Here is a 72089-nt window from a genome sequence, read left to right as displayed (position 1 = left end):
GTGTCAAGCTTATTTAACACAAAGAAATTGGAGAATACGAATAATGAAACAAAATAAAGATATCCAAGATTGACCTTCCTCTAAAAATGTAGAGAATAAACATTTGTAGAGATATTAGAAAAAGGAAGGTTGAAATGCGCGCCTGAAACTAATCAAAGCAATTAACGGATAATCACGATAAACAATGCAGAGGTGAGTTCGGCCCTTATTCATTATAGTTCAGGCTGACTGTGGCATATAGCTAAGGCAGTTCCATTTTCAATAAAATCGGAGTCTAATTTCTCGTAGCTAACTTTGGTATGCGTGAAATAAAAATTACGGGGAATAAAAACACCAAGCACAGATAGTTTAAAGCAGTGCACTAAATGTAAAACCAAGTTTAACAGGCCTCACTGGCACCCAAAATAACTAATCTTCGTGTTTTTTAGAAGCGGGAAAGGCAATTAGCTTTAGAAACAGTGCAAATACATATTGAGATGCACATGCCCTCACAGAAAAGAAACATAGTAAAAACACTCTTAAAAAGTATACATTTGCAAGCCTCTGCTCTATATAAAGTTTCTGAGCACAAAAATACAGCTTCATTATGAACTGATGATGTAGAAAGGTAAATAAAATTGTACAAAACAACAGGCACACACGTGCACTGCGTTTCAGTGGAACTGATAAAGAGTGGCTGGATCCTTAACTCAAGGACCGAGTCAATCTGGTATTGCCGTTACTGCAGGCATTGCAAGCAAAGGAAAACCACATGGCAAGACGGACTTCTGTGAGAGTACAGATATTGTGCTTGAAGGAAAGGCAAGGAATTAATTTTCAGTTTATCACAACGTAAAGAAAAATGCTAAAAAAACTTCTCATGGCATCTGAGAAACAAGAAGGACTTGTGATTTGAAGAAAAAATTAATAGCTGAATTCCTGAAGACCTGTGAGTATGCCCATTTTATACTTGAAAGCACATAGGTCTATCATTTCCGTCATTTCGAGTTATTCATGTTTATTTCGTGCACAACATGTATAAATGCCAGGAACTCCGCCAAGTTTGAGCATGGAAAGACGGCTGACAAACTGTAAAGAAAGACTGAGCTGATGTTTCCAGGAAGCTGTGCGAACTAAATGCAAAAAGACTGACTGAATAGCCTACAGTAGCGGAGAACAGAGGGAAAATGCGGTGACAATTTATAGCGTAAAGATCGTTATGGGTTTCTTATTTGCCTTTCGTCTTTCTACAGTGTCACAAAACGCAAGTACAGCCTTTGTAACAAGTTTATAACCCAAAATTTTGCTTCCCCGGCTAGAAGCGCTTGGCTTGCAGTTAGAGGAATTCTCTTCCTGACCAACCCGAATGTTAGGGCGTCCAAACACGCTTTAGGGCCCTATTACATGGCTTAGATGTTGGAGCCTTCAGCTGTTTACGATTCACAAAGGCTGTAAATCAGATTAATCACGAATTCCTGATATACTTTTTCTTTTAATGCAATTTAGCCAACTGCCTAATGTAACATGTTAACTTCATGAGATAATGAAAGAACAGTTCTTGTTAAATTTTCGTTGTTCGAAGCTATACTATACAACTAGATATATACACTTCGACACGTAGCTGTGGTTCAGTTCGGCCGGACAAAGCAGTTCAATAAAAATCAATGGTTTTTAATAAATATATGATTTGAAGGCCATTGCAGAATGACTTATATTAAGCCAGGCCTATAAAAGCGTCTAAGAAGCATTGAAGAGAGATTGTCTTAATTAGGGTCTTTCACATGGAATACTAGGAATGCTGTGAGGAGAATGCGCTCCTGAAGCGAAGGGGTTTTTGATGAACAGGGCTGAAGAGGAAAGATGCGCCTTGATTTCTGAGGAGACATGGTGTAAGAAGTAGCTGGAACTCTGAAAATAAAAACAAAAAAAACATTGAGAAATCAAACACCGGTAGCAGAGGAAAGGAAAAATGTTATAGTTAAATGTCTTGCATATTACCTGGCTGTTCTATCCTAAGGAGGGATTTCTCTGAGCGAAAGATATTACTTAAATGAACAATCTGAACACAATTTTTCCAGAGAACAAAGCATAGGAAATGCATGGTTCAAACGTGGTGATAAGGAAGTGACTGATACTTAATGGTAAATTCGACTACGAAAATGCACTTCGAACAACCAACGCTTTGTGTGGGTTCCGCTTCACTGCCCACTACTATGTGCTGAAGCAAAGTATGCACGAGCTTTATCTAACAAATTTTGTTGTCTTCTTTCGTGATTCGTTATTATGGATGATTAGCTAGATGGACTGTTTTGATCGGAGGCCGAAATGTTCACACAAAATGCACAACTGTACACAAAATTTACCTCTCATAGCCACGATCAGAAGTAGTGGATCTACACATGTGTCGAAAAAATGAGCAAATGCGGCATTCGCCCCCCAACAATTAAGTGAAAAATCCTTCCGCTGTAAAGACCACACATGGACCAACCACACATTTTTATGCTTAAATCTCCATAAAAATGATAAAGCTGCCCTTGTACCATATCTAAGAAACCGGTGTAGAGTGGTATAAACAAAAACCCTGGGTACATTCTGGGCCAATTGACTGGGTCGAAAGACAAGGAAATGGGAGGCTCAAAAAGATAAATTTTGAAATTCGACCTGGCTGTGAATTACACCTTGCTTATTGCTCATACGAAGCTTCACAAGAATAGTTTCCTGGAAATTGATATTTGATGCACTTTAATCGTTGAATTTACATGCAAACAGGCAGCCTAACACTAGCCGCATGCTTAGAAGCAATGTATTCATAAGCTGTTTAACAAAAAATTCTACAAACTAGGTTGTAATCTGCATGAATTATAAGGTTCATCTAGCAATCACTTACTCACTGAAACAAAAAGCCATTCCCTGTGAAGTTCCGCAAAGAAATCAACATACTCCCGATAGGAATCTTTCTCAAAACATCAGTCGCTGCGGCTTTTGAAGCGAAAAACTGTTCCACTTCCTAACTCGAATTTCATACCTGTCTTATTGAACTGATTCGCATGTTCCCTTGCTCAGGGCAACCACCAGCTCTTTCTGTTCAGAGGGTAGTGTTGAAGCACTTGTTGTGCTAGCGTTAATGAACCCTTACTGCTTACCACATTTAATTAGCGTTCCACAAATTAAAATATAAACCCTGTAGATGTTACACGCACAGACAAAGCGAATTATCAACCACGGATAACCTATGCTGGGCTTACACTTCAAAGTGTCAGCTGGACACTTGGGGTTTCCCGACAGGAATTAGCCTTTGCGATTGCCTACGGAATAATGTAGTTACACTACACGTTTAAAAAAGTAAAGGCCCGCCATGCAGACTGCGGGTCTCTTGATGTCAAAAGCCTCTGTAAGTGAACTCGATGTAGTATCTAAAAGCTCCATCAGAGGTCTGCGAGAACCAGCGTCCAAACAAGCAGACAACACTGCGCATTTTAAAATGTGCACATTGCGTAGAGGCTCGTTACCAGTCACAGGTAGGCTAGCCATATGATTGGTACAGACCTATTTTATTCTGTGATTTAATTATTCCTCCGGCCGTATATATCCCACATAGCCCTCAGTGTCCCAGATGAAAGCCACGCCTGTTGTCAAGAAAACAATTATTGTGCTCATTATGCTGAACATGTCACCACTTCTGAGGCCACAGGAGAAAATATAAGAAACGCATTCAGAAGGAATTTTAGCCTATACGATCATCTTAATAGTTAAAACTTCCGCTGCACCCACTGTATGACAAAAAAAGCTCCTGATAACCTGTGTTAGACATCTCCCGTGCCAGATTCAGCCACTTTATCTCCCCAAATCATATGATCTCATGACTGCATCCCTGTTCCTCGAATACGGTACGCTTCCTTCCTTTATCAAAATGGTCATCGAATCTATGATCTTTAAATCAGACGCCTTAGTCAAGTACATCGCCTTTTGTCGATTTCGGTTAGGATATGAGTAATGGTGCAACCTGAGAGCGTTAAGGCTCCTTTACTGCTGAGAACCCGTCATCGTCAGAGTTGTCGTTATCGTGTGCTGAGTTGATGGCAATAATCAGGTGGACCACCAGCTACCTAGTTCACGCAACCTTGTGACGTGATCAAAACCTGGCCACCACTGCGGGTCGGAACCTGCCCACCGGAGAGTGAGCAAACTGCTCACCGTGGCAGGTGGCGTTTAACGATTGGTCGAGAGAGGTTGGTTGGCACGAGCATCTTGGGTATCGCAAGCCCCACCGATCGCTGTGTTTACAACGGACACCTGTCGGGCCATGTATTGTAAAGTATAGAATTCCAAATTACGTATGGATAGGAATGTAGGAAGAACATAGGCGAACGAGGAGCACTTTTGCGGGAGGAATCTAATTATATCACGGTGTGATCTCTCAAGGGAAGGTAAGCGCTATGGGACGGTGATAAAAAGAACAAGTGTGTGTTTCCGGGCCTATGCAGAAAGAAGGCTCCAGGCCATCGAAAGGACCAATTAATGCTATTGAGTAAAATCACGAAGCAGGAGCTGGAGTGCCGCCTTTTAGTGCTAGCGTTCTGTAGCGATAGCTGCATTACGGTAACACTTGCGCCGTCAGCATGGCGAAGCCACCACCCTGTTGTTGCACTGCCAACCCGCGGCTTCGCCGCCACGCAGTCACGTGTAGGTCACATGGTGCCGAGCAGCTACTGGTGGCGCAGCGCCGTGTCTGATCACGTGGTTCGTCACCTCGTTGGTCATGTCACCAGCCACGTGGCGCGGAGCAGCGGCTGCTGACGGCGGCGCGGCGCTCCGGCGAATTAGAGCTGCCACAGCTGTGTGCATGCGCCCTGTCAAGTGGGACGACGATGAAGAAGGAACGCCCAGCGAAACGGAGCGGAGAAAGTCTGACCTTGCAGTTCAACTGAACATGTTCTACACGGCCAGCTGTAGCTATCGCGTTACTCCAGGTTTAACCAGAGCTAAAGCACCGCAATTTTTTATATCACTATTCCTGTGAATTGTACTAATGGCTCTTATTATTAATTGCGCGCTTGCTATGCGTTCTTACTGGGTGCTTGATATCTGTACTTCTAGTAAATTTGCCTATCAGTGCAGTGCACAAGCTGCATACTTAATTTGTTCACTGCCGATTATATAAGTAGAGCTTCTGTCTAACCTCTCTGTGAATTTATGTCTGGGCGGTATGACAAGGAGAGCCTTTTGTTGTTGCCTTTTACTGAAACTTAATCAGCTAACTGCTACTGCCATTTCAATTTAAAACAGTTGGTGGGTACCCCCAGCTGCAGACTATTATATTAAAATACTACTTTTTTCCGCCTTCCTTTTTCATCCATGGTAGTTAAATACATTCCAGCCTTCAAACACTGTATATATCTCATATGTAAGAATTTTGCTAGTGCTTCAGCTTTTTGACATATTAACAAGTGTTCTCCCCTCTCCTAAAGCATAACTACCATGGATGTTAAAAAAGCCCCACTACATGAATTGGAACCTAACCCTTTGGGACCTCTGCCTCTGATCAATGCCATGACATTTTGGACAAAGCTAGTGCTTCAGATTTTATACCTATTAACAAGTGTTCTCCCTTCTCCTAAAGCGGCACTTTCATGGATGTTAAAAGAGCCCCACTGCACGAATTGGAACCTAACCCTTTGGGTCCTCTCCTTCTTCTCAATATCATGACATTTCAGACAACAGTGAGAAGAGAAAGTGTTTGTTGCTGTATTGGAAAGACTAAATTTTGCTTAAAAGTGTGAATATTATCATGGATAAAGAAAGACGCTGCTTTTGTTGGAGTGTCTAGTTAAGTGACTATAGTCCAACAAGCGCCCTCCTACCGCCTGCACTATTTTTGTTAAATGACACTCTCACAATCAGTCTGTAAATGTGCTTTATTAATTTTCCACTGCCACCAGTTCCATAAAAAAAAGTACATCATGATTTTTTGATCATTTTAGACAGTCGGTAGGATGTGGAGGATTTTTAATATTTTGTGACTGTGAAACGTTTGCACGTCTGCGTTCTATAAAGTGAGAAATTGAGAGATGACGTAAAAAGACAATTAATACCCACTGTTTAGTAGTCGTAGTGTGGCGTGTTGGTGCATATTCCGGAATACACAGTGGAAAAGAGCGCACACGGACATAGTGAGGCACACAGGATGTAGTGAGCGGTCGTCTCTTTCCCACACTACGTGCGTGCTCGTACTTTTGAGGTACCGTGGCTTTCCTGAATATGCGTGCACACTGTTTCCAGCAGCAAAAGGGCTCTCTTTGGGATACAGACCTGAGGACAAGTGTTGCGCTCTACAGAGAGGCACATGTCTTAACAAATAGCGAAAGAAACAAACAAGGGTCAAGACCTAGGTACCGGAAAGCTTCTTGACCTGCTTGTATGATCCTCTCTGCAATACATTTTGCAACTGATTTTATCCTCATTCCCGAAGCAGGCAACAAGTCTTAGTTTCAAGACGTTTCTAACGCAGACACAGTTGCCTAGAGAGACATGCTGCCGGAATGACAGCATGCAGTGGGCAAGCAAGTTTGCATCAACATTTTGTGCGACTTCTATGCGCGGTTGCCAATGCACTGGCGGTCAGCTCATTTGTACCTACCAGACTCGCTAGTGTGCTGGCTTCAATATTTGTTTTCTGATGTTTATGCCAGTGCTTGCCTTCAGAGAAACCACGTATTATCTTTGCATATAGACCAATATATTGCAATAAAGTATTTGTTGAAAGCGAGGGCTCACCCTTGTGGAGCTTTATTTTTCTACTCTGGTCGCTCTTTCATTGAAGCATTGATATGCCAATTCGTTTTGCAGCGAATTTTTCGAACTACGCTTTCCCACCATATGTTAACTATATTTTGCTCATATCACTAGTAGTTTTAATATACAATGTGATATTGCAAATTATTATTCCTAACTAGAGATATGATAGTACAATTTGTTTAAGTAGTTGGACAACTGAAGAGCCGTGAGAATATAGCTGGCTGCACGGTATGTTTTAAAGTGCAATATCATTGCCCCTATTTTTCAAGTGTACAGATTTTGTGTCGGTTCAGTATACCGCAGCGCTACATGATTGACACGAATAGAAAAAAGTCACAAGGCATAGTGCTTACCCACCAAGAGCTCTGCATAGTTAGGTAAGAAATATGCAGACACCTGGCTAGAAGCAGCAGCTCAGGGGAGGTGCTGAGAAAGGTACCTGCAAGGCAGATCGGAAAACAATTGTAGTAGAGAAATTATAAATACTTGAGGAGAACTCTGCAAGTAACCACATTCTCGGTGCATAAGAACACTTTCGTTTGCACTTCTTCCTTTCCTACTGTAGGCCGGAGCTGCGTGAACAACAGTGTTTCATTGCCCAATAGGCTTCAGCACATACGTTGCACATGAATACATAAGCTGCATTCTTCACGTGATTTAACACACACCGTTCGCCTCATCAAGCTACACACCAATCAAAAATGCATCATTCTGTGTAGTGGCGAGAAGGCATTGGCCATGAGAAAAAATCCATGCAAAACACGGATATCAATCCATAAATTGTCAGACTTGCACAAAACAATGTTCCGCTTTCCGTCAAAATATTTCGGTTCTTGCGTTCTGGCTTTAACCAAGCTATCATCGATCAAAATTGCTCGAAAAAATGAGTAGTCACCTTGAAAGAGCACGAAATATGCAGCATGCCATTGTTCTTTCATTGTATAGTCTACAAGAAGACGAGAACACAAATTTCGTGCTATGCCGGGAATGACAAATAATGCAGTCACTTTATTAACACAAAGCATCCCTTAATTAAATAATAATCAAGAACAGTTTCTAGTCTAACAAAGTTCCTTTTTGAAATGCACCTAGAAGACACAGAACTTTGCAAGATAGAACTCATGTCAACGAAGTCAGTCTGAACAGCGACTGTAAACCATTATCGGACGAATTCCAAAAAGTAAATGATCTGACAATATTCCTAAATGAAGACAGTATACGTTACATTACTTAACTGCTTTTTAGCCGTTAGTTCTAATAGTACCAATTAATAGAAAGATTTTGTGCGAGCTTCATGAGTACCAATTTTTCTTGGCATTAATACGGCCTCCTTTTAATTTGTGACAAAGATAAGGAAGTATATATAGAATATGGCTGAGCGGGCAGTTCATATATGTACTCGAATAAAATCAGATAGTGAAGGGCGTCAAAAGAGGGAATTTACAGCGCAAAAATTAAGTATGCTTCCTTTTCAGCATTCAGAAATTGGAAGGGATATGTAGGCCTCCTTTATATAAATAATCTTGCCGTGAACAATCACGAAATGTTTATTCTCGTTCCATAGACAAATGCCTTCTTTCACACCATAATGCTCTCGAACCTTGGTCTGTAGCTATGTTCAAGAAGTCATTTACCTAGTCTACTTGTAATACTAGAAGTGCAGTTCCCAGGTATTGGTCTGCTTGAGTGGGTTTTTGCCACCTTTCTCAATGATTAATTGAAGATTTCGCCGCGTGCAGTAATCGGTTGTGAACTTCAAGCACATTTGAAAAATAGTTTCACCACAACTATATCTTGGAGACAATTTTTTTCAAAACCTTTTTTATGTGCATTAGAATTGAAGAAATTATGTTTGGGGCTTCAGACTAGACATTTAGACGTCAGAACATACATAGCTTCTTAAACTAACATTGGAAAAAGAAGAAATCAAAAGAAAAAATCGCGCATAAAGGTTAGTGCGAAGTTTCACTATTATATTACCGAGATCTCAACAGATGTGTACAACACAACAGATTCAGCAGTACATGTATGAAAAATGATTTGTTGCAGTCTTTTTCTTGTTCTTTTTCTTGTTTGCTCCTCTTATTATAGGTTAACTGCACGTCTTGAGAAGAACTCCGAGGGTTCAACAATGCTCAAGTAACAGGTTGTTTCATTATACGTATAAAGTTTTACGCTACACACCGTGTGTTGTCTGTTCAGCTTTCATGACCTGCTGCGGAACTGTCGGCAGATGTGGTGACTTGAAGACTGTTACGAATAAATAAATAAGAGATTTGAAACAAATGAGAAAAAAATCACTGTATTCTGCTTTAGCAGCATGCAGAAGTAAAAAGTAACAATCTTTTCAAGCACAAACTATTCTCAATATTTAAAGTAATTTCCAAAATGAGAAATATACAATTTGGTGTATGGCACCATTTGAAAGAAAACTGATCACCCTGGCTTGAAGTGCGTAACTCGCATACACAATACCACAAAAAGAGAGTATGCTACCACAAAAAAAAAAACATTTCTCTAGCACCTGCCGAATTTTAAGTGTAAAACTAGCACGAGTAGCCTGTTTAAAATATTTTTATATACCTCAGAGTCGCTCCTATCTGGAACAGCTTACTGAAGTGCTGTATGAAAGACACAAAGCTTCTTAATCCATATTTATTTGCTACTAGTGTCACAGTCACTTGAATGAACTGAAACAGAGTAAAGAAAGGTGGGTGACACACAGCACATAAGGAAGTTTTGTGTTGCGTTAGTGGCTCATAAGTCTCGAAGGCCATAATGCGCCGAGCTCGAAGTGTGGGAAAATTGTTTTCCGCAGAAATTTACAAATATGTAAAAAATGGGTGAATAGTATTTAATGTCAAACTGTGAGGGACGCCGTAGTGAAGGGCTTCGAATAGTTTGGAGCACCTAAAGTTCTTTAACGTGCGCAGTACACGGGTCTAACATTTCGCCTCCATAGAAATGAGACCGCTGCGGCCGGGATCTAACTGTCCTCTTTCTGGTCTGCAGGCAACCACCATAGCTCCGGCCTTATGCTGAAAATATCGACGACGTAGAGGGCCTAAAATTTAATTCTGTCTAGTTCGTAATGAGAGAGGAAAGAAATCTTATAAATGACTAGTAGTGAAAGTTTTGAAGAAGGTCGGGTAACCTCAGCGGCCATTGTTTGCTGGGCAAGAATCGGGAAGCTCCCAACGAATAAAATAAAGGCGTTAGCTTTTTTTCTCTCGAATGATAAAGTAGATTATATAAATAAATCAGTCGAAGCAGTTGGTCATAGTTTAAAGTTTATAGAAAAAAAACATGCTTCTCTAGAAAATTGGAAACCGAAGACGTGCCTCGAATTTCATAATCCCCTAAGAGCAATGTTGTTTGAAAAGGAATGCATTTATTATGAGTTATAGCAGAGTGATTTTTTAGTTAGTCTACTTTTGGAAAGAAGAATAAAATGCGATTTTCTGGAACTTAACCTCGAGAATTTTCATAAACCGATGTCATTCGTTTTGTCAGCAGGAATGAGCTTAAAAGATTATGTCCAAAGTGAACGGGACATAAAATTACATTCATAAAGCGTTCCTGATGCATGGAGGTGATCCGTTCTCACAGAACAGGCTTTACAAAATGCAGCCTGTTTGATTCGTTATTAAAAGTTGCCTGCCATTTAGCCTTTCTGGTGCAGTCATGCAATTCATGCAGTCTCTATGGGGCATACTTAATTTCTTGTTCTCACGACAGGGAGCTCGTGCAACACATATATCGCCTATTTTATTTATTGTGACAAAAGCAGCGTACTCACACGCTACCTTCGGTTTAGTCATGAAGAGAACTATCATTTTTCGGAACAGTTAGTAGTGATTAAATTTCCACTGGAGCTGCCGAGGTGGCTCAGTGGTTAAGGCGCTCTGCTGCTGACTCGACAAGCGAAGGTTCGATCCCAGCGCGGCGGTCATATTTCGATGGAGGCAAAAATCTAGAGGCCCGTGTACTCTGCGACCTCAGTGCAACTTAAAAGAACCCCACATGGACGAAATTCCCGGAGCCCTTCACTACGGCGTCCCGCATAGTGTGAGTCGCATTGGAACGTTAAACACCATTAACGATAAACCTTGGTAATTGAACCAGCGGGTGTATTTTAACGGATAATTAAAGCCCCTACTAACTATACATATCGTGCTTATGACGTAACTAGCCCCAGATGAAAAAATTGGCTGTGGTTTAGCTCTGGTTAAACGTGGAGTGACCCGATAGCTGCAGCTGGCCGAGTAGAACTCTCTCAGTCGAAATGCAATGCCGGCCTTTCGCCACTCCGTTTCTTCTTCTTCTGCTCCTCAAGTAATATGGCACATACCCACGTGGGGGGGATTGGCCAAGGTATAGGGTAGAATGCCAATGAAGCATTTGCGCGGGGAAGGAAACGTCAGAAGACTGAATCAAGATAAAAAAATTGGGAAAAATAAAATGAATTCAAGAGGTATGAGTCATCCGGAATAGAATCAATCTAGCCTTGTTTGGACATGCGAAAGAATTTTGTGTATAGCTAACAAGATAGTCGATTAGTTGCAACTCCGTTTCGCTGGCGCTCCTTCATCTTCGTCCCACTTGTCACGGCTCATGCGCGCAGCTGTTGCAGTTGTTGCCCGCCGCACCGCCGGCAGCTGCAGCTGCTCCGCACCACGTGACCAACCCAAATGACCAACAGCGTGACCAACAGCCGCACTACGTGATCAACCCACGTGGCCAGCCACGTGAGCAACGACGCAGAAACGGAGCTCAAGTGGTGCCACGCTGAAGGGTCGTGAGTTGGCGCAGTGTAGCTGTCGCTGCAGAAGTGAGACCTGACAGGAATCTTTATCTCTTCCGCACTTTTTGGAGTGACATCCTATTTCGCTGCCATACTGAAACTGACGAGGAATCAGGATTGAATGCTTATAGTGATGGCGGCATCGGTGAGTGGAAAAAAAATCGGCGGTGGTGTAGCTTTGGTTACACCTGGAGTGACGCGATATCTACAGCTGGCTGAGTGGAACTTGGTCACGTGACCAACCACGTGAAAGCGTGGCGCCGCAGCCACAGGGTGGCAGTGCCGCCATGCTGAAGGCTCGAAATGCTACCGTAATGTAGCTATCGCTACAAAACGTCGCGATAAGGTGTTTGCTGTGACGTGCACAATAGGTGAAATTGTATTTTTACCGCATTTGTCACAAAGCGCGCACATTTTTAACAGAAGATGCATAATTAGCGATGCCACATGTCGCCTAATGCGCGCAGCCAGTAAGGAAGCCGGTCCAGGCCAAGGGGAAAAATGAGACGACTGCTTCAAAGTGCGCTAAATGAATAAAAATGTCGAAAACCTATGTCCCCTTATAACTGGGAAGTTGAGTGCAGATGTGAAAAGACGTGTACAGAAAGTTTCTGCGGTGCTTTGAGGTGTGAAGAAAGGAGACTACAATGCGCAGCTACTGAGATTATCTTCCAACAATGGCGCTCGAATGCAGACAAATGACCCTAAAAACGAGAAAAAACTTGCTTAAAAACGTTTCCTTAATAATGTATAAGTGCTTTAATACTGTTTTTTATTCCCTCGAGCGTTTAGGACAAGACTGGCCATGTCTGAGACCCGCGACACTTTTTAACACATAAAAGACTTACCATGGCTTTTACCGGGAGTGATTCCAAATTGGGCTTCAGGTATATCCTTGAAGGCAGCCTTGGCGACGCAGAATGTGTGTCCCGCTAGACAGAGGTGCGAATATACAAACATCTGCTTCAATCTGTTCAGAGCGGAGCCAAGTCGCAATTCGCAAACCGAAGTGAGCCACAAACTCACCCCAAGTTCACGATATTCTCAACTGAAGTCGCTCTGAAGGCGTTCACCATGGCGTCTTCCCTTTCTCCATCGCACATTGAGAAACAGTGGAGGCAAAAGCATAGTTGGCGCTCAGAGTATCAATTTAAAGAGGCGTTTTTATAAATGATTGCACCGTATCTGTTTAAAGAGAATCCAAGACCCTCGTGTTTTATCGGAGGTGGTCCATTCAGTGGCGTGGCACATCACTCTGATGGCACTGCGGGGCTTACGCAGCGTCTGCAGGCCCTCTCGCCGGCGTCTCCTCCCCCCCCCCCCCCCCCCCTAATCCTTTGCAGCGTTTGTCATTCACTACACCTCAAAAAATTTCAAAATCGCCGCTTGGTGGTATGTATTAGAAACAGTTAAGAGAGAAGCACGCAGTTTCCTCTGACCCGTGCTTATAAACCGCGGCGGTGTTTCGACCTGGCTCAGACGTCAATGCCCGTACGTTGTTTTTATAGCTCATGCATGTCCCACCTTGAGTGAAATTGGTGTTTATAAATATATGCGCTCCGCTTTACCCGAGTTCGAGCCCGGTGAGGCGGAGTTTGAAAACAGACCAACGCCACTAAACCTCCCATGTCCTGACATTAGCGAGTGGTGTTTTGCCATCCTCCGGCTATCCTGATATTCACTTTCTGGCCACACCGTTCCCTCCCGAGCGGAGAGGAGGATTTCCTGTTTTCCACTTTGGAACCTGCCCAACATCACAGTTTGGAGCTGAATGTTCTTTGTACCCGCGGCTGACCGATAAAGGCATATGTCGTACTTGATAGGTCTCTCACCAGTATGCGTGCGCATATGAACACTAAGATTATAAGACGAAGCAGATGGGAAATAACACTTTTCCTTCTGGAGGGGTCACTCATCACTGTATATGCGTTTGTGCTTAGTCAGTTTCAGATGAGCTGCTGCAGATGGGCACCTGTTATATTTGAAGGATCTCTTGCCAGTATTCGTGCGCTTATGCTGAGATAGATCCAAAATGAGCAGCTGCAAAAGGGCGCAAGTCGCACTTGAAGGGTCTCTCACCAGTATGTGTGCCAATATGCACACTGAGATTATAAGACCAAGCAGATGGGAAAGTGCACTTGTCCTTCTTGACGAGTCATTCATCACTGCGTATAGGTTTGTGCTTAGTCAGTTTCAGGTGAGCTGCTGCAGATGGGCACCTGTCATATTTGAAGGATCTCTTGCCAGTATTCGTGCGCTTGTGCTGAGATAGATCCAAAATGAGCCGCTGCAAAAGGGCACACGTCGGACTTGAAGGATCTCTCACCAGTATGTGTGCCCATATGCACAATGAGATTATCAGACCAAGCACAAGGGAAAGCACTGAGATTACAAAACCAACAAGATGGGAAATAACACTTGTACTTTTTGAAGGGCCTCTCTTCACTGTGGCTGCATTTGTGCTTAGTTGAGCATATTTGAGCATATGGACACAGGTTAGCACACCAAGAGCTGAAAAAGTGCGCTTGTCCAGCTTGTCGCTCCAATATGTGTTTTTCTGAGCTGAGTTAAAGCTATAGACTGAGCAGCAAAATACTGCACAATTCACAACTGAACGGTTTCGCCATTATGCGGGCGCTTGTGGACAGTGAGATCAGAAGACTTGGCAGGTGTACTTGAGGACTTGTGGCACTTAAAGGGTCTCTCGGCGCTGTGCCTGCACTCGTGGATTTTTAAATTGCAGACTTAAAAGCAGCAAAACAGCACAAGTCAATCTTGAAGTGTCTCTTGCTAGTGTGCGTGCAGATATGAACACGGAGGTTATTTATGAGATACAAAGGCTGCAAAAGAGCACTTGTCACCTTGAATAGCCGCTCGTCTCTATGCGCTGCCGTTTGCTGAGCTGAATATTCAGACTGAGTCGCAGCAAAAGAGCACAAGTCACCCTAGAAGGGTCCCTCGTCAGAATGCCAGCGCATGTGGAGATTGAAAGATTGACGCGTAGTAGTTGAATATGAGCACTTGTCACACTTGAGGGGTACGTCTCTGTTGTGGCTGCGCTGGTGGCTTACTAAATTTGAATGCTGAGCAGCAGCATAAGGGCATAATGCACACTTGAAGGGTTTCTCGTCAGTATGCCTGCGCATGTGTAAACACAGATTAAAAGGCGAATAACTTGCAAAAGAGCAGTTGTCGCACTGGAACGGTCGCTCGTCAGTGTTTGTAGGCTTCTCTGGAGTTGTAGGTTTAGACTCGGCAGCTGTGGAATTGCGCATCTCGGATTTAAACGGTCGCTGTTCTGTATGGCACGGCATTGGGCTGCTATAGTCACACTTCACAAGCGCCAGTGCATCTGTAGGGCTTTCAAAGGGCTGTCCTCCCGTGTGACACTGCTCGTGTCTCCTAACATCGGCATCGTTCGCTGAAGTGTACGGGCATTGCGCGCACCTGAAGAGATGACCTTTTCCCGGAGGTCTCCCCTCCTGATAGCTACTGCTTTCCATCAAAGAATTCGAGAACCAAGCGCCTTTGCTGAAATTGAGTTCGCTGCTCTTCCACGCTGGTCGTTGGTGTCAATGTGCCCGGAACCGAACTTGCGTGACGAAATTGAGCAAAGCACGCCGCTTCTGGAAATAAAGTTAGCAAAATTAGCACGGTAAAAAAATCGGTGTGTTTGTTTGTCTTTCTTAATCCTACATCATCATTTACATTCAATGGCTCAATCGTGGCGGCCATTGGGCTGTAGGGAAACAATATTCGGACAGAGACTGATGCTAAGTTAACACAGAAAAAAGGGCAAATTGAGGAAGTACACTACGTCGACGACATCAAGAACTATAAGCAGTGTATTTATGCAGTCTTTCAAATTATGCCCGTTATGTGTGAACAGTGTTCGAAGAATTTTCAATTAGCCCCGTGCAAAGGTGTCTCCATATAATAACGAACTGTACGACTATGTCTTTAAAATTGTGCCGGAGCAGAACATAATAGAGGCGACGGTCTTTCGCCTCAACGATGATTATTATGTTAGAGCCTTCATCAGGCCTAGCTGCAGAGAAATCTGCCTTTTTTGGGAAGAACGTTTGCAAAGCGGGCATTACTAAAGAGCACTGTTCCGACAAAGTTGAAAATATTTGCCTGCTTCGCTGCACTGTTACGCAAACGGTACATTATTCGATGAGGCATTCACTGTTGACGAATGAAATAATTATTGCATGTAAGCCCATCCTAGTATCTATATGTTAAGCACAAATCTCACAGCATGCCAGAAGCTCATCTATAGTGTGGCAGTTAAACGCAGCTGGTGCAATAAAAATGTGACAAAATAACAACACTCAATGCAATGCACTCAATGCAACCCATTGAAGTACAATACATTAAAAAAAAACGAATTAATGCTCTTGAAAGACCTGCAAATCTTGACGTTTACCCTAAACACTGGAAAAAAGAACTCAGGCAAGAAAAGAGCGATTCTACTAAGTTAAATTAATGCGTCTCATCCTGAAGATAAGCGGCTAAGTTCCAAAGCTCCCGCAGCCGCTCAACCCATTTCACATGATGGAAGCCACTCGTTCTGTGTTGTAGGCTCTCTGCAAAAAAACCTTAAAAAAGTATATTCGATAGCGGTACTCGATACAGGCGATAAATGTATTTCCGATATGGATGCAAGGTACAGAACTGAAATTGACTTCCAAAACAGACACTCGTTCGTGTATCGTGGATACTTTGATACCTCGATGATATCGCCAGTATATGTAAAGCTAGTAATATGATTACCTGGAAATGTTACCGTGGCATCAAGAATATTTAGTGTATTTTATATAGTTCACTGTTTATCGGATCAGCGGTGTCAGCAAAAGCTGCTACTTAGCGCTGTTACTTTACGCCATTCGCTCTATCGGTGAAAATGGGTGCAAGCGTCCCCCAGCTCCTGACTTCCCCAGGGATGCGCTTAGGAAGCTACGGACACCCCGCTACACAGCGCTGTGTTGCCCTTTACGAGATGCGCGCTTTTTTTTTAGAAGTTGTAACGTTGGACCGAATACATGGTTTTGTTGAAGCGATCACTTCCATAAGCAGCGTGGCAAAATTTTTTTTAGCTATCGTTTTTCAATCATTGCTGTGAGCACATGACATTGTAGAAGCTAACTTGAGAAATTTCAGATGCTTTTTTTACTGCTGGATTAATTAGCTGCCTCTGTCTTTATGTATGCTAAAAATTTCATGCTCCGAACGTTTGGGACAACAAAACTTTTTTCCTCAGCGCAGTGTTTATCTGGCGCCCGTCTGGGCATTTGCTGGTCGCTTAACAGCGGCACCAATGCCTCAGAAAATGGTACCGTTACTGGCCGCGATCTACGAATGTGAATAGGATAACGGCGGTTGCTGCGAAATCACATACAAGGAGGAGCGCAGGCCGCTGAAGGGGCCCATTAATGCGTTCGTGTTATACCATTAACACGGATGTTAAGCATGTGGGTGGTGGAGGCAGCCGGCCTTCCCGCCCTCCCTCATCAATCGAAACATTGTACGTAAGAAAATCATGCTAAAGCCAAATTTCTGGCCACACAAGTCTGAAAAACACTTCCAATTCCTTCCCCCCACTCTCCCAAGTTCCTCCTCCAGATGTGCCCTTATAATTTCCCTGAGGTGAAGTGCGCCTCAAGGATTTATGGCGGATTTTATACCAACGGGAAAGAGGGAAGTTTATAGAGACGTCGAGTTGAGGATCCCAATGGTATAGTTAAGAAACGCAATATTTACAAATGCGCCTTAACAACTGTGGCTGGTTGCAGCGCTTGCTTCTCTAGAGGAAAAGAATGCGAACTCGAAGCCACTTCAGGGACCAATTTTCGCAACGGCATTATGCCATTAAGAAAGAGCTTATGTGTCCCGTGAAGTTTTTACTGCAGTATTGCTTTTAGTGCTATTCTCGCCTTTAGCAGTTGTGTGCTCCTTTCTTGCCTCATTTGCCTGTTTGGTCATCTGAAGCCTGTTCACCGGGTTGTGGGTAGCTTGCCAGGTTCAAAAGAAGACAGTCATAGATCTTACTATGGTCCGACACGCGAGCATATCTCACGTCCTGCTCTAATTAGTGTACAATGTGAAGGTAGATAGCAAGTTCGTACTGAATGCTCAACAGCGCCTGGAAGATGGAAATGAGACACGCCTGAGGAGTTTTTCAATGACGCACTCATGCTCCCTATACCTAGACGACACTCCTTCCTGACAATGAGGCACTTTATTTCAGCTGACATTCTAAGCGGGTGTAGGACTGAGAACCTGTGGCCCAAAAACAACTAACATTGCTAAACTGAACAAGAGCACACGACAAGACTGGCAAAGAGCATTAATCTGGACGCGCACCCAGACTTGACTCTGGCATGGATTCAAAAAACAGAGCGGGTGGTGATATTGATCGAAAAATTTGGGTAGAAACCATTTTATACTGCATAATGCAGTCCAAAAGAAAACGTACGTTAAAACTGACCGCCTGGGATGCTTTAGGAACCAGAGCGTGGACCGAGAGAAAGAGGAAAAAAGTCTGCTCTTGCAAAATTGTTCAGGAAACTCTAGGCAGATATAACCGGTGTGACAACAGGGTAAAGACTACTGCAAACAATACGGAAGTCGACCGATAATATTTAAACAGCACTAAGCAACAAAGACCAAGAACAACGGAAAAACATTTTACGTGTGTGCTGTGTCTCTTCCGCTGTGTGTTCCCTTAGCTTTTTTTGTTGCTTAGCGCTGTTTGATTATTAAGGAGCATTTCCAACCCACTCAATCTGCCATTCTTCTGAAGGCGACCTATAGTTGCTTCACACGTGGGAGGCGAGAAGAAGGCTGACCCGAAGGTGGCGTCTACAAAAACGATAAAGGGCAAACTAAAACTGAGGATAATATTAATAACGACTGAGCTACAGCTGCATGCTGCGGAGCTGACAAATTAACTGTAATCCAGAGAGTGATAAATTACAGGTATTAATGGGGACAGCCCAACACCGGCTCTTGCCAAAGGGCTCACATAAGGAATCATAACAAAAACGGAGACCTGCAAGGCGGTTTCTAAACTACTGCACAAGGGGACGCACGAGAGAGAAGCGATCATTCGCGTACTTGAACACAGATACAGAGAGAAGGGCCGTAGGCAGCAGTACCCGAGCTAACAGTATGCGACAGAGGGGACACTAATGAAAGAAGACACACAAAGGCACAGGACACGCGACCTTCAGAGAAATAACCAAAAGCATGGCGCGGGAAACTGGCGAACAACCTTGAAATTGTTATAACATGAGATCAACGAACCGATAGCCGCGCTGACAGAGTATTACAATGGAGTCTAGAGGACGGACCCACTCCCAGAGGGATGACGATATGAGGACATAAATTTCATCCCCAAGCCGGGCAAACCGGGCAGCCTTGAGAATCTCATCGAACACGCAGTACTCAGTCGACTACGCGTTCGCCTCGAAAACAACGAACTTTTATCTCTTCAATTTTTGGCTTACAGCGCAAAAGCCAAGCGGATGTAGAGAAAAGGCTTTACAAAATATCTGTCTAAGTCAAGGCTTCTTAAAGAAAAATTCCACACAATTGGCAATGCCAGCTTTTAACTAAAGTACTCTACACGGTCGAATGACAAACAACATTTAACACAAATAATGACAAAATCAAAACGTTTACGTACATGATTGGGCAGTGTGATCTACATACGAAATAGTAAAAAGACTTCAAAAAATAGCTGTTTACGAACAAATCGTTTAAACATACAGTCTATCTGGGATTACAACATCGTGGTGAATAGCTCGGTGTAAGTATGTAAAACTCGGTGAAATATAGACGTCAGCTGTTGATGGTCGTAATATCTGCATGACATAGAAAGTTGGAATGAATTACATCGAAAGTTACAAATTTGCGGGGTGTCAAGAGAGGCTTCCTCGAAAATGTGTCTGCTTTGTTTTATTCGGTTTCTTATGTATATAGGAAGCTTCTTATGATACATTTTTTTTCTATTACAAGTAATCTAACCTGAAGAAGTAACTACTTCTGTGTCTTCACTGAGTGCGAGATTGGATATTGCACGAATAGCTATTTTTGTAAGGAATATATTTTTGCTATACTAGTCAGTGTTGTTCTGCCCCACACAGGGCACAGTATCACAACAAGCAAAACAAAATGCTTGCTTCCCGAAGGCATCCCTCTAATGCAGGCATACTTCTGCAATTTAAACTGTGTGCCATAAAACACCCTGCAAGGACCCTGACTAAAGCGGTACTCGCAGTAGACCTAAACAAATCATTTGATAATGCGACTCATGAGGCTGTCCTGGAGGGCCTGGTCACATCAAGCTAAGGAAATTGCACGTGAGAGCTTTGCTATCCTTGAGAACAGCCACACTAACCAACAGGATCCACCTGACAGGAAAAGGGACGCCGCGGGGTTCGGAGAAATGGCTCCAGCTAGCGATGTTGGGGTTTTCGTCAAGGCTGGATGAAATTTCTGATGTGAGGCGCGCCCTATATGCAGACGATGTACTGATATGATCAGCGAAACGGTTGGTCCACCACAAGCAACAAAATATACAAGAAGTTATTAAAGTAACGCTGAGAAGTAAAACTCGATGCAGACAAATACATGCGCTGCGGAGAAATCGGAACTGTGATAAAAATACGAACAAGAGCCGTGAAGAACGAACCCAGAAAAGCGCTGAAATCGAGCTGTATGCCTTTGCCGAATGAGGAAATGCTAAATGTATTCGGCTTAAACCTCCTTCAGATGGACAACCAAACCGATTTTGCTACCCCTCAAATAATTACCCGTTACTTCAAGCAGACGAGGTGGCCTCTTAGAAAAAAAAACCGTACCAACTGTGCTAGAATTCCTGATCAGGTGAAAACCCCACCACGCTGGCGAGTAGCGTTGCTGCCCTAACATGAATGTAAAGCCTCAACGTGTCGATAACATTTTCATACAAATCTTCGTTTATATGTTTAGCCTCGAAAACATCAACCCAGCAACTGCACCATTACGTTTCGCACAATGGAGCAGAACTAACCAAGGTCCAAAGAATAAGTCAAATAAAATGCCTCCAAAGCATCTCGACAGGTATGACTTGCAGGGAGCTTAGAATACATTGAAGCGGAAGACCCATTCCATGAGTGAGCACAGAAATACTCATCGAGATTGAATGCGAAAATAAGTGCTGTTACAACACGAAAGAACACGCCCCCTAATTACACAAAATCGCAGATAAGCCACGCCGATGCTCTTCAGACGGTACGGAGATAACAAGGAATTGCTGTACGCAGAAGCAGCCAAGTATCAGGAGAAAACAATAGGGGGACAATATCCACCTGAAGGGCATCACACGATAGCCATAATGGATCATTTCAGTGGCCTGGTTTCCTTTTTTGCACATAATTGCGTAGGCGCCGGGAATGCATGTCGTTTACTTAATTTTTATTTTTGCCCAGTTATTGTCTTCTTTTGCACAAGAGAGATAAGCCCCCCCCCCCCCTTTAACCATGTCGAACCAAGGTTCCTCAAAGGTTAAGGGGTGAGGACCCTGGCTTACGGCCTAAGGAGCAGTGGTTCGAATCCCGCTTCCCGATTTTTTCCTTTCAACGAAAGTGGGTGTCGGAATTTGCCCGCGCTAGATCATGTGGTTTTGATTCAAACAACTAGGTTGATCAATCGCGATTTTCTCGAACGCCAATTCCGATGTCGACATCTTCGGTGAACCATAAAAGCAGCAGTCACCAATGCATATGACAATCGAAATAAGGGGCCCGGTACACAACTAAAACATGAACGGAGTGATGATAACGGCGTTGTGAAAAACGAGTAGTCTTACATGGCGCACTCTCCAAAGAGCTATAAAGAGTTTGAAGCGCACCCGATAAAGAGCTCACTTCCGCCCACAAAGATTCGAAGAACCAGCCACCGGCGATTGAGTTGAGTGGTTGTAAACTACCGGTGGGATTAGCCTTGCAGTTGCTGCCGGCAATCGCTCCACCGTAGCGACACTTAAATAGAAATCACTGAAACACTGTCCGCAAAAACCCAAATAGACACTCCTGAGGTCACCATGTGGAGGCCAAATCCATGTTCTGCAGGTAAAGTTCGACCACCTGGGGATCTTTAACGTGCACTGACATCGCACAGCACACGGGCGCCTTGGCGTTTTTCCTCCATAAAAACGCCAAGGCGCCCGTGTGCTGTGCGATGTCAGTGCACGTTAAAGATCCCGACCGCGGCGGCTGCGTTTTTATGGAGGAAAAACGCCAAGGCGCCCGTGTGCTGTGCGATGTCAGTGCAAGTTAAAGATCCCCAGGTGGTCGAAATTATTCCGGAGCCCTCCACTACGGCACCTATTCTTCCTTTCTTCTTTCACTCCCTCCTTTATCCTTTCCCTTACGGCGCGGTTCAGGTGTCCAAAGATATATGAGACAGATACCGCGCCATTTCCTTTCCCCCAAAAACCAATTATTATTATTATTATTAGGTAAAGTAGAAGGAGGTGAGAAGCATCCCTTCTATAGGAAAAGCCCTGCTCGCCGACCGTCTGCGAACGGAATCACCACTGCTCACAACCGCGCTTTATTTTATGTTAACAAAAAAAAAACTTTGAAGATAAAACGTAAAAAGCAATGTCAGCAATACCGCTGTTCAAATACTTCCGCTTGGCTGCGAAAATTCCAGATAAATCTCGTTGAATCACACGCCGCAGTTTGATAAAACCGTATGACGGCGTTAATGTGCCAACAAACGTTCCGAACCATTTTGGAAGCTTAAGCAGTTGACAGAAATACCCAGCCACATTCTTTGTTCACTTGGCGGTTTGAACTTCCGCCAGAAGCAAATATAAATTCATTCCGAACTGGCATCGCTCGAGACCGTTGCCTGGGCGAGAGCTGCCGGTTTAGTTTCTAATACGAAACACTGCACATTTCAAGCACCGTCGGCTTCCTCTGCGTGTGCCGAATTGCTCCAGGGTGCTTCTTGAGGTATTTGCATTGTTGGTGAAGGCTCCTTGCCTACATTCAAAAGACATGTGGCTAACACAGTCGTCAGCACGTCTGTCTAGATGTTTTGAACGCCGCCTTGTCACACAAAGGCAGGGTAATATTTCAACAGGAATGCAGCAATAAATACAATGCTTGGGTAGGAACGAAGCAAGAGTAACGCACAATTTGCTCTGACGAGCGGCACCGCTCATTTTGTCCACTTCTCTTCCCACGCCCTGTTCCTGTCGCGGTTCTTTTCTGCCCTTCATCATCAGCAATAGATGAGCTGAGTGAAGGTTTCCGTTGATTCCGCAGCCCACTACTCCAGCGCTCTAGGAAGGTGTGCTGACGACTGGAAGACCCAAGCAGGAGCGTGCGACGCTTCTCGCCATGTATGAGCATAAGTACGCGAGAATAGGGTTGCGTAAAAGAGCAGGTCTACTTACTTAGGCTCTCCTGAGGTATGGCTCGTAGGTGTGCAAATCCAGCTAGGTGGTTCAATGCACCGTCGGCTTGCTCAGCGGCCTATAACTTTGAGTACTCTGCCTCTGCAGCAGCTAGACAGCGCAGCAAGGGCAAAAAAGTGGACTATGTGAATGCTGCACCCAGTACGGCCTGTCTGACTACCATTCCCTCGCTCTCTGGATGGATAAGGCATAACCTTTTCAATCGGGCGGTGGTTCATAGCCACGGAGCCATGACTTGTGAAATTCTATTCTTGTCTTGATTTTAGCCACCAATCAGATAACCTTTGCAGATATCCTCTTAACTTTTGGTGTGGCGCCATCATGCGGCACCAACAAAAAACAAAACGCACAAGTAAACAAAACCAGGGCAAATGTGATATTAACACAGCAGTGTTAGAGCGTACGTTGGGAGGAAAAACTGTGCCAGTGGTCAAAGCAATTCAAGATTGGCGGCGAGGATTGTAACGTCAAACCTTGCTGTGTGGATAGAAAGCGATAAAGGTTAAGGTAAATTGTGACGATGAAGTCGTAGCATGACTGAAATGTGACTGTGACGTATATGAAATAAAGTAAATTATTCCGTGTTAAAGAAATCTGGGATAATGAATTGGGAATAGTAGCCGTGACCCTTGCGTTGGCAGTCAGACTGGCTGGCCCGAGGCCATTGAGACAGGTTGGTTTGGTACCACGTGGCCTAGTATGGATACTGTTATAGACTAATCAGTGTGAATATAAAGTGGTACCAATTCAGAAAAAGTAGCAAAAATTACAAAATATACTTGAGAGTGCCTTCGCGCATTGATTGCGAAAGCATTGCCTCGAAATGATTTCTGCTCCAATGCTCATTGAAGATTCCCCCCTTCCTAATGAAACGCTTGCTTATTAGCGTACACACGTAACAAAGCGCATAGACTTGGTTCACCGTTATTCAGTTAAAGGAACGCCGTTCTTTGGTCGAAGGGTTGCGTGAGCGTCTCGAAATCTGGAGGTCCTTTGCTCGAGTCCCATTACCTTCTGAGGAATTTTTATTTTTTCTCCTTTGCTGTAGACATCAAAATCGTATGGTGTAGTGCTGGCGTCATTTGGAGCATGGTGGCATCACTGAGGAATGGCGTGCAATCGACGGTGATGGATTCATTAAGAACGATTCACACTTATACGTCATACGAGTAAGGCGGAGCTTATGTGTCCCAATAATTATTCTTTTCAAGTTCACATAAACAATAGAGAAGTAATATACAGAAGCCTCCAGAAGAAACACCAAGTTAAAGGAAAGCAACTATTATATGAAGCCTGGAACAATTACTGACCCAAAAACGAAAAATAAATGTGGATTGGCGTAGCAAACCCAGGAGATACAAAACAAAAGCTGTCGGCGCTCATTGTGCTTGTTGACGTTGGCGTTGATAACTTTCTAGGCGCCGATGATTTTGAGGAAAGGAAGTGCGCATGCGCTGTGGTGGTAGCGGCTACGCCGCCGCGGAGGATATAAGCTGCGGAGCGGCCGCTCGGATTCGGACAAGGTGCAATGGAAGAATACGTCGCTTCTGATGGCCGCGTGTATTGCAAGCGACATCTTCAGAGCCTGCGGGAAGCTGCCTCTACCGACCCCGAAATAATTGCCTGGCGTAAGGCTGCCCGTCAACGAAGAATCAAGCGCCGAGAATTAAGCCATTATGCGATGACAGAATGGTATGATTTCAGTATATGCAGAAGGTCATTCTCCTCTTTACATTCATAGATTCCTGACAGTCCTCATACCCCTGGGGCGTAGTGGTGCGATGGTAGGTGCTCCCGAGAGGTGCCTTGTGGGGGCGAGGTGGCTCTTCCGGAGCGACCAACCATTAATTTACTGGCACCTGCCACAGTGGCCAGTATTCCGCCTATCTGGTGGTCAGGTTGTGATGACGCCGCAAGGTCACGTGACCTAAGTGGCCGAACCACCTCTTAGGTTGCTCTCTAGTGACCACGTGCGAGAAGCATGCTCCTAATTTTTCGCTCACAACGCCGACGCCGGCAACGCCAGCACCGGATTGTCTGGGGAACGGAGGCTTCAACGCCATCGCGCTAAGAGCCAAGTGGCTGGAGTCGCTCCGTAGCTTTGACATTCGGCTCGTCATCCCACAGTCCCTGGATGAAGTCCGGACCACGGCGGCCGCATTTCAATGAAAAGCTTGCTGATATATACTGATGAGCGGCGCGATTCTTTGCATAGTGGCGCCTGTCGCAACTGAGGCCTATGAAAGTCTGCCGTAACACTTCCGCCTCTGATGTAATTTCATGGGTCGGCAACATGAAATTAAACATGAGACAGAAGCTCGTGGCTTCAGGGTTTCGCAAACCTGGAAACAATCGGCAGCGAACAAACATGAGCAGCAAGCACGGCCGGCTGCGCTTTCCGCGCATGCGCCTAGTGTCGTCCGTCCATTCTCGCCGGTTTGCAGCGGCAGCGCTTCGGGACTTCTTTAATGGCGCTACCTGTACGGCCCGGCGCCGACAGCGTGCGCTTGTGTTGGTCACGTTGCGGCGGGTGGAACTCAGCGCCCACGGCAACGGACGTCGTCCGGTTTTCAAGCTGATCGGCGGATAAAGGATCTGTAAACTCAATCGCTCTTGCCATGCAAAACATATCCTTACCAACAATACTGCAAAATTTCTAGTTGCCTGCGAGTTATGAAGCATCACACGACTTGCGTTTACGCTAGTTGTGCATGCTGCGCATATTTCCTGCGATGGGTCGCGTGGGGTCTGTGAGTAGTAGAAACTGCATTGTTATATATGCTCTTTCATGTCTAAGGATCTCGGAAGTCATGACGTGCAGTTATCCAGGCTCTCGCTACCAGTACAGACGGATGAGCACACAGCAAAGCGAAATACCTGAGCTCTTGATGCTTGGCTGTGTGGTGCACTTGTGCCTCTCGGGACAGGCTCATATCCCACATACAATCTTTTTCTGTCGTGTGTGTCACCTATTATCTATTTTCTGTCGTGTGTGTTACCTATTATGTCTTTTGGTCACCTATTATCTCAGACCAAGGCGCTGTAAAATAAAACTTACTGCACTTTTGCTTCGAGTTCCTAAAACGAAGTACGAAAATTCCCACTACCCTACAGAAAAAGACAGAGACACTCCGATAAGCATCAGCTATCCGTATTAACAGAGCTCCCCCCCCCCCCCTTCTTCCTCTCCTGCTTGTCATTGTAGCTTTATATGGCACGTGCATCAAAACCATTCGTCATGAGTGCCATCCGCTATATATAACTGTTCTGTCTCCTTCCTTTCCTCTCAGTTTATTTTCCTCCTAATGCTGACTTCTAATTAACACTCCGTAGTTACTGAGATGTATTCACCCGTACCGAATTACTAAAATGCCCCAACAGGCATTACACGTGTCGCACCACCCAGGCTTTTGTTGAAATTTGCATTATCCTTTGAATAGACGTGCTGACTGTTCTTTTCCTGTGTTTTGTCTAGCGCCTCCGCAAGAGCCACACAATCGCGTTCTTTGCTACGCAAGAAACAAACGAGAGGTTTGAAATAGCAATCAATGTAGGTGTGAAGTGGTAGCGAAGCTTGCATAAACGCCTATGCGTCAAAATGTTGGGCTCTTGGAGATGTTCAGAGATGATTCGCGCGAAGCTGCCATCATTAGCTGCGGATACCAAAATACGCTCCCGAGTTATCGAAGCGTGCAAGGAGGAATGAAGGTTCTCGCAGATGCGTTTAAAATTCTTTAGGATTAAAAAATTTACTCTGATGCTCAATTCACATTTCGCACTTTGTCATGCCTTCATAAATACCTGCCTCGCCTGCCACCTTGTTTTCACAGTTTAAACCATATATAGATAAATGAAGGCAATTATTCGCTCAATTGTCGCGCTGGTGCCTAAGGATGGTGGTGCTATCAGGATGATCAACCCTGGTGCTGTTCGGGCTGCTCTCCAGTCGACAACTTCTCATTATGAGTCAATCTCAGAGGTTCGCCAGTTTGGACGCGGTGGGATTCTGTGCAGATCGCCAGACCTCGCCTGTGTAAGAGATTTACTAAACTCCTCATCCTTTGCCTCCCTTCGGGTAAGTTCTTTCATCCCTTCTCATCTGGCGTGCACGAAAGGTATTGTACGAGGTGCAGACTCTTCCCTGTCTCCGGCAGAGACTCTTGAGCTTCTGTCGGCTGCAGGTGTTGTTGCTGTGCACCGCTGTAGCCGGAATGTAAACAACGTGTGGATGCCCACTGAATCAGTGATTGCTACCTTTGCCGGCACTTCCTGCCCCTCTGAAATCAAGGCATGGCCTCTAATTTTTCGGGTAGACCCATTATCATCTCGTCCTCTGCAGTGTAACAACTGCTGGCGTTATGGACATAGCGCTGGCGGTTGCAAATCCAGCTTGAGGTGTTGCAACTGTGGGGAGGGTCATGCAACAAGCACCTGCACTGAGAAGAATGAGAAGTGTTGCCTTTGCGGTGGTGCGCACTCTGCAAACTACTCAAATTGTCCCTCTCGAGCTCAGGAAATTCAAATTCTGGAAATAATTGACAGGAAACGCTGTTCGCGCCGTGACGCTATTTCAGAGGTTAAAGAACGTGCACGCGGTTATGCCGGTGTGACCGCTCGGCAAGGTGTCATGCTAGACTCAACGCTGTCCCAGGCAATTGCGGCTGCTGTGGAGGCTTCGATGTCTAAAATGGTAGAAAAGATTGTCGCAAGTGTGTCGGAGTGCTTTACAAATGTTCTAGCGGCTCAGATTACACATGCCGTGCAGGCTAGTTTGGCACCTCTTTCGACAACAATTCCCTCTTCTCTTATCCGGTCTCAAATTCCAGTAGCATCACAACCCCAAGAACAAACTTCTGTCACTTCCGCTGTACCTACCTCGGGTACTTCGAGGGATGTTGATATAATGTATGATTCTGAGATGGTGGAGCCTTATGCGCGGCTTCTTATGCGCAGTGGGTCCCCCATGTCTCATTCGTTGTCTTCTCAGGGCACCCAGCCCAAATCAAAGAAGAAGCAGCTTGGCACTAAACCCAAGGATACCATTTTGGAGCAGGCAGTTGCTGCTGCTAGAATTTCGCAACCATAGCGTCGTTGCGAGTTCTGCAGTGGAACTGTCGCTCTATTCTTTCCGCTTCTACAGATTTACACTGCCTTTCTACTCAGCTTAATCCAGATGTCATAATTCTGCAAGAAACGTGGCTTTCAACAGACAAACATTTTCATATCAAAAATTACCGGTCATTTCGCCTAGACCGCCAGTCAAGAGGCGGGGGTTTACTAACTTTAGTCTCATCAAAATTTTCCCACAGGGCTGCGGTATCTTTTCAACAAATGTCTCCTGACTGTGAGATTTTGGCAATAGACTTTGTACTTCCTGGGTGCTCTCCATTTTCATTAGCAAATTGTTATTTCCCCAATGGAGTCCAGGATGTTAGACCTCTGGATTTTTTACTCGTAAACTGTAAAAACCCAGTTCTCGTGGCTGGGGACTTCAATTCTCACCATGTGTCTTGGGGTTTTAGGACTAATTCGTGCGGCAAGCGCCTTTGGGACTGGGTTTCTGATCACAACCTGATGTGCTTAAATTCAGGATCGGCCACTTATCTTCGCTCACACACTCAATCTGTTTTAGATCTCACGTTCATTAGTCCTGGAATTGGCGTAACGAATTGGTCGACAGTTGATAGCGGCACTTCAAGTGATCATATACCTATTCATTTTGATATCATATGTCGTGTTACTCCGGCGTCTTCTCAGTTGCGGTCACATGTAAATTATGACAGATTTCAGACGGCGTTGCGCTCTGCCCTTGCTCCAGTGTCTAACATCGCCGAGGTCCACCAGTCAGCAAGCATATGTCTGGCTATTGAGGAAAGCCGTAAAAAGTCGGAGTTCCTGGTGAGGCCAATAAAAGGGAATTCTTCTAACTGGTGGAATGCGGACTGTACAAGAGATTACAGGCGGAGGAAGGCAGCATGGAAAAAGCTTCTTCATAACCAATGTCCTCCAGTGTCTAACATCGCCGAGGTCCACCAGTCAGCAAGCATATGTCTGGCTATTGAGGAAAGCCGTAAAAAGTCGGAGTTCCTGGTGAGGCCACAAAAAGGAATTCTTCTAACTGGTGGAATGCGGACTGTACAAGAGATTACAGGCGGAGGAAGGCAGCATGGAAAAAGCTTCTTCATAACCAATGTCCGAATAACTGGAGTGATTATAAATTTATTGCAGCCACCTTTAAACGCACAGTTTCTCGCGCAAAGGAAAAATATGACTCAGAACACTTCGATTATCTTTCAAAGGCGGGCAACCGACGTGCACTATTCGGTTTTCTACCTTCTAGGAAACAGCTCATGTCCTCTCATAATTTTCAGTCATTAGTTATGTCACCTGCAGAAGCTATCCAGGCGGTTGAATTAATAGCCACAGGCCTGCAAAAGCGGTTCTCGTCTTTACTACCTATGCGACCATTGTTGTTTGCACCAGTCGTACCAAATGATAATGCCTCTCAAGTAAATCCATCAGAGCGTTCACAAGTTGTCCAGAGATTGCCAGCTGCTGCTCCTGGCCCTGATGGTGTTACCACAAAGATGCTCAAGATTCTATTTGAAGAGTTTCCCAACTCCTTATTGCACCTAACAAACTACTCTCTCAAACACGCTTGGATACCTTCTGAGTGGAAGCTGTCCAAGGTGATCCCTTTACTTAAAAATCAGGGTGGAGGCTATGAATTGGATAATATTAGGCCAATTTCTTTAACATCAAACGTGGTAAAGTTGATAGAAAGGTTGTTACTAATTCGGGTGTCAGCCATTGTGGACAGCAAAAGTATACTCAGCCCGTGCCAACTCGGTTTCCGGCCACGGTGTTCGATATGGAATGTACATGCTGATCTTGAGAGCAGAATTCTCCTTGCTCGTCGTCAACGCCTGGTCGCGGCTTTGGTTACGTTAGATGTCGCCAAAGCTTACGACAGTGTAGAACACTCCATCCTGATACATAGGCTACAGTCTCTTCAATTTCCAGATTATATAGTTGCATGGATATCTGCATTTCTTCATAACAGGGAATTCTTTTGCGTCCATAATGGTGTTCATTCAGAGAGGTATAGACAAACGCGACGTGTACCGCAAGTAGCTGTTCTTTCTCCTGTGCTCTTTAATATTCTGTTAAGCTCAATTCCTCTCCACCGCCATGTACGCACTTACGTCTATGCGGATGACATTGCGTTTTTTGCTGCTGCGCCGGATATACATTCTGTGTATGGTCTGTTGCAGTCATATTTGAATACTCTTGAGCACTGGTTGAGCGCTTTACACCTGAAGTTAAATGTTGGCAAGTGCGCTACTCTTGTTTTCCCTCTATTCACTCCTGTAGTGGTCTCTCTCACTTGCCAGTTAAAAATAATACCGCAGGTTCAATCCCTAAAACACCTAAGGGTTATTTATGACAACAAACTCACCTGGCGTCCTCACATTGACCATGTCGCTGCGAAAAGGGCTCGTGCCGTGGGCATCTTACGGAGATTATGTCATCACCGGTATGGCATGCGCAGAGATGCGCTATTAATGATCTACATAATGTATGTCAGGCCAATTTTAGAATTTGGATCAGTGTTGTTTTCAGGCTCGGCTACATATAAACTTCGCCCTCTCGTCCTTTTAGAGAGGGAAGCATTTCGCATGTGCCTCGGCCTTCCAAAATTTGTGGCTATCAATGTGCTGTACCTTGAAGCCCGCATTCCGTCTCTCTTATCACGACTTCAATTTTTAACTGTGCAAACTTACCTCAGGATCTATGAATCACATTTCCACCCTTCCCAAACCATTTTCTGTTCTCAGCCGACCTCCTTTTTTGGTGTCCCCTGGTCTCGTTTCAATTCCCCTCAGGTAGTGTTTGTGCAAGGATTACTTCAGCCTTTAGATGTAAACATTTATGATATCCTTCCTGCGCTTCGGAATGGGCCCACTATCTACATTGTTTTCGACGACATATTCCCAAAAAATGCAAAACTTTTGCCACCGAGTATTCTAAATGGCCTTCTAGAAGATCATCTGAGGACCCTACCAACCGATATAGCAATAGCCACTGATGCATCGCAATGCAATGAAAAAGCAGGTGTGGGAATATTTTGCTCCCATTTAGACTGGTCCTTTTCTCTGCGCCTTCCAGATTCCACCCCTATTTTTCAAGCAGAGTTTCTAGCAGTTGTACTTGCTCTACGCAAGCTAGACCCCTCTATTACAGCAGTTGCAGTAATTACTGATTCTTTATCTTTGTGTTCGTCCCTCGCTGCACAGGTTGACGGTCCCATTTTATCAACTTTCTTATCCCTACTTCCTCCGCATTTGAGCCTTGTTCATTTAGTATGGGTTCCCGGCCACAGCAGTGTGACAGTAAATGAGATTGCTGATAATCTCGCAAAGGCTTCCCTCAGCGGCCCCGTGTTGCGAATCATCCCGGCTACAGCCTACATTACAGCATCTAGATTTCGGCGACGTGCGTTTTTAAGCACGCAAGACACATCACTTTTAACATCGGCGGATTATGAGCACCTTAAATATTATTGGAACAGGAAAATTTGTTGCTCTCGGCAGCTTGAAGTATCACTGACGAGGCTACGCTGCCGCATCCCCCCTCTAAATTTCTATTTACACAAGTCGGGTTTGGCGCTCTCTCCCCTTTGTGCATTTTGCCGTGAGCCAGAATCCATTGAACATTTTTGGCTCTATTGTCGCCGATTCAACTCACTGAGAAAAAGGTTGCTGGAGGAGCCCTTGCAGCATCTTGGCCTTAGTTTGAGCAGTCCGCTCTTGCTATCATTTGGCGCCACCACATTTGGGTTCAGCCACAGGTCTGTTTGCACCGCTGTTCAAAATTTCCTGATAGAATCTCACCGACTGCCTTGCTAAGTGTTTCAACCTTTTCTTTTCTATCAATTATTACATTTTGACTAAATCATTATTATTTAATCACTCTCTTTATTATTATTCTTAAAATTTTAAAATCAAAACACTCATCCCTTTTCTGTTCATGACGAAAAATTCACCGGTGTTATGCTCCCACGTGCTTTTCCTTTTTGTTAACTGAGTTCAGTTGAATAGCCACCCGATTCTTGGCCGATCCCCCATTGTGGGTATGTGCCATCTTTTGATAGGCTAACAACAACAACAACAACAATCGCGTGATAAGAAGAGGCAGCCTCTGACGAGCAGCTGCCGTCCACAGGGCCAGATTCTTTATTACGAGACCAAACATACAGAATGGATTCCGCCGGGCAGACAGGTGAACTTTCCTGAAGAGCCCCAAGCGTACAGGCTCATCGGTGGCCAAAAGATTCGTCGCGGGAAGCTCGGAAATGAGCCCACGGAAGAAGGCCAAGTCCAGGCTGTCCAGGCCTACCAAGGCCCACTTACCAACTGCCGTACAGCGTGAACCGAGTGAGTGTAGCATGCAGCAGATTCGACCGAGTTTCGCAATCCTGTAGGTTTACCATACAGAGGATTAATCTATTTCTTTTTACTTAACTCATGATTCTTGCGCTTGGAGTTGCTGAGGTGTTGGGCCAATTTAGGGCTTATTTTGGCCGCTTATTCAAAAAACCGTCGCGATTAGCCGGAGACAAATTTCATAGCCGTCCGAAGGCATTATTGCAAACGGACAGTTCTCAGCCTGAAATGTTAGGCCGTAGGAGTGCCGGGTCTCGCAGTCAGAGGTTTTTATTCAGCCCACTAGCCTCTCGACAGAGAAGAGCTAAAGTCGGCTTACAACCGTCGGTATAGTTGTCTCGGTCTCATTGAATCCTCGTGGTTTATACGGTCCGTAAAGGGCACTACATGCTGCCAGGCATTCCGAAATCTGCGAGGAATTTCGGCATGGATGGCGCCCATAACTGTGTTGCATTTCGCTTTCTCCCTCATGAGGACGACATCTCTGAGGCGCACTATAGACCATGCGGGGCTTTACGAAGGAATGCTACACGAAAGAAATATTGACGAAAGAGATTAACTCAGAGCCCGTTTCAAACTTCACCCAGAATAAGTCGCGAGCGCAACGGTTTATCTACGCTGGTGACTTCGCTGTGGAACGTGCAGGGCGCATATACTTCCTAAGCAGTACCATTAGTAATCATACAGCAAGAACTCCTTTTAAGTGACATCCACTGTGTAAGATGGAGTGCCAGACTGCGGCAGCGCTTCTTCTAGGTTAGCACGCAGAGAAAAGTATATTCGTGGCGATACACCATGGCAGATTTAGTAGGCAGCTGCTAGGTACTCCATCAGATAGCCTTGCATACATTCAACAAAACTGCAATATATTGACAATTTTTTCAGTTTGATCGACGAAATAAAGAGGGTGCTGCGTATAAGGCCAATCTTGTTCAGACTTTTTTGCGTGAAACACCGGCAGAATTCGCTAAATTAAAAAGCCTCAGCATTCAATTAAATCTAATTTGACTGCTTTCAAAGTCTATTTGCCCTATAGAATTAAAGAATACTGTTCCTTTTCGGGAGGAGTTCTTTGTTTACAGGCTTCTTTTCGCAGCCACCGGTGCGTGGAAAGAGGCCTCACCGAGTCCAGTTCTCCCGGACGCGGCAGCGGAGGCTTCGAAGAGTTCGGGGTCAGGGTTGGGGCACGGCTCAACTTCAGGACAGGCGCTTGTCCCAACATCGGCACCTGTGGCTGAACATCCCACGGCTGAGCAGAGTCCTAGAAAGACTCACGTGAGATCTACCTTCTTTTTTGCTCAAGTTCGTAATCATCTTCAGTCTGCACCGAGAGTTGACGAAGAATTTTATTACAACATAAAAGAATAGAACTTAGACAAGCTGAGACAAGAACGCTGACTCCTGACAACTTGTGCCTTAACCTGTCTTTGGGTTGTTTTTTATATTTTGCGTTGCAATATGTTGTCATGGATGACCATGTAGTCCTTACGTTTACCTTTGCTACCGGAAATGGGCATGGGTGCTTTTATTCAACAGACATCAAATCTTTTTTAGGCAACAACGCGGTGGCTACTCAGTGTGTGTAGAAAATGAATCGAACGTTGCAAAGGAATCCCAGTTAATTGTGGACGCGTTACTGTGACATTTCGCTTGCTGTGCTACTTAAAAAAATTTCACCCCGCGTGCGTAGCGGTATGCTAAAGGAATATTGTAAAAAAAAGTTTCTAATATTGATCTTTGAAAATGCAGAATAACTAATAACTACGAGAATCCGAAAGCTGCTCGTTCAGTTCATCATGAGCAATTTCCTGCTCCAAGAAACGAATCCAAAAAGTTTTCTCCACCTCCCGTTGAAAGTTTGAAGACCAATTGATGTTGATCTTTTCAACAGACGACTGCGTTTAAATAACGGAGGATTGTTGCACTTACGAAGCTTATTTATTTAAGCAACGAAAGAAAAAAAAGGATAATACAGGTACGCCCTATGCTGGCTGTTATCGAAAGTATTGAATGAACTTTATTTCCTCGCCATAGCGAGTGGAGATTGGCACTAAAGGTACCAATGACCTGACGAAAGGTCCAAGTCCCCTACAGCAAACAGTTTCGACAGCAGTGATAAAAGAAGGAAATACATATAAAAGGCAAAAGTACAGAATTTGCACAAGTACAAACATATTACACTTGTAATGCGCACTACACAGCCACAATGCACACATATCACAACTGCACTCTATATATTCATTTTGTGACGGGATGTATGTACATACAAACAAGCAGAAATGGAACAGAATGACATTGATCAAGAAAAGGAAACAACATCGGCTAGTAGCAATGCGGTTAACACTTTTTTGAAAGTACCCAATGGAGCGCTAAAGTCTAACAGTTCCTCAACCTTGGTTAATATTTCAGTTGACTGATATAAAAAACTTTGCTTCCCATAATTTGTTCTTTTTTTCGGCTTGTGTCGGATGTTTCGCCGCAGAAGGTGCCGAGATGTATCTGTATTGAATGTTTTAGAGAATAATTTGTTTGTGTACTCTAAGCAGAAGCTTCTTAAAATAAATTTTGTATGCGCGAAGAAGTGAATAACGCTGGAATAATAGAGCGGTTTCAAGATCTGCGTAACGACCATGGTAATTGCTATATATACGAAGAATGCGTTTTTGTAAAAGACTTAGCTTGTAGTTCGTTGTTGTTGGTTTTCCCCATACCAAGATCCCATAGCAGAGCTTTGAATAAAAAGGGGTATTGTATAACTGTTGTTTGAGCCAAAGAGGAATTAGGTGGTCTATTCTTTTAATAATACCTACGGATTTCGAAAGATCATTGCATAACCTGCTTATATGTGAACTCCACGACTAATGTTCATCAAGCCATACACCTAAGAATTTTTGTTACTTAACGCGTTTAATTTCCGTGTCATTAAAATATAAGTTAGTCACTATGCATGTTTTTGTTACGAGGCCTGAATAAAATGTATGTTGTTTTTGCTGTATTAAGATCGAGGCTGTTTTTGCTCAGCCATTCTGACAGACGATTTAGATAAGTATTTTCGCTGAAAGCAAGTTCGGAAATGTCACTGGATATGAAAAACACATTGCTATCATCGGCATACATTGCCATGTCTGGTGGGTCAGGTATTCGTACAATGTCATTTACGTATATAAGGAACAATAGTGGGCCCAGTTTTGAGCCCTGAGGTACACCTTTTGTTAAAGACAAAATTTAAGAAGAAATAGAGTTTACCTGCACAAATTGGCTTCGATTCGTTAAATAACTTCTTATTAAATCACCAGCAATGCCACATATCCCGTAGATTTGTAATTTTTGTAATAACACTTTATGATCAATTTACTCGAAAGCCTTTCTTAAGTCTAAAAAAAGTCCGAGTGTTAACGCGTTGTTTTTCAATGTTTGCAATTATTTTATCTTTAATACTAAGAAGTGCTTGATCGGCCGACTTATGTTTTTGAAAGCCGTATTGGCAGTCTGAGATCACATAGTGTTTAACCAAAAATGACCACAGCCTGTCAATTATCACTTTTTCAAAAATCTTTGAGAATTTATTTAGGACAGATATTGGTCGGTAATTTGAGATTAGATCCTTCGCGCCGCCTTTGTGGATTGGTGTCACTCGTGCAGTTTTTAAGGCCTCCGGAAAAATTCCTGAAGATGTTGACAAGTTAACAATGTAAGCTAGAACTTCACTTATCTCGTTTGAGACACACTTAATCGGCACCTGCCGAATTCCGTCAGGTCAGTGCGAGACACTACTTTTCAGTTTGTCTATTAAATTCCGTATCTCTACGCTATCTGCGGGCTGCATGAAAATAGTGCTAGTCACAGGTGTGATATCGATTGCATGAGCCACACTTTCATTACCTGCTCTTGAAGCACAAGATCCAGCTTGCAGGAAACTTTCGTTCTTGCTTGTTACTTGGCTTTTGTTCAGATACGTTGTTCGTGACCTGATACTTGGCTTTCTACTTGTCATTTTATTCGCAGCATCCCATATCAGTTTCGGCTCATTGCGTATGTCTGAGAAGAGCTGTTCATATTACTCTTTTTTTAGCTTTTTAACAACATTTTTTTAACAGTACATTCCTTTTACTTAAAGGCTGATTTGAAAGAGGGATCTCTGAGGTCTTGTTATTTACCGTTTCACTTTGTAGGGCCGTGGCGCTTTCTTTTTACGGTTCGTGAGCAGGCCCCCGCCTCGGAGGAGTAGAGTCCTTGCAAAGTCTGCTGATTTCTTCCAGTTGATTAACACCATATAGAGGAATGTAGATTGTCTCGCATTAGAAAAAAAAACAGCGTTGTATGCTCGCAACAAAATTGCTACAACTGCGGCTTTCTTATTACGAGAGAAGGCTAATACTAGGTGCTCCTTCGCGCAAGAAAACGCCAAGGACATTAGCAGGCCGTTAAGATTATCTATTCCAGGGGTTGTCAGCAGCTACAGCCTTTCGCTACAGCCTTGCGTGACTAGAAACACAAGTTCTGAGGGCCTGCTTGTCAAGAGCAGCAGCGTTATCAATTTTTTAAGTGATTGTTTGACCGACGCTTACTGCTTCAAAGAGATGCAACCGACTACTCTGATGCGAGAGAGTGTAGATAGGTGGCAGTGTAAGAATGGTATTGTATTTATTATCTCCGACAAAGCTTGAGTATTAAAATGTGAGTAAAGCACTATTAAGCATTGATATCAAGTTAAGTCGATCACTCCTGAAAGTATTTCTTCATATCCCCCTTCCACCTAGTCTCACCTCCACTCCTTTCATCACCGAGAAAAATTGGTTTGGTTTATGGGGGTTTAATGTCCCAAAGCGATTCGGGCTATGAGAAACGCCGTAGCGATGGTCTCCTGAAATTTCGACGACCTGACGTTCTTTAACGTGCACTGACATCGAACAGCACACGGGGCTCTAGAATTTCGCATTCATCGAAATTCGACCGCCGCGGCCGGGATCGAACCCGCGTCTTTCGGGCGGGCAGCCGAGCGCCGTAACCATTCAGCCACCGCGGTGGCTCTACCGAGAAAGAAAACAGCCAGCCTCGTCCTCCCTGTTTTCACGATTTCGCTTCACCGCGCATCTCAATTTCCTCTTTCGTGCTTTCGGTCACTTGTGGTGGCCCGTTCTCCAGAAGATCCGTTGTTGCCGTTGGCATCGTGATCGAAAAATAGCGAGCATGGCTCTGGCTTGTGGTCCCCAGATTGTAAACTAGGAGGCAGATGGGCCGCGTAAGTCACGTCATCTTGCGGCGTCAACACAACCTGACCACCGGATACTGAGCAAACTGCACACGATGGCAGGTCTGAGATAAGAGAATGATTGGTCGCTCCCGAATAGCAACCTGGACTACAAAAGGCCCACCGCTGGGAACAACTGCCATCGTAGAACAGTGGCGCGCCGCTTAACCACTGCACCACTTTGCCAGGAGGGGTATCAGGGCTCCCACGGATCTATGAATGTAAAGAAGAAAATGACCTTTTCATACATGGGAATTTACCCATTATGTTATCGCAACATTTGCCCCTATGGCGAAGCTTAAGTGTCCCCTCCAATATTTTTGTCTGTGCACTTCTCGTCCCGCTAAAGCCTGATTCGCCTCTCGCAACCCATATTACGCCAGCGGACGCCAAACCCTAGAGACCTTTAAGAAAGCTTATACCGATACCTCTACTCTTCAGCGCGTAGCACGAGCCGGAGTATCGCATCCGCAAATAGCTCTGACGCTCTGTACACGCCAGCTGTACACGCCGACCGAGTAGGGATCAACACTGGATGGACGATTGGGGCTCGAGGTAAGAGGCAAACGGTGTAGGTGACGGTACGGGCCAGTTCCCCTGCTGCGCACCACAACAGCGCGCACGCGAAACAGGAGACATGTCCCCATGCCATCTAGCAATCTGTGTGTCAAGTTCATCTGTGCTCCATACAAGCGATCGTTCCGGTGCAAAAAATCAGTATGTTTCCACAGATGCAAGGAGTTTCGTTGCAACATTTGCCATGTCCACGGCGCTTTTGTGCTTAAGGTCTAAACTATGGAATGGTTATCAAGGAGTACTTTCGGTTTTGACGTCGCTGGTTCGACTGGAGACACTGGAAACAAATGTTGCATTTTTATTCTACTTTTTCCAGCCATAACGTGCATGTTTTGTTAGTTCATAGAATATGCTGTGGCCGGATTTTCTTTGTATTCACGGGGTACTACACAAAATTTTTATTTTGTTAGGCTAGAACATATTAGGAGCGAAATAAGGAGGAGGCTGTGTTTTTTTTTTCTCGTCAGCTCCTTGTTTCGTGCGGGATTAATCAGTTGTAGCAATGAGCCAAACAGCTAAGACAAAAATCCAGTTTCTTATGGGTACTGTCTTTTATTTTGGGTGGTTTCTTAACATGCTTTCTAATTTATACGTTAAAAATGCCGATGTAAATTGAGTGCCTTTGGCTAATCATGATATAATGAAGGAGTCTTTTTCGTTGCAAAAAGTGAATTAGTTGAGTTCTATTCAACGCCCATCAATTGCCACAAAGATCCAAGGGCCGACGTTTACTATGAACAAAGCTGTAAGCGTCCTCCGTGTTCCCATAAACGAGCGAATGCAATCGTCATTCATCGTTTCTAGGTGAACTTAATTACATGATTTTGCTTTTAAGATTTTTGGTGTCTTCAAGTGCTTATCGGTACTTGAGATGAAAATAATAAATTCAGCAGCTGTGATGATTGCAGTTATGTCCAGGTAGTTAAATCTTATTGCCCAAAAAGATGCATGCAGATAGTGGGAGACAAAGAATCGCATTAATTTCAAACTCATGGGTTTCTTCAATGTGCACTCAGAGGCTTTTTGCATTTCTCTTGCATCAAAATCCAAATGGCACATTTATTGCAACCAGGTACAAACATGCTTGTCTCGCAGGCAGCACTCTTCAAGGGCACGACGACACCAGGATCGAACATCCTCAGGACCATCGTGCGGGGGCCGGCGAAATCCGAACACTCGAAAAAGGAACATAAAGGTAAACCTACTCGTATATACACAGACTGGAGGGCTACCAGAGATGTCATACACGGTTACTTTTCGTGCACCGGTGCGCCTCTTCCAACACCAATCCATGCTGCCACCTCTGTTTGGTTTACATTTGTCATGTTTGTTTACTATGACACTCTAAATTTTGCTTGCGTGATGTGCATAGGAAGTTACAATGCTGAACATAAAATAACTTATTCAAATACGCTGACTTTGGGCAGCCGCTCTTGATATTAAAAAGCCGCTTACATTATCTTGACATAATCATTAGTAATTTTGTTAATATATTCAGGCAAGATGTTGACCTTCAAGAAACGTGGTTTCAGAGAAGATTGCCGAACATGAAGTGAGTAAAATATCGCAGATAGGATGATTGTTTAACTCTGCGTTCAGTGAACAAAGCGAAAATAAGCACATCAGCATCATGTTCTCCTGGTTTCGCCAGCAGTTTTTTGGTCCCATATTCCAGATCCTGAAAGTGTCCGCAAAATCATAGGAGTTTTCGAGTGCCCAGCGTAAGCCGGTGCCCGTGCGGTACTAGAGCTGGTGCCCAAAAACATGCCCACGCACACTCCGAGTTCTCTTCGAAGGTCGTCAAGTGGAAACTTCCACTTTTTCTTCGAGCCCTCCTCGTCCTCCGCTAATCTTTTTGTGAGGAAGAAATAAAAATTATTGATTGATTGATTGATTGATTGATTATGTCAGGCACAGTGGCTCCGCCCATTGCTATGCAGGGTACGAAGAGAGTAATCCTACTTATTTAAAACGTTACAATGGCACGGATGAGACTAGTTTAACGTGGTAACTTTTAGTCCCAGGACATCGGGAATACGTATGAGTGCAGCTTGCTTGATGAATTTGAAGGTTGTGCACGTCGGAACATTTGCCATCATAACGAACTAATACAGTCCGGAAGAAAAGTCCCTGAACGACGTGTTTCTCAAACAAAACTGATATCTCTACTATTAGCTGGCGGTTGGAGACGAGATTGTGGACATTTTTAAAGAACGAAGTTTTGTTCTCTCATCTTCACAAGCCTGGTCTCCAACCGCCGGCTAACATTAGACCTATCGACTTTGTTTGAGGTACACGTGTTCCAGGTACTTTTGTATTCGACTGTACATTGTAAGATTGATCGGGGCGACACATGCCGAGAAACGCATAGCCGACAGTGTTTCTGCAACATTTCGCATATCCCCATCGGTAGGGGATTGAATTAATCAATTGCATGCTACTGCTACAGCGGAGCAGAGTGCTTAGGAGTTTCTCCATTTCGTTTCTTCTGTGCTTCCTTGAGGCTGCATACCTGAGTCTAAACACATATACATTAAGACCACATATCGTACGCCGGTTCACATTCTTATAGTATACATGAGAAGAGCACCATATGCCCTGCTGAGTGCACGATTTTTTGAAGCTCGGGTCAAACCTGCTCGAAAAACACGTACAGTACTCACGGATTGAAATAGGACATTCGGAGCGCTAGCCTTGCAGTGCCACGCAGGCATGTGGTAAGCCACAGGCCGGCTCATTGGCTACTGGAAGGAACAATTCTGCTTTGTAGATGTTCTCCCTCTCGCGCCATACCACAATGCACCACCTTGGTTCCATGAGCGTCTACGGGCGGCGCTCCATGAAGCGACGGCCACGCGCTCCGAATGTCCTATTTCAATCCGTGAGTACTGTACATCGAGAAATGATAAGCACAATGTAGAGCTCTGGTTGTCTTCTCCTTTCGGTGTTCGTCTTTTTTGAGCTGATATACCAGAGTATGAGTGCTTACGAACTAGACAAGTTCGACGTCCTTACAGCTGAATACAAAAGCGATTCGGCTGAGGGAATTCGTTAGAGTCATGAGTCTGAGGTGCTGTGTGCATAGCTCCACCAACGACAGCGACACCATTTTCCTTCTCAATGAACGCAGCGCCAAGTCCAGCCAAGAACAGCGCACCCAGTACACCACCGGAGGCACCCTCTGTCCGCCCAGCACCCACCCCGTCGTCAACCCTGAGGGCCTTCGAAGGGGTCGTATCGTTTTTTGGGCTTAGGTCAAAGGTACGCGTTAACGACAAATAGTTGGCGTAAAACATTCCGTGCGCGTTGGTAACTAGACTCAAATTTTATTTCCAGCCGCCGTTGTAAGGGCGAACATAGCGCAGTTTCAAATTCGTTGCTGTCTTCTATAGCAGGCAGGCCGATCGAGGCTCGTAGATCAGTTAGATAGTCCGGCCGGAAAGGTGGTGTATGATGAGCAGGTCGTCCGGCGCCGGCCAGCAAGACGCCCAGTTCATTCTATTCACCCCAATGTAGCCACAGTGGTTAAGACGCCATTATCTGCTCTAGCAGGTGACCAGTAGTTTCGTCCATTAGCAGAACGAGCTGCCACGGTGTCGTCTTTGCGGCACTCGTTGTCGAAGCAATCAATGACAGTGAGTAAAGGCAGAAATTACTAATTGCTGACTGCTGACCCGAAAGATGCGGGTTCGATGCCGGCTGCGGTAGTCGAATTTCGATGGAGGTGAAATTCCAGACGCCCGTGTACTGCACGATGTCAATGCACGTTAAGGAACCTCTGGCGGACGAAATTTCTGGAGCCTTTCACTACGGCGTCCCTCATAGCCTGCGTCGCTTTCCAATATATTAAACCGCAATACACCAAACCAAACTGAACAAGCTAGTTGGATCCATCGTGTTCTTTTTCTAGTTCTATAATTGAGGCCTAAGCGTTCCAAGTTGGCGCTTTTGCTCAACTAGCATGTTTCATCACGTCGGGTCGACAATTTAGTTGACCGTGAGGTGTCAGGAATGATAGGCCCTTTCACTTCACCACCTGTCCACCTGTCACCGTGGTCACAACTTTACAGCTGCCCCTGGCAATCCGGCTTGATTACATGTTCAAACTAAAGCCCCTTTGTAGCTCTATTTTAGCTTGCTTTAAATACTTTGCTATTCAATATCAACCTTAATATTGTCGCAACAGCGTGCTTCATACAGCTCGCAATATAGCCTTGGCACAAAAACATGCCTTGTTCTGCAATTTTTTTATGAGAAGTCTTTGACACACCCCAAAAAAATGGACGCGGGTAAGACCTCCAAAAAATCTGACCCTTAAAGGCTCAAAATTTTCTTTCTCGTTGAAAAAACTGCACTATGCTGATTATTATCAGGCACGTTCAGGTGTGTAAATTGGCAGAATTGTGAAGCATTTTACGTTTCTCTGAAGTTTGCGCCTTTTCACTTGCTTGAAAATGCTAGAGTTGCGAGGTTTATCGTAGTAAAGCCAAAAGTATTCCCGTCGATTCGCCGTGCGTGTCGTCATTCCTTTTGTTGCAGTGGGCATGTCTTGTAGGGAGCGTGCGGAGTAATTCATCTCTGGACAGCAACATATAACCTTCAATTTAAGCATTTCTTGCGACGGTTTTAAGAAAATCAGCTTCAGATGTTAATTGGTCATAAGAAATCATACTCATACCGCATCCGTCCGGTCTGAACAAAGTTTATTTAGTCGTCTAAATGTGGGCACGACAGAGCAATATAGTTTGTGAGGCCAAAAATGTACAAAATTCTTCTTTAGTGTGATGAAGGTGCGTCATCAAATTCTCACTCTCCTAGAGCTCCTGAGGGTGGCGCAGCGATCAGCTAATTCTCGCTTTACGCTTCCATTCAACAGCCGAATTTGAGTTGTGTGTTCTGCCTGCAGCAATTGTTTTAAAATTCCAAAAAAAAACAAAGAAACTCGGTGCGAACGGTGTCATGTGGCAAGAAGAACGCAAATATCTGAACAAATACGGCAGCTACGTTGTTCTCTGGTTAACACCGTTCGACTGGCTTCGTTTTTATCTACTATAAAAATTTGCAGTCTGCCTCTCCGTAGAGAGTCGCAGTAATCATGAAATGTTCCGCTGAGAAGGCGTAGATCATTATACGAACGTTGGTGAATTGTACAGCTTCTGCGCACGGCTACTGGCATGTTCCTCGGGAGCTGGACGTGCCATTCTGTATTCAGCTAGGTATTTTGTATTCAGCTAGGCAGCCACACTGACCCCTTGGCTGCCTTCGCGAATATCAGTCAGAACACATAGCTTGATGAACGGTGGTAATGGCCGAGTGGTCTTACGCGTAGACGCATCGTCTCTGTTCTTTCGTTTCCGACGATAGATGGCGCTGGTGAAAAAGCTTTTGCAAAAATTGTTTTCCCAACGAAATCAGCGCAAAAACATCAAGCAAAAGCCTCTCCGGAACTCCAGGGGCAAATAAAAAAAAACACTCCACCATATGCGCGAAACTTTCTGTGCCGGCGGCACTTCGAAACGCATGGAAGCTGCAGATTCGATGGGTGCGTTCGCACTATCGATGGCTACGCAGCATTTCGGTACAGTCCTTCTCCCCCCCCCCCCCCCCCACCCTGCCCGACATTACGGCAGACAAGGGACCGCAGCAAATCTATGAATGCCAAGCCGCGCACTGACCTTCTTTGCAATGCATGTCGCGCGTAATCCATTCCTTCCCAATGCGCCCCTCAAGAGGAGACCTAATGGTATCTTTGAGCCGGACATGTCTGGAAAATTCTGTAATTACGCTACACGCTTCCAAGTTTATGCGTGGTCTGATACAGAACTTTTTAAGCGTTTGCAACTACACGACTCACTTTCTAAGAAAAACAATTTTGGTACAACAGGTTTCACAATATGCCCAAAACAGCACTCTTGACAAAGGAAATTTCTGTAGTTGTAATAACCAAAATGGAAAATACGAAACATATGTATATACAATATAACAAGAAGCATGCTTATTAAATTCGCCAACACTTTAGGCAAATGTCTTCAAAATGAAACCTGGCGCAAGCAAACTTCTTACCTTTTGATGATATTTGCGAAAGAACTTGGAAGCAACCTCACGTGGCATTGCTGGCATTCAGGCCACACGTGTACTCAGGAGGAAGTGGGCGCGGTAATAGCTAAGGAGGAGGATACCACCTTTCGTGCAACGTTGTCCAACGGGTTTTTCTCGCAGGGAACTTCTCATGTTCCTACGCCGCAAGCGGAGCCTGCCGCCAAGGATGAAGATCTCTCAGTCTGCCTCCTTCCCGAGGAAGAAGTGAAAGAAGCCCAGGCCTTGTGGCAGACCACCTGCAAGCTTCGAGAAATGGTAACGAATATCTTCTAAAGCTTGGATTCAGCGGTGTCGTTCCAGCCCAGCTGGGGTTCAGTGGTGTGGTTTGCGTCTATCTGGGAATAAGTGGTGCTGTTCCAGTGTACCTGGGATTTGTTGGTATCATTTCTAGTCCTCCTTTGGTCATATGGGAGTGGACCTACTACCCAATCGAGCTGTCAGTCAGCTCATTTCAGCACATTAGTCGAAAGAACTCTGGAGCAATGCCTCATTGTAATCACGTAAAGCTTCGCACATGAATTTGTCTCTAAATAAATTACAAGGCAAAGAGAATTGAGGGCCATATATCAAAATGTGTACTCCCCCCCCTACCTCCACAATAAATATGTAAAGGCAGGCCCTCAAATCATCCCGTTCTCCCGAAGGATCAGCCAGCCGCTGTGGCCCCTTTCGATTGAGGCAAAATGCCATACGGTCTGTGTGCTGTGGCATCGTCTGGGCACGTTAACATAATTGTCTAAAATAATTCTGAGCTCTTTTTTATGGGGACAGCGCATAGCTCATGTAGCCAATATTAAAGTACCACTGTATTGCAAAAGGCTCATCACTACAGCTCGCGGTTAAACAGCGCTATGAAGGCAACAAATCGAACAAATTTTTCTTGAACGAATAAGAATGCAAAGAAGAGAGGTAGTCTTTAAATGAAGAGAATTCTCTCCTGTCAGTTCTGTGTTGTAGTAGATTAGCGCTAAGTTTACAGATGAGCAAACTGGTGGTCAGCTCCCCTATTTAAATGCGACTTCGTCGGGTCTTTTTTATTTTGCATTCAAAGTTAATCAAACAAGACTGGCATAAAAAATCTCCTTTTGGTTGACCACTTCAATGATTTTAATCGAAAATCATCGTTCAGAAACCTATGAGACGACCAGAGAGCGTAACGTAAAGGCTAGGCTCAGCGATCTTGAGGGAGCTGAATTCTGCCCTGCCGTCTAATTTGCTCGATAGTAGGCTCACAAAAGTCACACACACATACATTTTTTTGCGAGCGCACCACTTGTATAGGCGCCTACAAGAGTTTTTAAGGTACGAAGAAAACAATAATGTTCAAGTTCCTCTTGCCCAGACTGGTCGGTTTTGATTCAGTTGTACATTGCATAGGTAGGGCACGAAAGCGCATTACATGTCGTTCGTTTAGTTGCAGCACGTTCAGGCAAAAAAAAAAGCTTTTCCGAAGCATCTTTGATTAGGACTCTTATCTGGGCGCAACTGCGCTTGAGATCTCGACCTCCGTATTATGAGACGGTCTCCAGAGAGCCCTAAAAGCCCACAAAAAATTGTCACAGTCTTTACAGTCTTCCAAGACTGTAAAAGCAGCAATAGCGTCACATTGCTTTGAGTCTTCTCTCAAGAAATCGTGCCCGCATCAGTTGCAAGATAGCTTTCACAATTAGATGAGCCGACTTTCGGTGGCTGGGTTCCCCTGCTCTGTGTTGGTTGCTGTTTGCGAGACCCTCCTTCAAAAACTTTAGCACGGAACCCGAAGAAATACCGGAGAAGATCGTTTCAGGACACAGAAGCCGCTAGTGTTGCCTTATGTACAAAAGACCTCGCACAACTTGAGGAATGTGGCCAACAGGTATGGCGTGAGAGTCGTTTTTTCGGCTCCCAACAAGCCGGAGAAGTGCCCCCGAATCCGAACCTCTAGGTAGCTGGGTTGTCAGATAAAGCACGACACTCAGTTTATCGAGTGTTCAGTAAGAGTGGTCTACGCTGTCTCCTTGATTTGTGGGAAGTTTTATGTTGGTCAGACTGGCCACTGCATCAACTATCGTTTCGGGGACCTTGCCCGACATTTGTCAGATTTAAAAGATAACAACGCATATTTTGTGGCGCGCGTAATAAGCTACGACTGGTGTGAGGCGTTTTTTAATGAGACGAAGATTCTCGGCAAGAGCTTAGATAAGACTGCGCGTGTCAGCCGGGAGGCTTTCTACATAAAGCAATTTGGCTGTAGGTGCATCTGTACTCCTTTCTCTTTTTTTGCCTCCACTGAAATGCGACCACCGCGGCTGGGTTAGAACACGCGTATTTCGGGTTAGCAGCCGAGCACCATAACTACTGAGCCACCATGGCGTCTAGTTGGCACATTGTATACCTGCAACTTGTGGATGCTGATGTTTACGCTCCAAACGCCTAAAAGTGATTCCATAGTACTACCTTCTGTAACCGAGGAAGGTGCAGTATTTGTCAAGACTGAAGATAACAGGGGCTTTTCCTCTAATCCACGTATTGTTGTTAATCTAGCACCCATGATGTGTGAATTTCTGAGTTTCAAGATTCAAGTTACCTAGACGGCTGGCGGTGAGTTCCGGATCACACAGTACGCCACACAAGTAACTACATTAGGCTTTACTTATTACAAAAGCTGTATTTGTGCGAGGTACCAAGTTGATGACACATGTGTTGTCTATCCTCTCCGCAGATGGGACCCACGACCCAGACGTCCCCTCACGGCTGGCAGTTTTACCTGAAGGCACACGGCGCCTGGTTGGCGTTCATAGTCGGCGCAGGTCTATTTGTGGCGTTTATGTTGGCGCTGTCCATGTTCGCGCGTTACCGCAATGCCATTGTGACAGCGCAGAACATCTGCCGAACCGAGAACTGCGTGATCCACGAACGACTCCTGCGCCAAAACATTAACGGCAGCGTGGACCCGTGCCACGACTTCAGTGCTTACGCATGCTCGGCATGGAGCCCGTCCAAACAGTTTGTGAGCTACGCCGCGGCCACCACAAGTTACGCCGTTGAAACGTGGTTCAAGGCACGTGCATGAACGCGGTCTCTTATCTCTTTAAAACGCATATTCTTGCAAGTTGTAACGTTTTTGAGCGTCTCATAGGCTTTTTTATCACTTAGAGCGTGACCATTGGAAAGCTATTGTCGGCTTGATAGTCGACAAATTTCAATGAACGTTTCTGACAGCGAATAAAATGAACTGCTTTAAACTTCCGCATATTGAGACTCAAAAATTTTTCAGCAATGCCGCGGGCAAATCTTAAGCACCCTACTACACGAATCATTTCTCGCGCAATTCCATATCATGACCACTCCTGGAAGATTCTCACGGCTAAGGCTGTAAAGCTGGATCGCAGAGACTGTTCAATATATGTTTTTAAACAGCAGGTTATTCACACCACTTTTAAGTTGCTCTTTACTCCTTCTGACGAGCCTGACTACTGAAAAATAACAGGTTACCAATACGGAAATTTAGTGACTTACATGTATGTATCATTGCAACAAAAAAAAACAACTTCTCGGTCAGTGCTCGGGTTGTCCGCTCGATCCCCGTTTACGTTCTCTTTTATTTCCTTCTGGCGACTGTTTCTCGTCTGAGACTTCTCGTTCCTCGAGCCCCTCCCCCCCCCCCCCACCGCCCCTCCCCCCCCCCCCCGGGGTTTTGCTCCTCGTCGCCACTCCTGGAAACGGCACCGGGTGCCTGTCAAGTTCTTGGAAGGCCCAGCTGCAACATCAACTATCTTTACTTGCAAACAGGCGGGCCTCGCTGGCAATGGCTGCCAGAGGATTCAGTGTCTCTTTCAAGGTCGTCGCGCTCTCCTACATCCAACCTCTTCCTATTTCCGCTATCCTTCTGTCCGACTTCAGCTTTCCGACCCCCTTCCACTTAAAGCTGTTCTGTGAGTAGTTGCGACCGCGAGACTTGGTCCCTACAATCCAAACACACACACACAAGAACGCATATTCGCGGTGCGCTTTCCGTCCGCTGTCTGATGCGGTGAAGATCTACGCACAGTATGTGGTATTGGTCGCTGTTTTAAAAGTGAACTTTGGCTTAGCTGAGTACGGAGAGCGAAAAAATTCGTGTCTTGTATTTTGCAGAGCCTGAAAACGCACAAAGCGATGTAATCGGGGTTCAGTCTCTCTCAAATGCTCAAATAACCTCCTGGACGAGCGGTGCTAATTCTGGTAGACTGATATCTGGTGCGTATGAATGTAACGTGGCAGTCTCGAAGGAAATGGCAATAAAATTTCTTAATGCGACATCAAACATGCACCGTAGTCAATCCTTAACCTATAATGTTCGGGCATGCCCTTTGAAGGACAACATGTACTAGTAAAGTTAGCTAGCACCATGAAACAGATTGTCGCCATTTTCAGGGCTATGTCCAGTTAGCATCCGTTAAGAATATTTCATGCAAGCTGCAGGGTATCCACGCGGAACCCTAACCCTTTCTCCATTCGGTTTGTCACCGCTGCAGGGCTTCGAAACGCTCCTAAGCAAGGAATCCCGACTGAGAGTCACAGGCAGGAAGGCACTGCCCATGTACAGAGCCTGCATGGACGCAGAGCGCATGGGTTCCACTGATGACACCGGCATGGCGGACCTCAAGGCGTTCATGCGGGAGCGCCGCATCCCGTGGCCCGGAGAGCCCGATGCCAGAGCGAGTCCAATGGGCATCCTCCTGGACTTGGCCTTCAACTGGCAGACACATTTCTGGTTCCACTACAGGTGCTGTTTTCACAAATTGTGGCCTTGACAGCACGTGGCATTTGGAGTGGTGCGTGGCATATCAGGTCTAATGTCGCCAAGGTACACGTGGCAACGAGAGATGATGCAGGGAGGAAACGGGTAAATGTCGACCGCTGAGCGTTCTTTAAAGTGGGTTGCAAATAACACGAACGTTCATTGCGTAGAGTACTTTGATATGGGGCCGCTGCGTCCGGGATATCATACAGTGACCTGGGATCCAGCAGCTCAATGTCAAGTCTGCTAATCTGCCGCAGCTTATGTATCATTTAACTTGATGAATTGGTAAAAGTAAAGCTTACAGAAGACAGCATGAAACGCAAGAGGAGCCTTTTGTCATGTAAGGTTTTCACCAGAGAACGGAAGAATTGTGGAAAAAAAAGATGAACCACGAATCTTTGCCATTTCAGTCGCAAGGTTAGCTGTGACAAGCAACGTAGGACTCATTTGCAACTTTTGGGGGGTGGCGGTTTCGGCAAATAAAATTGCCTATGCAGAGAAACATCAATATTCGAAAATTTTTTCGTAATCCACGAGTTTTATCCCCTTCCGTGATTGAAAATTATAGAGAAATATGCAGTACAAATTCAAGAAAGGACATTTTTTAGTGCGCGGTGACAGAAAATTTTAAGCAAACCATGCTAGTGATGGTCCCGGCGCTGCCGCATTCGTGCCTTACCGACGATCAACAACCAACATTTTAATAAAATGGTACTTAGGGCTTGTTGGCACAGGAGCACCATAAGTGTGCTCTCCATTTCTCTGTTTTCTTGTGCTGCGCTGTGCATTCAACTGACACCATTTCAATGACACTATGAAGAGAAATTATATCTTCAGCTGGATCCCATGAAACACTTCTCTGACCAAAAGCAAATTGAAATGTTGAGATAAGTGAGGCAAACCAGTGAATAAGATTTAAGGGCCCTTTCCTCATCTTTCCCATTTTCTGCAATTGCTAGCAGTGATTACTTTGACATCTCTTAACGACAGAATTCACTGAATCCAAAGAAATTCAGGAGATATATAGAGGTCTTGATTTTTGTGTCCACAGGTGCCTTAAGTTCTGAAAGTATGAAACGCTCTCATTAAAATGTGCACGCTACGGTTTAACATATGCCTATGAGTAATGTGTAGAAAAAAAAACCTAATAATCTTATTGCATGCGAGTGCGCTTTATGAAGCTGTCAAATTCTTTCTCGCTGGCAGTTTTAGCCATTGGGAGGACTTTACGATGGTGTGAGCTGTGATTACTGGTTAACTACTAGAGATAACCGAAAGTGTTATAAACTTCAGAAATAAACGTACCAGCTTGCACGTCTGTGCCAATTTTGGTTTCAATTGCCGCGGGCCAAATTTAAAAACACTCATATGCTGCAGGTGCGGCAGAATCATAGCGGAAACCGGAACGCGCTCATGCTTCCCTCGGGACAAAAATGGTGTTCTGGTCCAAGTTCCAAGAGAGCCTGATAGCTGAGCGCGTCTACTACAACTACTACATGAGCTACTTCGAGGCCTTTGCTGGCGTTAACGAACCGAAGCCTACTGAAGAAGAAGTCGCGAAGACGGCGGCAATGGAATTGGATATCCTCGGGCGCTCAATGGAGGTGCTGATTCGGAAGAACAAGGCAGGTGATTTACAAAGAATTGTGAACGCACGAAAAGGAAAGCAAGCGGCCGAAAAAAGTACCCCGAACTCTTAATATTCTTATAGGCGGCTACGTCTCGTATGTTCTTGGTTTTGAGCAGAAAGAATATTTAAACACATATGCTGCGAAAACTATCGTGACATGAAAAGAGCAGAGAGCTATATAGGCTAATTGCCTAATGTCTTAAGCCCTTAAATATACGCATGTATGTAGTAATATGTCATGTAGTTGTATCTATGAAAAGTTTTTTCTGTAGCTGCTTGCTCAGGCCATCCAGTGCTGACACTTACCTAATGGTCATTTCTATTGTTTTGCGTGCAGGGTATGTGTACAATGTAGTCATTTAATACGTCGTGCAAAGGGCTATTTCTAAATATTTCTAATTATGGTTTCGTAAGTTTATTTCGATATCGGCAACGTCATACCACACTTGCAAAATGGAGAAATGTCACGCGACAGCAGTGCATCCTGACGCAAGCTCACAGCTGCAGACTCGAATCCCCTAAGAACAAATCTTTCCTTGCCCCGACGGGCCTTTGCGCAGACTCCGGCTGATTTCCCTCTGTCGGAGATCGAACGCCTGACGCTGAGTATCAACTCCCCCGAGTGGTTGTCCGAGATTGGCTCGCACGTGGCGTTGTGGCCCGATTTCGGTGCTGGCGACCACGTCCTGGTCGAGGACACAGCGCTTCTCACCACGGTCGACCAGGTCTTCGCCAAGTACAGCCGGCGCGAGGTGGCGCGGCACATCGCGTGGTTCTTCGTGCAGGTATTCAGTCACTTGATATGAGTCAACAGTGCTGCAAACTTTTCGGGTCTGCAGGCTTACGGGGAGTCAAAAGAGCTGATAGGAGGACACAGTCAAACTTGACGTCCACATGGCGACATATCTGTTTGGACATAATTTTGCAAGAGGTCTACACATCGTTTTGCCTACGGGATGGGGTATTTCTGTAAGTGAAAATGTAAAATAGTCACAACGACATTTATACCTCTAACATTTTTTCTGCAAGCAGAAAGGCGAAATACTCTCTTTGCAAGCTGCAAAGCCCTTTTGGTGACTTAGCCATTAAAAGCACGTAATCTTCTTCAACCACCGCACTCGTGTTCACAAGCCCTTCTAGACAATGGTGGTGGCCATTTTGCATCAATTGGGAATATGCCAAGGGCACACTAGTCGCACGCAGCGAAAATTGCACAGGTGATGGGCACATCATCGTATGAGATGCAAAACATCGCATGGTATGATTTCCTTACTGGTGTCCCTTTGTCGCATATGTCCGGTGACATTGTGACTTTTCTATGTGATGACGTAAATTCATTCTTGACGGGGACAATAAGATATCGGGTAAACTGGGGGTTTCAACAGCTAGTGATGTAAATAGATTGTTACACAGAAGAGTGCAGCCGCAGAACCGGTTTTGTGCCGGAGGTATTCGCCCCACTTGGAAACATCGAATTGCTAAAGAACAAGTTCGGCGAATTCGATCGCGGCATCAGCAATCGGCCTTCTGTGCCACAGAGATTGAGGCATCCTACGGCGTGCTGATCAGGTTGCTGTTCCTGGAAGCACTCTTCACGACAAAGGTTAGCGTCATGATATTGTATCTTAAGCCAGAGATGCTTAAAACCAGCAACCGTAATCAGCTTTGTATTGTGTAGTAACCTGAGATTATTTTTGCAGACCGATGCTCACTTATACAGGGCGGTAGGCTGGAGTTTAGTGTTAAGAGAAAGAACCGGAAACGATCCGTAATCTCACTGGCTATATGAATCAGATATGCAAATGACTCTGATAATAGTGAGGGCTAATTTAAGTGACCAGTCTGTCACCTGCCAAGCTGTAATGTGCTTTACACAATAAAGAACCTGCAAAAAGGAGTGTGTTTCAAATTCCGCGCTTCCATTAAGGGGAGACGCGGGTATTAAAATGAACACTTTTATTATTAATGATATCGTAATGAAATTAGATGTGCATATGTGTGTTTTATTCTTGTTTTTAAAACATAATTAGTTTTAGTATACCTCAAACACTTTGTAATTCTTCTAAAAGCCATCTATGCATGAGTGCTTAAAACACAGCGCTGACGAACATTCGTAGCGCGCACTACTGTAAAAATTTTGGCACATCTTAACTGATATGCCCTGTATTAAAATGGCAGCGCAGTATATCACCACATATTATGATTTTCGATTCAAGCATGTTGAACACAAAATCTGTTTTCCATGCAAGCATCGATACTTCAAGCATGGGTATAAACCATATCCGGCTTTTTTTTCTTTTTCTGAAAACTTACCTTGGCACTTATAGTATTTTCCATCATTCATCCTGGATGCTAACATAAAGAGATTTTATTGGGCAGGAACTAAAGGCTTGGTTGGTCTTCGTCATTTTCCTGAATAAAAGCTGTCATACTATGGCACTGTCAACCGAGGAAGAGTGCAGCTCTTGCACCTCTTAAACTGACAGGAAACCAGCATTTGTTCTTGCATATGAGCCGTTTTTCATTTTTCTCATACATTAGCTGCGCGTTAAGCGGTACCGTATACATTATGGAATGTGAGCGAAGTAGTTTTATAGGAGGGAGAAGGTATTCAAGGCTATATTCTGTATTTTTTGGAACGCTCAGTAGTTGACGGGAGGAAAACTGAATGCAGCATACTTACTGTGCGTTTACTGGATTTTGGGTTGGTTCAGGAGGAATAGTTCTGAATATTTTTATAAATGTATATATTTTCAAAGGCCCGCACGATTGTGGACCGCACTCTGGAGGACATCACAGAATCAGCGAGGCAAAGGTTCGCCACAGTCGCCTCGGGTAGCAATTCGTCGAGTTCCAACGCTTCCGCCGCCGCCAAGAGCAAGCTGGACAAGCTTCGCGTCTCTCTGTGGCCTCCCGACTCGCTGCTGAAGTGGCGTGCCCTCAGCGAGATGTACAGCAGCTTCGCTCCCGCCCAGGACAGGCTTGCCCGCTACTGGGTACACGGCCACGAGCGCCTGAGGTAGCTCTCAGAGCAACCGCAATACGCTCAAGCGCTGGCGCAGCGAGCGAACTTCCTCATGCCATTGATCCGCTACGACTACCTCCGCAACGTTGTGTCCGTGTCCATGGCGACGCTGCAAAGGCCACTGTTCTACCTCTACGGAACGCCCGCCATGACACACGGTGGCCTGGGATTCACATTCGCCAAGGAGCTGGTCAAGGCCGTGGACAGCACGGGGCTCATGGTGAGCGGTGCAGTGCACAGGGTTTGCATATCGGCGGATGTATACGACCAAAATGTCTGCATAATGAGCTTATAATAAATGTATCCCATGATAAGTGATTATTACTGTCAAAAAACATGGCGTTCTGGGTTGAAACGCTTGTAAGTGGAGAGGCGCACCAGAAGATTTGATGCTAGAGTGACACATTATACAGTATACAATTAGAAAATAGTATAGGCAGATAGCTAAGCGCAAAGAATAATGTACCATTTATAACGTAGTTATGACCCCCTGAAAGTAAAACACACTAGTCCACGCTTTGCGCTTCCTTTTCTCGAAAAACATAGGTTCCTCCCTTTCCTGCCAAACAGTCTTTCAATACCGTCAATGGAGGCCTGGTCGATATGTCACTCTCCATACCAATAGTTTGGCTACTAGCTCTGTTATCATTTGTACAAAAGAACACTCCTGTCTCAACATATCGGACTGCAGGCATTTTCACTGATCCTGAGTAATTTCACGAAGTCGGTAAATAAACTGCCCTGCTAGTTCGTTATGCCTGGACTATTAAAATCCGCTCGAAAGCAGAAAAAGTTCCCTCGCCAGAAAGGTCTCATACCTTCTTTGGAACGCCATATTTTTGGAGCTTCGAGGTAACATTGCAGAAATCGAACTCATCCTAAGGCACGTCTGTAAGTCTGTAATCATCTTGCAGGGACGTTCTTTTTACGCATTATCGACTTAAACTTTCCACTGTCGGGAACGAAGCACGCACCTGACTTCTCAGAGGCATGCCTGCTGTAGCCACTTTGTCAAGATGAATGTTGATGAAGTGACATCAAGGCGGCACAGCGCTTCCGACTTGCGCTCCTCGCCCTCTGTGATTGCAGGTGGATCCGTCCGGCCGCATCGACGATTCGTGAGTGCCGGCCGAGTGGCGCGAGCACACAGCGCAGAGGGCTCGCTGCCTTCCTTCCGGCGACGACATCTTCCCGGAGGTGCCCGCACTGCGCATCGCCCACGATGCGTTCCTGCGGCGCCGCCGTCGAGAGGCGGGTGGCACGCGCGTCTCCCCGCTCTGGTCCGACGAACAGGCACGCCCTACTTTTGCCGCTTTCAATGCGATATCCGCCAATTCAGGACTTTCACAAGAGTTTGAAGTACCACCATCGGTTCATTCCGCCGTTAGTGAAACCTCTCGACCTTACTTGATGGTGATCTGGAAATGAAATTTAAGGCCTTTGAAATCAGGGATTCTTATGGACATGTGTCAGCAACTGGGCGCTTTGAAAATTGTGCCCTTTGTAGTCATATCAGGGTGGGCCCGGTCCCTGTAGCACCTGATGCCCTAAAGGGGAGGCTGGGAGGAAGTGGAAGAGACTTTGTGGGGCATGACATACTCATAGTGTGCAGTTCATTTGTTTGGGAAGCAAGCAGAACCTCATCTGGGGATGGAAGAGTGTCAGGGGAAATTGTCTGTGGCATGATAAGACGCGAAGCTTAAAATATGCAGCAAATTGCTGTCCTTAGAACACGCAAGCGGGCAGAACGGCATTTGCGAAGTTTAGCCTGTCTCCTCGGTGCCATCTACGTAGCAAGTTGTGCATACGGAGTCGGGACAAAAGTCGTTCGCAGTCACGAGCCAGCAGCCCTCTGCACGGACGGATGCATGGCGACCATGAAATTATTCGTGAACAAAGCCAAGGACTTGCTGAATCTAACCGGCGGCGTTGTGCCTGTCAAAACTATGTGCCGCAAGGCGGAAGAAGGACGAACTTAGCTAACTGATGAACGGAGTGCGGCGGCTGCTGAAAGAAGGAGAGCGGATAGAACGATAGTTGGTAGACACACCGCTGTGTGCCTCTGACGAACAGTGAGGCGCAATAAATCGTATGCGTAGTGGTCCGTTCCGTTGTTACAGGCCGAATATAGAGATGTGTGGAACCAAACTTCTAATGATGCTGGAGGATGCGAGGTGAAGTTGTTCAGCGTCACTGCTTTTCCTTTGGTGAATGTGGCAGAGATCATTTTCTCCACTCGCTTTCACGCCTTCCCATCTCCGTTAGAGTGTCGACTAGAGTGAGCCACATTCTGCTCATTTTCGCCACTCATAACCTAAAGCAACCAAGTTTGATCTGTCCGCATATAGTTACACATTTTCGGCGCCTTTGCTTTCTTGCTATGGCAGACGATAGAATGCATCTTGGATGAGTTCTGCCAATCGACTCGCCGCCATTGCTATTAACGGCGTTTCGTTGATGACCACGTAGAGCGCGGAATATATCCCGGCCACGTCAACCGCACTTCGATGGAAGCAAATTCCTAAAGGCTGCCATGCTCTGTGCAGTGCAAGTTCGCTTTATTACTTCTGCGTGATAGAAATTAATCCGGAGGCCCCCACGCCAGCATTTTAATCTCACTTACCTTTTAATTGCTTCCTTTATTGCTTTCCTCATGGCATATGATTGAGGTGCCTTGAATTTAAGTGTATAATTTTAAAAACTGCAAGTTTGAGCTTTAATTGACAACACTATTTATCGCTTAGATTATTCATCTATATAAAGACTTGGTGAAACCAAGTGTGGATGTTACTTTTCGTGTTGAGACGAATGATCTCTCATATGCGAAAGCATTATTGCCAGAAACAACCCAAGCTGCCCGCAAACAGCAGACCGCCAAATATCAGAACACCATTGTCCTTAATTGAAGGCGGTTAGCCTGTCACATTTCAAATCAAATCAATTTAATCAAACATCCTGAGATGCTTAGGGGCACGGACAAAAAGCCAAAGGTGGCTTGACGAGGCCCGTGCCCCTTACAAGGCATACAGTGGAATACGCGGAATGTTTAAAATACAGGCAGTGAAATCAGCAGAAAACAAAGAAAACGCATTGAATTAGCCAGAAGTGTTATACAGGTATTTATATTTATCTTAAAGCCCACTGTGTTATAAACGCTTCAACTGTCTTTTGCAGGACGGCCGAATTTTCAGGTCAGAATTTCGAACTGTGTGGGCAACTGCCAGAACCCAGTAAGAATCGCTCAGATAATACAATCGGCATAATGAGAACCACTCATGCGAAAAGCGTGTTGCTCTCCCGTCTGTGTCACTGAAAGCACCGTTATAACTTGAGCATATTTAAAGGCACGCTTTGAGGTTTTTTTGATAAGAAACAGGTTTTAGTGATCAGGCACAATTTGAAACTCATCCTGAAGAAAGTAAAGACTCAGTAGCTGGCTTACTTTCAGTGTGCAATTTAAATATAACTTGACCTACTTTAATATAAAGGGCACTGACATTTGAAAGCACATTTCGTTTTTTTGCATTTAGGCTTCTTCGACAGGCAGCTGCCATTGTAGATATTCGATCCTCAGGAATATATTACTAATTTTTTTTATGAGGAATTTAATGCTCTCTATGGCTATTTCATTCTCGGTGAACACTTTAGCCGCACTGTCAGCGAATGGGTAGTAGAAGGTGTGAAAGAGCGAAGAGAGAGAAAGAGGCGCCACAGTACTAACCTGAAGAATAATTTGGCTATCTTGGGTTATTAAACGTGTGCCGATATTGCACAATATACGGCTATCTTTTGAAGTCGACTTGGATCAAAACATGACTTCCCCAAATAAGACATAGTCCCGACTTTCTTGCTCGGGATAAGAGCGCACAACACATTCAAACACTACTACAGGTTCTCGCCAACACTTGCTGCGTGACATTGATGACAACGTGACGATTTCAATCAACTTTATAATCACTGGTCGAAAATGGATGCCGGTTGGATCTAGCCGCAGATATCCGCGTCCCTTCTTTGACGAGTTTCCTTTGTCACACGCAGGTGTTCTTCATCACGGCGTGCTTCAGCATGTGCGGCCGCAGGGGCTCTGCCGACAGTCTGGGAGGAGACTGCAACAAGGCGGTCAGCAACCTATCGCCTTTCGCTCGGGCCTTCCATTGTCCCAGTGGCTCACCCATGAACCCGGAGAGGAGGTGCACCTACTTTGAATGACCCGCACCCCCTCACACCGAGAGCAATGCTTGACATCTTGCTGCGCTTAAGTTATCCGTTTTCTTTGTGAAACCTGTGTGCACATCTAAGTAGGACTTCTTTACAATTGACAGCGCGAAGCCACTACCTTCGCTTGTTCTCAGCTGTTTCCCGATATTGCTGATGTAACCCATAGCTAGTGCCCTGCTCTATTTTAACGGTTGCTACTCTACACATTTGCATCTAGGCGTTGTTCTGCTCATTGTGGAATAGCACAGAGAACTTGTAAAGCGTTTGTGAGAAAACGCTACTGTGCTGTGATTGTGATGATGATCACCATAGCGATGTTTAGTGAATGTCGCTGCTCAGGACCTTTTTTCTGTGAGTTCCCAACCGAGCTTCTGGTTTTCTGCCTTCAGTTCGCCTGTTACAGAACTATTGTGTTCCACACTTTTCTCTTTGTTGTCCACGCTGTGTTTGTGTTGTGGTGGATCAGAGGTGATAATGTTTTATTAGGTAGCGCAGTCTTGGACAAAAGTATGCGGGAGTCAGATTCGAGGTTTAAAAATTTTATTTCAGCCAGATTAGGCAAAATCATTTGAATGAAAATTTAAATTTATGCGGATACATGCGCACTCTATCCAATGGAAACAATACATTCTAACTGGATATCGAGACGGAGCAGAAATCTTCTTTGATGAATCCGAATCCTGCAAACTTTTGTCCATGACTGTGCATGAACAAGGTGCTAGTGTTCATACCTTGATATGTTCAGTATAACTCTGCACAACAGAGTATGATCTCATGTCAATTGAGAGGCGAGAGAAAATGTCAACCATTATCACGTTGGTTAATTGTTACGTGAGAAGGCGATCGGACATGTTTGTCTTCTAATACGAGCCTTCATTCATTTGGCGCTCATTATCATGCGACATGATTCTGTATGTATGCTTTTAAGTCTTATTAGGCCAATTCAGCTATGTTCAACCCTCCGCCAATCTGTGACGGTGTGCATACTGCAATTTACTAGTATTTCTTCGCAGTGATTTTATGCTTATTGATATTTTGACCTCCAAGTCGAGCACAATCGTTACTCTGGGCTTATAACTATGTCACTGTAGTCCATAAATGCTGTGTACTGTTTTTAAGCATTCGCCACTTTGTGTATTCGTCGTATTTTGACCTCAAATTTTTTTTCTGAAACTGTTGTCTTTAGTTCGATTTTCCTTTCACAGAAATAATTTTCAATAAATCATTATATGAAAAGTCAGTCACGTAAATCTTAACGTCCCATACCTTCTCCATGCCATACCATGACGTCCACCTGAGGTCCTTTCTTGGGTGACGGGACCGCAATTCAGCAATTTTCTACTTTTTTGCTTATCAACCTTTTCTGTTAAACTGCCGAGACTCGCTCCCTTGGCGAGTGTAATTGACGTCTGCTCGAATTCTCGCTTTCGAAGCTCGCTGGCTTCAAGTGAGCACCGGTTTTCACCCCCCCCCCCCCAAAAGAAAAAAAGTTGTTCTACAGGCCCATATCGTTTGTGTGAGTGCCACATCAAGCATATTCTGGGACTCTAGTGGATTCTGCTCAACAGTTGTTTCTGAAAGATGCATTAATGGGATTGACTTTCAACTTCCTTGTTTTCCTTGGCTCAATCTGCTTTCGACTGCACACTCTTGGATGCCACAAATTCACCTGCTTGGTTTCTGAAGAGAATGTAATCTGAGGGGATTCCTGAAACGCTGTCGGCTAGGAATTGAGCAGGTGGCTCTCCGGCGGCCGCACCCCGCCTCTTTCATTATTGCTTGGCATGTTTTTTTGACTCGCCATGACATTGAGTGCCCACAACTGTACCCACCATCGACCCCACACTCTAGCGACGGGCTCTTTTCAGGGAGCCAAAGCTCGACGCAATAGAGGATATATGTCAAGACAATCATGAAAAGGTTAATTTCGGGATAAATGCCGGGCATCACAGCACAGAAATGTTCTGTATATTATTTTCGTCGTCTTCCCTATATTTCTAAGTTATTTGAAAGAATACTCATTTTTTCCGCGTGTTTATTGTACCTTTAAAAATTTTCCGCACATTTTATACTTTCAAATGGAAGAAAAATGGCTGCAGCAATAACGCAGCACCGGAGGTTACGGTAACAACGCCTCTCTCCGCTGGCAGCGCGACCCCGTGACCTATGGTTTTGTCCCTTAGCCGAGAGATGACAGGAAAGGTATTGTTAACGCAGCGAACCCTGCTGGCGGGCAGAGAAGGAAGGAGGAGGGAAAAGTTTTGATTGAGGCCAGCACTAAGGCCCAGTTAAGAACAGCGCTTGTTCCGCCAAGGCCTACTGACAATCTGCCGAGCCCGAGTGAAGCCAAGCACTCCAGTAAAGAGGGGGAGGGTAAGGCAAATAAGGAGAAGCCATGACGATGTTACATGAGAGGGGGAGGGTAAGGCAATTAAGGAGAAGCCATGACGATGTTACATAAGAGGGGCAGGGTAAGGCAAATAAGGAGTAGCCATGACGATGTTACATGAGTAGAGAATGTAGTCAAGGGTTCGACAGAATCCTGTCTGACGAGGGGAAACATAGTGGATGAATAAAACGTACACTTGCCAAAAATGGGTTTTAAAGTATGACGTTTCGGGACCACCACGGGTCCCTTGTAGGTTGTGAACAAGGGACCCGTAGTGGTCCCGAAATGTCATATTTTAAAACCCATTTTTGGCGAGTGTACGTTTTATTCATCCTCCATGAGTAGAGAATGTGTTCTCTTTCTTCCTTGACCTCTGTACAGTTGGGCATCGAGCTGTGTCACGCAATCGGAAGCTGTAGAGCATTAGTGGGGTGAAGAGTGTGCTTGAGCTTAGCTAAGGACGCGTTCTTGTTCCGTCTTCTGTTACGGGTGAGGTTGGAGTAGCATTTTGCGATTTTTTCTGGTGTTGCAGTAGTGTTCAGCTCTATGCGCTTATTATGTTGCGGCGTCTTCCACTGACGTTGCATTTGGACAGAATATCGAAGGCACCGAATGTTGATGTCGTGGGTACGTTGTTGAACAACTCATTTCTCTCGATCCCAGCATGAAGAGGTGTCCAACGCAGGGTGAATGTAATGTTCGGATTACTGTTATAGGATTCCACTAACATGTCATGTGGGTGGGCTTCCGGTAGAGTGCGCGGCTTTGCTGTAGTCGGTATAGATGCTGTTGTTAGTGCTGTGATGTTTATTGAGTAAAGAGGCGTCCTGTATGCCACATATTATCCCGTGAGTTTCTAGAGTGGTTAAGTTGGAAGGGTTGGAAATTGACCCACCTGTGCGGTTGATTTGGGCCTCTGTCCGAATGCGTATATTGGATACGCTTTTGAGCTCTCCTCATTGCCTGTAACAATGACCATTGTTCTAGGTCCCTTAGCCTGCGCTATAGGGAACAGACATGCAATGAACTTTCTGTTTGCGCATCTAAAGGACATTGGATACCTTGACACGCTCTAATTTCGCCTTGATGTTGCCCTCATGCACTCTTTTCGCTGTGAGTTTTGTTAGCCCATTTATCAGAATATGCACTTCATCATTTGATATGCAACATCATTAACCATTAACCGCCGATGCACATTTGTACGCATTAATGGCTGTATTTTATCTTCTAACATTTTTATTTGTTTTATTTTACTTTTTCCGCCTCCCTCTCCTTCCGCCTATATCTCCCAATGTCCTTCCGAGCGCCGAGTAGCATGCCAGTGTTTAAACACCGGATAAATTGTCTTTTTTTCATTTAAGAGCTTCTCTCTCTATCTCTCTTACTGGCGTCTAGAACTTGTCGATATGAGCGGTTGCCAGCAGACACCTGAGCGCTAAAGGACATGTACCAAACTAAAATACGGACACGAAAGTCGCAACATGCACCACTTCAGCACTCGCAGTTCTCGTCCTTATCACGTGCTTGTTCTTTACTGGACCAAGCACTTTTCTGATGTGATCGGCCAAACAACTTTCAACCCACACCCTGTTAAGCGATATGAACTTTTTAGGCACTGCGGCTAGCATGAAGGTTTCATTGTAAACACAGAGGCGGTCGCATTTCTAGGCAACTCTCTTTGCTAGGGTTCTACTAAGTGGGGTCCAAGGTATTTGCCCCCAAGGCAACCACTCGTTTTGGCATAGTTACGCATGCATGGCGGTGGTCGTCGGCGTTAAACTCCTGCCTAGTGTGACACAGCTGCTGCGTTGAGCGTTTCGTCTATTTCGACAGCCGAAAGTGAAAGGGAAACAGGTATTTGCTTCCCCGGTAGCTCTGCGCACCGTAGTCAGACCAAAACGCAGCGTCACGCCGAGAAGAGTTTAACCTCGATTGCAACCGCCTTGCGTGCGCAATTACGGGAATCGAGCTGAAAGCATGGGCGCGAATATCTCGAAACACATGTGTGCTAGGATAGCGACTCTTCTTGCTGGACGGAAGCTGCGATCACATCCGATTATAGCGATTTGGGTTTATGTCGGCAAAGTTTAAGAATTAAGCGGATAATTTTTGAGCGTTTCTGAAAATTGAGAGGAAAAAAGCAGAAAATAGATTTATGCTCATATGAAAAACGCCCGGCAAGCATGCGTCACGCTCTCAACAATGCGGCAGCAGCCAGGGGCAAGAAAATCCAGCCGGTTTCGATCTTCAATACTTCAGCACACTCTGGTGACTGAAGGAGTTATGGCTAAACTAGCATAATTTGAGCGCATGCAATTAGCACCAGAAAAAGCAGAGGTGGCCTAATTGTCTGAGGCACCGGAAAATGAAGTTGCTTCGCGTCCGCCGACAGTAGTTCGAATCCCGCATAGGCGTGAAGTTTTCTCCGCTTGATACTGTTGCCATGACAGCGCTACGAAGATCCGGTCGGCTTTTTTTCGGCCGCTATGAGAACTGGCGCTGACGTCTGGATTATCTGGACAATGCTGTCAAAGTTCCTAACCTTGGCGGTGGCAGTTTTCTTTGAGGCAGCAGTTTCCAAGCGCCAGCGACGGTGAATGTGTACGTCGGGACATTGCCTCGGATGACAGACATCTGGTCAGTGTCGGGCAACTGTAAACAAGTGATGCGGAAATGATGAACGTACTGTTTAGCAATATCTGAGCAAGCTCGCCGCGTACCAGCGCAGTTCGCAGTTCTTGCGCACGCTCCAAGAGCATCTGCCGACGCTCGCAAAAAGACCTCGCCACGACGAAGCACCTGAAGGTGAGTGCATTTGATGAAAAATTAATTTCAAAGAAATTTGCCGACGCAGAGTGGAAAGAGTGCTGAACATCTTATCCGTTCGTGTAGAAAAAGGGATTACTTGCCTTTATTCGGACGCGTGTAACTTACACGTGTCTGACTGAAGCATAGAAAGTGATGCTTAGTATGAAAAAGGCTGCGTTTGTATTCCTAAGATGTAAGCGAATTCCGGATTCGAACCAGAGTAGGTAGTTCAAGAATAGTGTCAACCTGTGGCAGCTTAGGTGATCATTTGTTTGCATGTGCTGAACGATAGTGCAGTGTAATGGACATTTTGTACGCATAAAATAAAAGTGGCGATACAAACGACTGGTTACTTAGACTTTCGCCCAAGCTGAGGCGCCAGCGACAGCGCTAAGATATGAACTCAGTCGAATGGTGCAAAGAACAGCAGATGAAACGAGTTCTGCTCGGCAAGCAACGCTGGGGTGCAAGCAAGATATTTGCAAGAAATTTGGTTCTTATAACTTTCGACCAGATTGGATACACGCACCCACTGAGCGTGCGCTTCAGGTAGCAAGTGGTGTTGTAGCGAATGCTCACGAAAAAAACAAGAATCCCGAACAATCTCGGACTAGTAGCGCGTGATGCGACTGGTGACAGGGTTGTCCTAGTGGTTTAGTGAAGCGGGTGCTCTCAAAGATGCAGAGTCCACTGATACGCATGAGCCTAGACGATTTGAAAGTCGTGCCCTCAAGTTTTTGCGCAGACGGACCAGCAAGCATAGAAGAGGGCGCAGTATTGCGGATTATTACGAAGTATATCTGGCCGGCTCACGAGGTACTGGTTGTTATTTAACGCGACAGCATTAAGGGCCCGTGTGGCAGAAAAGCCGGCGTCGTTTACTGTGAGCGAAAAATTTCGGGAGAATTAATAGATAAAACCGTGAAGGAAATTGGTCGAGTTCGGAAATCAACCCAGGGCCTCCGAAGTGCGAAACGAGCACGCTAACCACTCCGCCACGCCAGCTCGATTGTTTGGAATGAACAAAGACGCGTCTAGGGAATACGGTGTTGTCTTAGACGGGCGTTTCAGAGACATGTACTGTGGTGTATATTAGTAATTGCGAGCATGGGAATTACAGAAGGCGCAGTTAACCGAGTAAGTTTTGCGCGCACGAAGCGCCATCAGGCGGCGTCCACTAAAAGCACTCCCTCATTCTCCTCCTCGCAACGTACGTCACACCGCCAGCAGATGGAGCGCGACGGCAGCGCCTCCCTCTCGTCTCGTTCGGGCGCAGTGGGGTTGTGCGGGGACGCAGGAATCAGAAGGTGAGCGCCGAACAACGCAGTGCGCTTCCAAGGCGCGTTCACCATGAATCTTGCGGCTCGGTGCCCGCTCATTCGGCGCGGAAACTATGCTGGCGTTCGTGGCATGGGGTTTGTCGAGAATGATGTGCAGGCGAACTACGACTGACAACTTGAGTCCCGCGCGTTTAGGCAAGGACCCTGGCAGCGCTTCTACGTCGTTTACCGCTCCACGCGTCCGCTTCACCGTACGTAGATCAGCTTCACGCGGCGTCGAAGGCGTTGGACGTGAGCGAAAAATCCCGGAAGGACTAATAAATAAAAAAAGAATAGCAAGTTGGTCTAGGTAGGGAATCTACAACCCATTTCCCTTTCGCGACATACCCTAGAGGGGAAGCTGGAGTGTCCCCTCCAATTATTTAAACCGAAGTAACCATACCCTCGGAGGAAAACAGCGACCTTCGAGAGCAGATGACTTTTGAGAGGGAAAAGTTTAGGATGCATTTCTCCTGTTCCTTTCTTCTGAGAGAGCGGGTGAGTGTAGTGTCCATTAATTCCTTTCGATAGACCAGACTGAGTAGGATCAACGATATTGAAGAGATTTTGGGATTTGCGTGAATAATAAAAAGAATTTTGCTAAGAGGGGAATTATGCTGATCTCTTCAGAACAGGGTCGTTTTTACTGGTTCAAGATAATTTTCTGGCAGTGCTTCCGGTTATTAAGGTAGTGAGAAATTTTTCTCCTGCCCAATTTCATCCGTCCCTCTTTTTTTTTCTGGTGAAGATGTACGTCTGAAATTATCGATGTAACAACGTGATATGAGAGATATTCATGTTATTACATGAATATTTGATTTTGTTTTGCGGTGTTTAACGTCCCAAAGTGAATCAGGCTATGAGGCACTGCTGCCGCAGTGAAGGGCTTCGGTTATTTTTCCACCTGGGGTTCGTTAACGTGCACTGAGATCGCGCAGTACAGGGGCCTCTAGCACTTCGCCGTGACCGAAATAGAACCGCCACGGCAGGGATCCAAGTTGACGTGTTTCGGGTAACCAGCTGAGCACCATAACCACTGAGGCACCGAGGCAGCGCACATCTTGGTTGAAAGCTCAAAAACATGCGGTCTGAGTGGCGAGCACGCAGTTGTTTTTTTTTGTTCTTTGCGTGCTAGTGCTTGCCGGGGAAGCTATTTAATATTTAATAATTCATCGCTTACTGGTACTATAATCACGTTTTCCTCGTCCGAATAAAGAGCTTCTACTTCAGAGTTTTTGTGTGTGCAAAGAAAAGTTAGACCAAGCACTGTGCGTGAAAGTACCGTAATCCACACTTGGTTTATTCGAAGTGCAGTAAGCCATGTAATCTTAATTTAGGTAGTCGATCTAATGGTACTTTGAAGACTGCGCTTCCCTCAAACGGGGGCTCCCTTAGAGCATCCAGGTAAGCCTCCTGGCATGAGATTCCCGGTGCAAACAATCATGAAGTGAACACTGGGTGTGACTATTTCAGAAAACAAAATATGTCCTTTCTGTGCATGTGGTGCTGACCGGCTGTAAAGAATGGCGCTGTCACAATGTTGCAGCTTGCAGATACAGAAAAAGAGCATTGGATACTCCTTTCTCATTTCTTCATACCCAGCTTTTCGGCACAAGAGCATTTTTCAAAGGATAGTAATTAAGGAGGTAATTTCATATATTGCGAGATTCCACTGTAATAATCAATAAATCGCAGATCCTTCCTTGGACGGCTTGCATTTTTTGGTATTAAGGTTCCTGCTATAGTCGAAGACGTTCCTGATTGGTTTACTATTGCTGTCCTAGCTACTCGATGTGAACGGTGGAAAACTTGAAAAGAAAGATTTTGCTTGGCATCAGAAGAATAGATCCTGACTTGAAGTTCGTTCATAAGTGTGAATTATGACATCCCACTAGTCCAAATTTTTCACTAAGAAAGCTGGTCAACACCGCTATTTTCTGGCGTTTACTTACTAATTCTAGTCAAAAGTCATGGCAGTGAGCGCCTCAGAGAGTGCTCTCGCCACTCTGATTTTCACCGAGCCGAAGGCAATGCAAAATACAACACGTGCATCCGTCGTCGGAGATCAGTGTAGGCGGCTATCTGTCGATGTGCGTGCTGTCACCTTGTGATATTTTTTTGGTTTCTGTTTACTTACACTATTTACTGTAGCTCGGCTCCATGAATTATTGATACAAGGTTTATTTCCCGCCTGCACGATTAAAACAGACGGCTTTCAGACCTAATACGATCCGTCATGCCAATTTTAGAGTGAATAGTTGTACAGCACAATCTCAAGCATCGGCGCAAAAGTGCTTCGAAATAAAGGAAATCTATTTCAGGAAATATCCTGCGATTGTGATGCCTTTCCTACCTTATAACTCCGCGTCCATTGAAATTGCCTCTTTTTAGTTAGAACGCGGAAATCTACTGATACATGCTAGCATCAACTGGCAGTTGGAGTCTTGTTAAGTGTCGGTAATGAGATTGACCCGGGAACATCCTGTTCGCGCGTATGCGAGAGTCCAATCTGATGGCGTCTGCGGATTATTTTGGCTTTGTTTTAAAATCAGATTGCGTTGGGAGGAAAGAAACGGAATTGAGTGTGTTTTTAAAAGTTTGGGATGAAAAATTCAGTTCTCAATTTTTCTGAGAATGAGTGTTTTATTTTCTATAAGTATGCACTGGTGGAGTTGAAACTGATATAATAAACTGTAGCTCCTCACGCGCATGGACACGATTAATTAAATACTTTTATTTTGAAGCTATGTGGGGCAAATTTACGTAGGTTTCTCTATGCGTCAGTCATCTTGCAAAAAAAAAAAAAATTGGAGCATACAGTCGAGTGTATCGCGTGAAAACTTTAATGCGTCAATGTACAAATGTGCAGAACTGGTCATTCTCTCTTTAACGATGCACCACTCCCGTCGGAGTGGTGCAGCTGTTGAGCGATGTAACACTACCCTGCGATGGCGGGCGCTGCCATCTGTGGGGCTTATGTGACCCATGTTGCACTTCCCGAGGAACCTCTCGAGACCAATCATTAATTTAATGGCAACCTGCCACGGTGATTAGTTTTCGCGCAATCATTTTTGCTGCGTGTGATGACACCACATGGTAGCGTGTCCTAGGTAGCCTACCTGCCTACGACGTCGACATTGGATTCGCGACCCGATCTCCTCACAGATACCTCTTTAAGGAGTTCTGATTATCTTTCGGAGGAAGTTATCTAGCAGTATGATTTTGAAACTTCCAACCACCTGTCCGCATCTTATCATCAGTCTAATTTTCTCTCAACGGGATCAGAACGGAAATACCTCAAATCCTTGCATTAATAAAATCTGCAATAAGAGTTTATAACATCCCATTTCTCCTGGTTTCCCTGTGGGGCCGACTGTATACATTATATCACGGCACTATTGATACCATATAAGCTCTAGCGGACCCGTTGGTCCATGTGTGCTCGTAATCGTGGCTATGCTCGTGAACGGTGTGTGCGGTCTTGTTCTATTTGGTGACCTGCCTTGACTGCTTGAATCGCTGTGGCTGTAATTCTTCCGTTGAGGATCTTAGCAGCTTTTCGGCAGGTTTTGTAAAGCACTTAAGGTATCGAATGCACAACGTGAATGTTCTGGTGCTGAGCGTATAAAGAAAAGGTTTATTTCTTCTTAGAATTTCGTCGTCTACATCCTTTATTGTAAAAGCGGTCTAATGATTGCCGCACATTATAATGAATTCAGCCTCAAGCGGCATCATTAACACTAATGGCTGTAAATGTATAGGTGCAACTTTGTTGCTGTTTACAGGAATTGTGACTTTTTACTGTTGCCAAAAATAGGAATGTTTTAGAGCGATCGCCGTACCAAGTGCGATTCACGATTTTGATCAGCTTCGGACTCAGCGATTTCATAGCAACAGCCTTAAATGAGGTGCCGAAGCATACTTTGACTATGGCCAATGCGACGGTGTCCTCAAACTTGTCCCTGGTCACTATCAACTTTGGCCCACCTCGATTCCCAACATTTAGCCCACCCCAACCGTTGAAATTAGAATTTCGTCGATTTAGAACAAAATCGATACCCAGGCTAATTTGACTCTGGCAACACGATGATGACCTCCAAATTTGACCTGGGCTAACTTTGCCCGGGTTAAACAATTAAATCTTGCAAATGTGTAATTTAACTTAATACAAATAGCAGCCAGAAACAAGTCAAGACTAGAGATAAGAAACAGCAAAATCGTAGTAAAGCAGTGAAAGGCTTTCACTTGGCCATCAGTGTAACGGAGGTAAAGCAGTATCATTCTTTTAACAACTCGACGAACACCTTGACAGCTAAGTTTATTCTGCATCGTGGGTGCAAGAGCAATAGCGGAACTATTCTGCCTTTTCACAACCAGAAAGTGCGCTACTAAGAAACAGAAGTCAGGCACAGAGTGAGAAAAAAAAACACCATGTGGTGTTGCATAGGCTGCAACTTCCCTCCATCATGTTGCTATAGTCTGACGAAAGCAATTCTATTGAGAAATAGGCGTTTTTTTGTCGAAAAGATATTAACATTGCTAAAAACGAGAAAGAGAGGGCCGTGGTTGACACAAAGCAGCTGGTAAGTATTTTTCGTGTCGCAGAAAACGCGCGTTATATGCATTTCTTCGAAATATCAGCTGTGGCCGGCATTTCTTTAACAGGTATAATAATTATGATAGCTGGTGCTTGGCATTACTCCATGAGCTTCATGACAATACGTAGCTCCAATGCGCTTGTCTGGAGACCTTGTCCCGCCATTTGTGAAAGCTGTAATCGCCTCCCATGTCTGGGCTTGGAGGCATGCGTTGGTGAAATGCTCCGGATGTGTTTAGAGCATTCTAAGGCGCTCGTGTGCTGTGCGATGTCAGTGCACGTTAAAGATGCCTAGATTATCGAAATTAATTCGGAGCCCTCTGCAACAGCTCCTTTTGATCTCTTTCTTCTTTCACTCTCGCCTTCCTCCCTCTCCTTACAGCGCGGCTGAGAAGTCCACCAAGGTTTGAGACAGTTGCTGGGTGATCTTTCTTTCGTTAAACAACCAAAGAATCTTATGCATTAGCATTTTTGCTTCAGACTTGTTGAGACGCCACTTAAGTAGGAATGGCAGGTGTGTATTATACACAGAATGAGTTCGACGCGTAACGAAGCTAAAGTTCCTGCCAGCCTTTAGGACACAGGTACCATAGTGGGTGCGCTAGACTGTCATCAGTTGTCAGGTGCGGCAAGCTCATGATGATGAAAAGTTGTTGCCTGCAAATGGGTGCCCTCTTAGGTGTACATTTGCCACTTATTTGTCGGTGTGGGCCCTGGATAAAGAGGGAAGGAAAAAACTCGAAATGCGGATCTGAAAACATTTACTACAATTTATTACGCTGTAGCCCTCATGCCACTTTTTGCGAAAGCTGAAGTTGAAAAACTTGGCCATAGCAATAACGACGTAGTTTGTGACTACTGTTCAGCGCGCCTGCACAAGATGACATTGTGGACAGCGAGAATTCGGGCGAGTTCTCCTTATTATTCTGGAAGGCTTTTTGGTTCACCTCACCGGATATGCCGCTGTAAGCGTTACAGCCCCTGCTGGATTATTGACTACGCGCAGATTCTGGCTGATTCTCGAACTTTCAGGGCCCGGATAAAATGGGCATCAAAACCACGTGACTTCCGCCAGTATGAACTTTGATTTGGAATGGTTATTGACCATGTTTTACATCAGTTATTGGCGGTGTATATGGGGCGCATTTCTAGTATCGGAAGCCCAGATCGTATTTGTAGGTTTGATAAAGAGATACTTCTATTGTAAGCGTTAGAGATGAATTCAAGTGTCTCATTTTGTTTCCCTTTAATGTGACTTATCGCGGCAACTCTTATCAGGCCGCATGAGTGTTGGAATTCAACTTGTTTTAAGTGCCATCGGTGACACTCGTGGTTAGAATGCTTTGGTTGTGATTATAATTGATGAATGGAATGCGCACTACTCACTCGCATGGAGTGATTATGAAACCCATTGTGGCTGCTCTGTGCCTTTTGGCTGAGATGCCAATCTTAAGGGCGCTATTATTCGATGCCCTGGGGCGTGGCCGTTAAAAAACCATAGACCTCCGAATCAATACGGAAGCCTCTATTATGGCGTCCCTCGTTGCCCGTGTGTCGCTCCGGCACGTTAAAGCCCGCAGTTTATAATTTACAAGCGACCATGAAGCTTTAGTTGCACTTGTCTGGTGGAATTCGCTAACTGCATGCATAATCCAAGCAAGCCAAAAACCCCAGCACTATACCGTTAATGGCTTGTTTGTGGCAGATCATGCTGAAAATAGGGGACAATACTCTGTCGATTAACAGTCATGATTCCCTGAAATCAGCTCATTTGTTCAGGGCGGTCCTGAGCTGTGTTATCTACTGTTTCAGCCTTTTATATGCCTAGTTGCCAAAGCTTAACCTAACTACGTGTTTTGCCTTAAGTCTACATTTGGTTATGAACCCAGTGAAAAAATGCAGGAGCTGACGAAATAGTGAAAGTCCAGGCGCGTTATTGCAGTGACTTGTGTAACATTTGTTTAATACTGTTCAGAGCTCCTGCACTGAGGTAGTCTACTCAGTGGTGCTGCTCTTTATGTATGGTGTCTGTGTGACAACGCAAGGAAGTGGGCCCTTGGCATGTAGGGCGCATTGACTTTTTCGGTAAACCATTGGACCGTGTACACGTGGCATTGTCCCTACTTCAATATTATAATTAATTTTTGGCACAAGCTGCTCAACAGTGGTCTTCAGATGACCGCCTGTTCTCCTCAATTTCTCAACTTTTGTAAACACTCTTCACTGATGATGCTGTTTTTCTTTCATTTAATGCTTTCTAGTATAGGTGCAGGCTGTTTGCTAAAGTTTGTTTCACAAATCCTGTTTCCTTGACATGATATTTTGTTTGATCCACTACAGTTGTGCAGAAGAGCAAGGCCTTGAGCTATTTTCATGCAGATTCATTGTGGCAGCTTGTGCATAGTCGTTTAATGACACCGTATGCATAAACCCAAGGAAAGAGGAAACAAAGAACCCAAGCTAATTAATCTTGACTGCTTATGCTACCAAGGTGAGAGACAAACTTGGTAGTAACAATGCAGCCATAGAGCGGTTAAGGCGCTCATTTTATGTGACTGCTCTGGGATAAATTTTTTATCTTGTTTGTTCATTTCCATACCTAGATCCTGGAGCTTATGTGGACATATTATAAACTGCCTGAGGTCTGCTGCTGTTGCCTATAGGATATATAAATTAGCTGAAGGAACTGTCTGCCAGTAAAACAGCATAAACCATTTGTCTAACTTTTGTTAAATATTGTTCAAAATTCTGGCAGCAAAGCGATCTGATTCGAGGTCATATTTATGTATTTTGGCACGTTGTTTATGCTCCTGGACTGAGCTGTGCTGCTCTGTGCAAGTGCAGGCTGTTAAAGGTTTTTAAATGTCGCCTGACCGGTTGGGCTTCTGACTTTTGTGAGCCAGATGTGCAGC

General features: G+C 45.0%; 1 protein-coding gene and 1 long non-coding RNA gene across 3 annotated transcripts; both read left to right on the top strand.

The window, feature by feature from the left end:
* Positions 1 to 32409: 32409 nt before the first annotated feature.
* On the top strand, positions 32410 to 49201 carry LOC144108496 (uncharacterized). Its single transcript, XM_077641716.1, has 7 exons — positions 32410 to 32491; positions 33537 to 33775; positions 39423 to 39522; positions 41458 to 41588; positions 44547 to 44681; positions 47128 to 47466; positions 48923 to 49201. The coding sequence occupies exons 1-7, from the start codon at positions 32410 to 32412 to the stop codon at positions 49199 to 49201; spliced, it is 1305 nt and encodes a 434-aa protein (XP_077497842.1).
* Positions 49202 to 51388: 2187 nt separating this feature from the next.
* On the top strand, positions 51389 to 55003 carry LOC144107778 (uncharacterized). 2 transcript variants are annotated; one of them, XR_013309379.1, is made up of 3 exons: positions 51389 to 51606; positions 53581 to 54066; positions 54936 to 55003. It is a non-coding gene; the product is annotated as an uncharacterized LOC144107778 (long non-coding RNA). The 2 variants fall into 2 exon arrangements; XR_013309378.1 differs by lacking the exon at positions 51389 to 51606 and adding an exon at positions 52371 to 52424.
* Positions 55004 to 72089: the final 17086 nt, after the last annotated feature.

Source organism: Amblyomma americanum, chromosome 10, assembly GCF_052857255.1.
Source record: "Amblyomma americanum isolate KBUSLIRL-KWMA chromosome 10, ASM5285725v1, whole genome shotgun sequence".
NCBI lineage: Eukaryota > Metazoa > Arthropoda > Arachnida > Ixodida > Ixodidae > Amblyomma > Amblyomma americanum.
Note: the sequence above shows the minus strand (reverse complement) of the source record. Positions and strands in the feature narration are given on the sequence as shown.

Excerpts from the sequence above, each read along its gene's own strand:
- LOC144108496 (XM_077641716.1), top strand. The coding sequence starts at position 32,410 with ATGAGCCCACGGAAGAAGGCCAAGTCCAGGCTGTCCAGGCCTACCAAG. Across the intron at positions 41,589-44,546 it reads TTTTTGGGCTTAGGTCAAAG|GGAACTTCTCATGTTCCTAC; the intron begins GTACGCGTTAAC and ends TTTTTCTCGCAG. Across the intron at positions 47,467-48,922 it reads CCGTTGAAACGTGGTTCAAG|GGCTTCGAAACGCTCCTAAG; the intron begins GCACGTGCATGA and ends TCACCGCTGCAG.